At 37.2% G+C, this 72089-nt stretch overlaps 4 protein-coding genes and 3 pseudogenes across 6 annotated transcripts; all 7 read left to right on the top strand.

The window, feature by feature from the left end:
* The first annotated feature begins 1995 nt into the window (after nucleotides 1–1995).
* Nucleotides 1996–6706, top strand: LOC143627617 (uncharacterized). Its single transcript, XM_077097397.1, has 5 exons — nucleotides 1996–2460; nucleotides 3518–3684; nucleotides 4343–4624; nucleotides 5022–5285; nucleotides 6111–6706. The coding sequence occupies exons 1-5, from the start codon at nucleotides 2082–2084 to the stop codon at nucleotides 6483–6485; spliced, it is 1467 nt and encodes a 488-aa protein (XP_076953512.1). The 5' UTR covers nucleotides 1996–2081; the 3' UTR covers nucleotides 6486–6706.
* Nucleotides 6707–14377: 7671 nt separating this feature from the next.
* On the top strand, nucleotides 14378–16400 carry LOC143627538 (nudix hydrolase 17, mitochondrial-like). Its single transcript, XM_077097327.1, has 5 exons — nucleotides 14378–14732; nucleotides 15198–15288; nucleotides 15490–15573; nucleotides 15658–15786; nucleotides 16098–16400. Exons 1-5 carry the CDS (start codon nucleotides 14662–14664, stop codon nucleotides 16215–16217), a joined length of 495 nt encoding a protein of 164 aa, XP_076953442.1. The 5' UTR covers nucleotides 14378–14661; the 3' UTR covers nucleotides 16218–16400.
* A 21419-nt stretch (nucleotides 16401–37819) lies between these two features.
* Nucleotides 37820–38399, top strand: LOC143627480 (plasmodesmata-located protein 6 pseudogene; annotated as a pseudogene).
* A 1604-nt stretch (nucleotides 38400–40003) lies between these two features.
* On the top strand, nucleotides 40004–42067 carry LOC143627537 (plasmodesmata-located protein 6-like; annotated as a pseudogene). Its single transcript, XR_013152608.1, has 3 exons — nucleotides 40004–40720; nucleotides 40833–40991; nucleotides 41784–42067. The product of XR_013152608.1 is annotated as a plasmodesmata-located protein 6-like (transcript).
* Nucleotides 42068–59737: 17670 nt separating this feature from the next.
* On the top strand, nucleotides 59738–61627 carry LOC143627616 (plasmodesmata-located protein 6-like). Its single transcript, XM_077097396.1, has 3 exons — nucleotides 59738–60592; nucleotides 60667–60825; nucleotides 61245–61627. The coding sequence occupies exons 1-3, from the start codon at nucleotides 59908–59910 to the stop codon at nucleotides 61493–61495; spliced, it is 1095 nt and encodes a 364-aa protein (XP_076953511.1). The 5' UTR covers nucleotides 59738–59907; the 3' UTR covers nucleotides 61496–61627.
* A 1921-nt stretch (nucleotides 61628–63548) lies between these two features.
* LOC143627615 (plasmodesmata-located protein 6-like) lies at nucleotides 63549–66005 on the top strand (annotated as a pseudogene). Its single transcript, XR_013152622.1, has 3 exons — nucleotides 63549–64518; nucleotides 64609–64761; nucleotides 65573–66005. The product of XR_013152622.1 is annotated as a plasmodesmata-located protein 6-like (transcript).
* Nucleotides 66006–68845: 2840 nt separating this feature from the next.
* LOC143627614 (plasmodesmata-located protein 6-like) lies at nucleotides 68846–70586 on the top strand. Its single transcript, XM_077097395.1, has 3 exons — nucleotides 68846–69533; nucleotides 69615–69755; nucleotides 70125–70586. The coding sequence occupies exons 1-3, from the start codon at nucleotides 68846–68848 to the stop codon at nucleotides 70391–70393; spliced, it is 1098 nt and encodes a 365-aa protein (XP_076953510.1). The 3' UTR covers nucleotides 70394–70586.
* The last annotated feature ends 1503 nt before the right edge of the window (nucleotides 70587–72089 follow it).

The raw sequence follows: 72089 nt of genomic DNA, 5'->3' as shown, positions 1-72089 counted from the left end.
CCGTTGCTGGTTGCGCATCAGGTGTCGTCGTGTCGATTTACACGTCCGATGCTAGTTTCGTGTCAAGTGATATGTGATCATGTGAACAACGAAATACTTAGTGTTATGGTTATGATCACCATATACTGATCGGTTTGGAGTGTAGGATGTTACAATCAATGCAACTTATGTTAGGTTCTATTTATGACCGTGAGACGAACCTCGTTGAAAAAGATAATTCTTAGATGGTGTTTTAGATACCTTAGACGAATAATACATCATTTTTGTTGTCAAAGAGAACATAGACTTAGACATAATGACTATGGATCTACTAATTACCAATCAACACTACCAACAAACACCACCACGTGACAATATATCCCCACAAAAGAAAATTTATAAGGGCCATGACATTGAAAGAAATTAATTTGTGGTTATATATCTAAGGAATAAAGACATTGTATCAAAGAATTATGAGAAGAATAATAATGGAATGAGCAACACTTACGTGTCCACATGACAAACATCCATCCGCGCGTGATGCATATTCACATATGTTCGCGTTCGAGCATGTTACGCCTCAAAGTCTCACACTTGACGCAAATACAAAAGCTACAATGGAGATCGCTTCATATGCGACCCATTAGAGTCTAGACGTTGTATTCAACAATGTGGATAATGATATGACCAATTGTCCCACATTTGATTCATTAGTCTCACAAGTTCACCTTTGAATTGCTCCATATCATGGATTCAACTCGTTTGGAAATCATACTCTTGACTACCATGCTATGCTAAATCTCCCATGAGCATTTTGCACTTTGAAGTTTATTTACCTTACATGATGTTAGTGTTACAAACACTTTAATTGTTTTTATTTGAAGATTGTTGTCACTAGTTAATTGTAAGATGACATTAAAGTGTCACAATCGACCATGTTGATTTCAACTTCATTAAAGTTCGTTACGAACAAGATCACTAGCGTAACAAAGACAAAACCTCTTTTGTCAAAACCCCGAAATCAAAAGTGATTATTCACATTTTTTTTAACAAAAGAATTCTATCACATAGGAACTTGAATCTTAAATCTCCTAGGTGTTTTAAAGGCTTTACTTTTGCTAATAGAACACCCATCCATTGACAAGTGACTACTTATATACCCCTTCGTACACTAAATTACTCACTATTTTCAAAGCCTTTTTTTATTAAATTACTTTCATTTATAAGTTAAAACATAGATTTAAAACAACAATTGGTTATCAAAATTTGAAAATTCATAATAGGTTTGACTGATGGCCATAATATCTAAATACATTAGTATATAGAAGTCTAAACGAGTTCAACTGCTCACGAATTATATGAGATCGGATCAACAAAAAGTTCGAAACAAATCAAGACTTATCGAGCTTCTTGTATGAGAATATCATTTAGTCTCATCGAGCCTTACCAAGTCTTAGACTTCTATGTATCAATTTCACACTACATAACTAAGCTCGAGTCGAGCCTTGGCTCGCTTAAGGTACCACTGCCCTCAAGCTCAACTGAGCTTATGGTCGTTTTAGGTTTTCACAAAACATATAACTTTAATAATAACTATAGATAGATTAATTAATAAATAATAAACGAGTCGAGCCCGAACTTTAAAAAATGATTAACGAGCCGAGCTCAAGCTCTAACTCTAACTCTCGTAAGTTACACAAGTCGAGCTCGAGTTTTAGAAAAAAAAAGTTTAAAACGAGTCAACCCGAACTTGGAAAAATAGCTCACGAGCCAAGCTCGAACTCTAGCTCTCGTTAATACACGATTCGAGCTTGATTTTTAGAAAAAAGATATTGAAACGAGTCGAGTCTGAACTTGAAAAAACGACTCACGAACCGAGCTCGAGCTCCAGCTCCAGCACTCTTAATCACACAAGTCGAGCTCGAGTTTTAGAAAAAAGAGTTTTGAACAAGCCAAGCTTAATCTCTAACTTACGTAAATTAAAACGAGCCGAGCTCAAGCTCGAGTTATTAAACATGTACACTTCACAAACTCCATTTCTTACCCACATCCCAAACCTCAAACCCACCAATGCTCAAAACCCCTCAAATCCCACCTAAAAGATGTCGAATTTGATGGGTTTTACAACCACCAAGATAATCTTAACCGCCACCAGAAACAACCACCCAACACCCACCAAGATTTTAACTTTCCGCCGCCGTTTAACCACCGCCGCCGCTGCCGTAACTCCACGGCTAGTTCCAACCCCACCTGACATAATCAAATGGGTGAAAAAAGAAGGTGGATTCGTACACCCTTTAATCCGAATTGCAGATTTCGGCCCGTTAGGACTCGGATTAGTGGCCTCTGAAGAAATCCCCAAAGGGTCTGATTTAATTGCGTTGCCGGAACATGTGCCCTTGAAGTTTCCGGTGATTGGAAATGATGATGATGGCGATGAATCTTTACCCGGGTTGTTAAATGTTGCCCGGCATGTTCCGGGTATGTCGAAAAGTTTTAACCTTTGTTACTGAATTAACTGAATTAGGTTGCCCAAATTATTATTTATCACTAAATTCGCTTGCAATTGTTTATATAACCGTCACAATTGAATTAGGGGTGTGCATCGGTCGGTCTGGGCAATAACTGAGCCAAAAAGCGTAACGAAGAGTAACGAGAGTCGGGTGCTAACGAATGTGTGAAACCAGGAAATCCTAACAACATCTAGATAGCTTTTAAATTACGGTTGTTTGTTTATCCAAGTACCCTAAACTTTTAAAAATTCGGTTTTGATTTTGTCATTTGAGAATGATATTTAGATATGGCTCAATTAGTCAATAAACCTTTGTAACTGAATTAAGTTTCATATCCAACAAATTGATAAATGATTGTATGTTTGTATAGATTTCTTGTTAGTGTTAAGTTTAACCATTTTTGTTGCCCAAAATCAGGGGTGTGCATAAAACGGAAAAACCGAAATAACCAAACCGAAAATTCGAACCGAAACGAAAAGAAAACCAATGGTTTGCTTTATGTTTATGTAAAAAGCGAACTTATGGTTCGGTTTTGGTTTTGCGTGTAAGGAATCCCAAACACCCCCTTATTATTTGAAGTAATTTATAAGAATTTTGTAAATATGTAACTCTAATATTTTAGCCCAAATATATAATAATAATTATTTGTTATTATTTAACAAAATTATTTAGGCCCAAGTTCATTATTTTGGGCCAAGTTTTTTCAAAACCGAAACCGAAAAGCAGAAACTGAACGGTCATCAAAATTTTAAGAATCATAGTTTCGGTTTTAGCCCAAAAGTGACCAAAACTGAACCGTACACATCCCTATTGCCTACCCAAAATATTACTTGTCACTAAATTTGGTTGAAATTGTTTATATAACAATAGCATGCCAATGTGTGTTCTCAAGTTTTGATTATAAAGAAGCATGAAAAAGTGTGTGTGAAATTTTGAATACATTATAGGTAATAGTAACTATATTTTGCAAAACTTAGGCTATTTTGAGTTGTGAATAAATACTGGACATTTGGAGCGTTTGGCAGAGGAACTATGGACTATGAAATTGGGATTAAAACTTCTTCAAGAACGAGCAAAAACGGGTTCGTTTTGGTGGCCTTACATCAGCAACCTTCCGGAAGCTTTTACCGTTCCCATTTTCTTTTCGGGTGATGATATTAAGAACTTGCAGTATGCACCTCTTCTTTACCAGGTAAATTCCGCGCCATTTCGATTAATATTTTATTTATTTATTAATTTGTTGGATAAAAAGATTCTCGTTTATGTTGTTTATCAAATAATTATTTTTAGTGGTTTTGTAAACGAATTCTGGTTTTGATTATTTATGGGTTAACACTTTAAAAGAAACAAACACTTTCATGTAAGCCTATAAACGTACCGAACGGGACATGTTCGTGTTCGTTTGTTCAACTTTAACCGAAAAAGCACCCGAACACAAAAAATGAAGCGAGTGGGGTTTTCTTGTCTGTGTTTGTTCGTTAAGAAAGTGAATGTCCTTGTGTTCTTTTATGTTCGATCGTTGACGGTATAAAGAACGGTTCACAGATAAACATAATCATACATAAATGATTGAACATGACTGAGCTAAAACCGATTAAAAGTATTTGTGAATAACAACATAAATGAACGTAAATAAACGAATATACACAAATTCAAATGAATGAATGTAATCGAACATTTACGAACAAGACATATGTTCATGTTCTTTTGTTTTTTAAATAACCGAACTTAACGAAATATGTATTCACCCCCCCCCCCCCTTCCCCCCCCCCCCCCCCTCCCAAAGAATGCACTTTTTGGCATTTTTATATTATTTTTTTGTAAATGATTCGAATTTGCCAAACGTATAGGTGAACAAGAGATGTCGTTTTCTTCTTGATTTTGAGAAAGAAGTGAGACGTGAAGTTGAGGATGTGAAATTACAAAACCACCCTTTTGGAGGGCGGGATGTTGATGCATCTTCATTGGGGTGGGCCATGTCAGCGGTTTCTTCTAGAGCTTTCCGGTTGCATGGAAACAATGGTGATGTTCCAATGATGCTTCCGCTAATTGATATGTGCAACCATAGCTTCAATCCAAATGCTGAAATTGTTCAAGAACAAGGTTCGGGAAAACAAAAGATGCTAGTAAAGGCACGTGCTTTACTCAAAATCCTTTTTAAAATTATTTGACTTTTAGGGTCAAACATGCTAATATTCAACTTAAATCGGTATGAATATATCAAATCTTTGAGTAAATTTTTTGTAATTCTATTTAACTTGTGATTGATATGATATCAAATAATTAGAACATGTTGACTTTACTTTATTAGCTTTTCTTGAAACTATTTGACTTTAAAGGTCAAAGTTTTAAAGAAGCTATTATTCTTCAAAAATTTAAGTGAAATTTTTGTTATTCCCCTTAACTTGTAATTGATATGTTATCAAACAATTATATGATACGAGTTACATTGTTTTGAATTTGGAACATGCAACGTAACAATAGGTTTGACATTGACCCTGTAAGTCAAACTATATATTTGCTTTGTAGGTTGTTGCAGGGATGAATATCAAAGAGCGCGATCATTTGACTCTTAACTATGGTTGCTTGAACAATGATCTTTTTCTTCTAGATTATGGATTTGTTGTGCCATCTAATCCTTATGATTGTATTGAACTTAAGTATGATGGAGGTCTTTTTGATGCTGCCAGCATGGCAGCTGGCGTTTCGAACCCTAATTTTTCTTCACCAGCTTCTTGGCAGCAAGAAATATTATCAAAATTGAATTTGGAGGGTGAACATGCTCTTCTCAAGGTATTATTCATACTCTTTTTGTTTAAAAAATGTTCATTTAGCTTATAAATTACTTTTTTTTATTGGAGGGTATTTTTGGTATTTTAACCAGTATTGCATATTCATTATTATTTCTGAACATTATAGGCTTACTATTTCTTCCTAAGGGTGTATAAGACTTTTGACTTAAAGGTCAAATTTTGACCAACTAAATTCAAAAAATGATTTGGAATTCATAAAAAAATAGGCCCAACTTTGTTCGGTTTCTTATATTTTTTAACAAAACGATAAAATATATATGGAAAAGTTTTTCCTTTTTGGATCATTCATGTGGCTTTTGACGTTGGTCTTGAGCTCCAAGTTAAACAAGCCTGCTCGGCCCGCCTTTTTTTTATTAACGAGCTGTAAAGTCAAGATCGGCTTGTTAAAAGCTCAAGCCAGCTTGTTAATTTTTTTTAGTTTTATTTGTAGTCTTTTATTCTTTTTGCGCATATTTATATGTATAAGCGAAAAAAATAATTTTAAAAAACACATCATCCAAAATTTATAATCTAGAGAATATATAATTTCATATGTATCCATTTTGTTTATATTTCATTTTTTCAAAGATTGCGAGGCAGATTCAGTTAATTATGTATATTTCGTTCTTTTTTTTTCAATATTTTTATGTGTTATTATTATTATTATAAACTAAAATTTGGGGTATAATTTAAACGAGCGACTCATGAGCCAAGCCGACCATTACTCCGGTTGGTGTGAGGGGTTGAATTTTAAGATTTTTATTTTTATATATTTTTTATAATTTTTATTTTTGTTTTTGTACTTTTTTTTTCATGTTGGTTTCAGGTAACTCTAGGCGGGCCCGAAGTAGTAGAAGGCCGATTACTAGCCGCATTGAGAGCACTCTTAACAAACGATGTAGAAGCCGTACAAAAACACGACATAAACACACTCAAATCACTCTCGGTCAAAGCTCCTCTCGGATTAGCAAATGAAACGGCTGTTCTCCGTACACTAATCGCATTATGTGTAATAGCACTCGGCCACTTTCCCACAAAGATAATGGAAGATGAAACGTTGTTAAAGCAAGGCGTTTCTACCTCGATGGAACTCGCTTTACAGTTCAGAATCCAAAAGAAGTCGGTTATTATCGATGTTATGAGAGATCTTACCAGGAGGGTTAAATTACTCTCTGAAAATGAATCACTTGCTTCAAGTTGAGGTTATCTTTTATGTTTTTATTATTGGTTTATTGTTTATTTTGGAAGATTTCTTTGGGTTTTGAACTTTATTAGTTTTTTTTTATATTTTGATCGGTTTTTATTGTTGTAAGGAATTATTTGTTGTTTTACAGTTTTACTGTAAAATGTATCGGTTTTTTGGAATTTTGTAAAACCTGTAGGAGTTACCAGCGAGAATAGTTCTTGTTGGTAATTCCCAAAGGCGAGCGGGAACTCTGGAGTTATATAAGATAGGTATACTGTTTTTTTTTATTAATCCCAACTATCATGTTTTGGTTGCTGTCAGTCTCAACTAGCGAATTGGTTGCTAAATGTACCATCTTTTAACGTTTTTGTTCGCAATGATCAGCGACTAACAGAATTTTAACTTTGTGCCGTAACTTGCGGGTCGCCAGAAAAACACTTTTGGCTGTAAAAGTCACATTTTTTACTAGAAAACTTAACATGAACACCGTCACCACCAACCAACCAACCACCGCCACATGAGCATCACCAACTGATTTCGACGATGTATCTAGGGTTCCGACGACCTCTGTTATTGCAACTTTTACTAGAAAAAAGTTTTTAAAGGTCTGATCCAAGGTAAAGATGTTTGGGATGAAAATGTTGAGTTTTCCGGCCAAAAATTTAACGATTTTGTTCATATATTTTAAGTTATGATTTTTTTAATTATTTTTTTTGAATTTTTTTTGAGGGTTTTCTATTAAGATCAAAAACCCTCAAAAAAATATTCAAAAATAATAATAAAAAAATTATAACTCAAAATATAAATCATAAACAAAAAAAGTAAAAACACTAAAATGTTTCATACGTTGTCCTCGTTCCATAAAAAAAACATCTAAAATCGAACCGAAACCGAAAGAATCGACGAAAATGAAACAAAGAAACAAAAAGCCAAAACCGGACCACATCAATCGAAATCGAAAAAATCAATCAAAACGAAACTAAAAGAATTCAAAACGAACAAAAACAAACAAAAACGAGTCCGGAATCGACCAGAAAGAAACCAAAACCCAACACGTCACGGGTGAAAACTCGTGTTGACTTGAAACATGAACCGAACCCGTTCCGATCTGAAACCCGTTTCGTGCCAAAACCTGTCTTGTACGAAAACCCGTTCCGATCCGAAACATGTCACATTTCCTTAGGACACTAACCCACATCGACCCATTTCTTTAAACTTGTCGACCCATTTTGACTCGAAAATAAAAGGATGGAATTTCAAATGACTCATTTTGACCAATTTATTAAAAACCTTTTACCCAAACCAACTCATTTAGCTTTTAAAATAACTCAAATTGACTCATTTGAAAGGGTTTTGGTCAAGATTGCCACCCCTAATCTTTACAAATTTTTGTTTTTATTCTTTAAAATTTTAAGTATTTTTAATCTTATTTCAAATAATAAGTTTCTATTTATTTTTGAAAAATAAATTTGTATTGTAAATAACATGTTTTCCTTTCAACTTTATGGAATTTAGTCAAAATTTAACCCTTCGCAATTAAAAAAAAACATATATGTAAAAGGTTTTTGATAACTAATCACTAAAGTTGTAATAGCTAATGACAAGATGATCGTATTCCGCATCCGATCTAGCTTTGTCTTAACTAGTTTAAGACTTGCATAAATGTGATGAAGAAGGAAGTAGGGCATGAACTAACCGAAAATGTATCGTATTTTGTATTTGGAATTCATATGTATATCAGTATATGTGCATGTAGTGTATTTAGACAAAATATTATTGATAACACATTTATTAAAATTTAATAATCTTAAACATATTAAACTCACATTCAATAACTCACATATATGTGTGTGTTATAGGGGCGATTTTTTTCGGATGCAATATTATATTGAAAATCATAAGTAGAGTAAAACTGTAAAATATTGGTTTATTTTCCTCTTCTACCCTTTCTTTGATTTAGGGGCTGTTTGGGATTCCTTATTTTTGCTCCTTATAACTTATAACTTATGGGTTATAAGTTATAAGATATTTGGGAAAACTGAGTTTTGTGAGTGTATAAGATATAAGTTACAACATTGTAACTTATACCTTATGCCTTAAATAAGGTATAAGGAGGTAAAATAAGGAATCCCAAACACCCCCCTTAATCTCCTCTCTCCTAATTTATTTTAAGTACAACTATATGAATATTTACATGTAGTGTATGTTCGTATACACATTTAGACAAAACGTTATAAATACCATACTTTTAAAAAGGATATGAAATCTAAGAAAATATACTGAAAACTCTTGCAAGAAGTAAAATGGTAACATGTTATGCCTATTACCTATCATATAGCTTCATGGTCGTTTTTAACGTTGAAGGGTGACATTTGCCGGATCATACGCACCATCATCGCATTGGTTCATTTTGTCATGCTAAGAGCCAATGCTATTTTGACCACTTCTATTCACATGTTTCATAATGCAAAAATAAAAACACGGGATTGGGGTAATGTCATTGTCATGATATAGAAATCGTGGAAAATGAAAGGTGGTTGTAACATCAAAGGTAACATACAAAAGTGGTCGTATTTAAAGGTAGACATAGATGGGAAATAAAGCGTATATTAAAAATGATGTTAAACGAGAAAAGAGTATCGGACGATGGCTAAAAACTAAACGACGAAACATATTTGAAGAAGGAAGATTAGATGGTGTGTTTAAGAACCTCAAAGGTGACGAAAGAGTAATTCTTTGTTTTAAACACAATTTTTAGAATTGACAATTTTGAGAAACTTCTTAAGAATCCAAAAAAGAATATAAAGATTGTAGAGTTAGAAGGATATTATACATAACTGGTTTTCTTTACAAGAATATGCACACATCACCTTGTACAATTGTCTCTTAACGTTGTTGATGGAGATCAACAATAACTTCTCTCTAAGTACACTCGGTTGGATATTGATGATTGATTGAATTAAATATCTAAAATGTGGCATAGAAGTTGGATTTTGAAGAAAAAATCTAAAGTCGAAATTGAATTTATCAAATGAATTGAGGACTTTGATGAAATTGTTTGAATAATACAAGCATGTTTGGTTCATAAGTTGTTAGAAAAGCTGGAATGCGGAGGTTATGGTGATGGTGGTGGAAACGACTACATGAGTAGTGACGGTCATAGGGTTAAGTGTGGTAGTGGGTTTATCATGACAATGATAGTAGTAGTAAACGTGCTAACAAGGATGGTGATGACGACGACGACAATGAATGGTTGCAATGGTGAGAAATGGGAGATTTCGATATTTTGAATGAATTACTTCACTTCTTAGGCTACATGTATTGGGCGAATTTGAGCGGCGATAGGGGACTATAACTTTGTAGCTGACCCAACACTATTTCCTATTGGATCATTTTCAAATATATGTGATGAGTTATGTACTTATGTTCACTCTTCATAAAAATAAAATATAAAAATGACATAATATCAAAAAGGTAATTCTAAGGTCACTTGATCTCGGTATCTTGGGTGTAAATTAACTAGCCGAGCTGAGCTCAAGCTTGACTAGGTTCGAGTTCAACTTATTTTGGCATATGAGAGCTCGAGCTTAACTTGTTAGTTGTTTTTCAATTTTTGGATTCGGCTCAGACTCAACTCGTTTATTGTTTTTTAATTAAATTATATACATTTTTTTAATTATTTTTATACATATTGGAAAAACTTTAAACGAGCCTAAGCTCAACTCGTATAGTATCTTAAACAAGTCAAAGCTCGTCTCAAGCTCGACTGAGAAGTTTAAAAACACTAAAACTAATATAAAGAAGTCTAAAAAAGGTAAGACTTGAAAACATACATGGCGAACTTTATTTGGGGAACAAGCTCGACTCATTTTGAGCTTTTTATCATCCGAACTCTAGTAGCTTGCGAGCGGCTCGACTTGTTTGCACCCCAACCAGTATCTAGCGATAATACTTAGGTCGGCGAGAACGTTTCCTAAACATAAACATCTAGACGGTTAGACAGTAGACACGGTCCAAAGATCTCATCTCATTTTAGAATCCGACAATGAAACGTGGTTGGCTAAGAACAACAAATAAATAAATAAAGTGGATGGAAGTTAATGAATAACTAAAATAACTTGAACTTTGACAAAAAGAAAAACTTGAAATACAATCATAAATCATTAAATGCGTTACATGTTCCATGCTACATAATGCATGATACTTCGCAACCCCAGCCTAGATCTAATCTCAAACCTACCATTTCTTTAATTCTTTTAATATCATATTTGACTTTCCAACTTATTATATTTGTTATACAAATAATTTATCATTTTATAATTTACAATGGAATATTAAAATACGAGTAATTTTGTAAATTATAACTTACAAGAAACATCGACTTGTACAGAAATTATGAATTAGAACGTAAAAGTATATTAAAATAGTAAAGGATATTGAAATAGTTATATAGTTTTATTTAATTTGGTAAAAATGTGAGAACCGTTATCAAAAAATATATTTCTCTATCAATACCTTGTATATGAATGTACGATAAAACACACTTTATGATTAGCATTTGAACTTGAATATATATTTAAAATATACTATTTTCAGTGTCAACCTGAATGGCACCTAATGAAGTCTAACCATCTTATGTATCTGAACATGAATGATCTAATTTTTTCATTAAGTGAAAAATGAAATTATCATTTCTAAATTGAATATATTTTTGGTTCACATGCCTATTTTAGAAATTTTTCCTTGCTTGCGATTAAAAAATGTGGAACCACTTGAGTATAGAGGTGTACAAACCGGTTTAAAACTCAAAACCGGTTCGGGTTAAAACCGGTTCGGTCTGGTTAACAAAAGTCAAAACCGGCTTATGAACGGTTTCGGTTCGGGTTGAAACCAGTTTCTTAACATGTTACGATCGGTTTCGGTTCGGGTTTTGACCGGTTTCGGTTCGGTTAACCGGTTTGAAGCCGGTTTTGGTGGAGAAAACTACAAACCGGTTCCAAACCTCCGGTTTCAATCGGTTCCAACCGGTTTCTATATAATCGGTTTCGAACCGGTTCGGTTTCGATTTAATTTTCGGGTCGGTTCGGTTAACCAATTTGTTTGCCCACCTCTACTTGAGTATAAACAAAAATAGTTAGAAAATATTACTTTATTTAGAAAAATATACATAGTACGTTTGATATCACGATCCTAAGTATAACTAAAAGGACCATATTGATCCAACTATATATTTTTTGTCAATATTAGAATATATGATGATCATATGATGCTACGAATATTATCATAATCTGACATCGTCAAGGTATGACTATTATGTAAATATATACATTTAAATGGTGTACAATTATGATAATGAAATAAAAAGAAAAAAAAATCCACAGCCGTTAAAGAAATAAATAGAGGAATGACTTGGGAAAAAAACAACAACAAAGACTTGGCTCTTTCCGTAGTTTATTCGGTCGTCATATCGACACTAGTTCATATTCCTGGGACCGCATCGTCTATTGCATTTTTATATATATAATTATCTTTTAAACTAATTTACTGGCATTCAAACTATAAAAAACGATAACATTTATACATTAATATTTTCTCCGTTCCATTAATAGTGTTTATATTTTCTTTTTTATTTGTACATCACAAATGTCCACTTTCAAAACTTATTAATCAATTTTTAAATTTACCCTTAAACACACACAACTAGCATTAATAAACAATATTAATGAACCCAATTTTCAAGGGTATTATTGTCATTTGGTAAGCAAAAAAAAGATCATTCAATCTACCTTGAACTTTGTGTTTTTTAAACCACGACACTTAGGGACAGATAAAGTAGAAAATTTGGTTAGAAGGAGGGTAACGGACGTGTGGTTCCGCCAACAAAACATACTAAAAGTTGAATAAGTCACGTTTAGTTTTAATTCATGCATACTAGGATGCCAGTCTTATATATATGTATGTGTTGAAATCTTCTGAATATATATAGTCCAGAAGCATGTATAGATTATGAGTTATGACGTACATGTATTGGTTGAAAGGGTCGATTCCACAAATTGAACGAGTATTATCGTATATTCTAGTCAAGAACATTAGGACAATGATGGGAATTGATATTTCTTTGCTTACGTGCACGTCTTTATATATGTTGCTAATTAATTGCTTACTAAAATTTTAACACATATAAAATATAACCAAAAATGGTTTACTTTATGCTAGTCTTTGTTTCCCTGTATATTATATTATCATGTGATTGTTAAAAAATAAGGAATATTTATAAATGTGGAAAATATATAATATATATATTTTTCTAATAAGGTAATGTAATTTTATATTTTACGATAGGTTACGTACACTGTTTAATTTGGTCTGATAAAGGTAAAGAATAAAAAAATTAACGATTAACAGGTCAAATAATTTGTATAGTTATTGTTAATGTGATCAAATATTGTGTTTTTTTTTAAAAAAAAGAGTAAATATTACCTTCTTACTAAATAAAAAGTAATTTTATAAAAATTTTCTGAATAAAATGCATTTTTATATTGTTTAATACCAACTCTTTAAAGTTTCCTCTATGTTACACTTCACTTGATGACATCACCATCTTCGGTCATGCTCCATTACATTTTTATTACGACAAAATTCAACATGAACTAGGAGAAAAAAACCATCAATTCATAAACGCCTAAATTAAATCACTTTCATAAATATTAAGCATACATCACCAGTGGCAAAATCGAACAAAAATGTGTGTGGGACAAAGGGAGGCCGAGCTTAAAACGGTTTGATTTACATTGCTGAATAAAAGGAGGGAGAGGGGTATCACAGGCCTAAAGAAAGCCTCGCCCATGTACACCGTATTATCTTACAAGCTACATGTGAAAAGAATCACATAAACGTGTGTGAGCGTAAGTAAAAGAAACAAAGGGAATAATTATATATTTTTTTTAAATCATGGAGAAATAGATAAAAAGAATTGAACGTTGGAGAGTTTTTCATATTATAGAGAAAATTAAGACATGCAAATATTTTTTAGTTAAATTATAAAAATAGTAACATAAACAAAATTATTTAAGAGATAAAAATGTTTTCTGTTTAAGTTATGCTCCATAGTATAAAAATTAACATAGTGATTTGAGTTATATTAGTTATTTGGTCTTATCAAGAACTTATACATAGTATTTGACAATTTATATAGCAATCACACTCTCAATCGGTGATTCAGGTTGTCATGCAATAGAACCTGACGATTGAATTTTTATCTCAGTAAGTTGGCCTTCTGGTCTAATGGTATGAGATTGATATTTAAGGCTTAGGATTTTAGAGTCTCAAATTTGAAACATGGTCAATAGAGTTTTTCGACGGTGGTGGGTTTCCTCCTTGATGATGCTCTTGGGTGAGTCAACACTGGATCGTTAAAATCAATATAAACGGTTGATCATATCCGTCTCAGAAAAACTTACCCGAATATTGAGAGTTCCAAATGCTGTTTAAAAAAGGATTTTTATCTCTTCCTTCATTTCTATATGTTAAAAATTTTCCGTATTTTGCAATTTGCATCACCATGATATATCCATCTTAATTTATAAAATTTAGAGTTTTATGAATTATAATTTTATAAAATATAAATTCACTCTTCATCATTCTCTATAAATATCGTGAGTGTATATAAAATAAGTGTTTGTAAGTGTGACGTAGATAATGACTGAGATATAGCAGGTTAAATAAAATTTTAAAAAAATATAATATTTAGTTAAATTATAAAGATAAAGATAGATGCTATAATGTGAATACTGTCATACTTTAATACTCTTATTATTATCATATTATTATTATAGAAGTAATAATACTTCATATAAATGTATAAGTCACTAAATGTTGAGTGTGCCTAAAAAAACAAAAAATATTCAATTTATAACAACTAAAAAACACGGTAGCCGGTGGGTGTTTAATGTTTATGGATGATAACCTCCGCCTACCACAAATTATTCGATTTTCATTTCACTGCCCACAACTTGTCCTCTACATAAACCCCAAATACCCCATCACACATTTGTAATTCTCTCTTATCCATACACACTTAAAATCCACCTAAAGGAAAAATAATATTCTTGCACATCTCATTTGTGTTAATTCACACACAAAAACTCATTTTTTTTCTTGAATCAAACTGCCCTAAAGGCGAAAATCGAAGATGATGTGCATGGTTTCTAGAACTGGACGGGAATTGCAACGTTATGACATGGGTCGTCGACTTGTTGTCGGGTATTTTTCTTTTTGCACCTATCGTATCTTTCAATCTACCTATCAATATGTCAAAACACTACAAAACGAGTAGTACCAACGACCACTATGAATTTGAACACTATTTGTTTCGGGTTTTAGCTTCTTGTTATTCCCTTGATTTTAATGAATTTTAATAGCTTTTGTCATTCAAAAAAAGTTCATAATTAATTATAGCGTTTGTTGAGGATCTATATATCAATATATATACTGATCATCGATGGATAAAAAATAGTTATTAAAACGATTAATATATTTTTAAACTTCATTTTTTGGATTTTGATCTGTATGACCGTTGGTGATCATCGTTTCTTCTCTTTCTTACTTAAGAGTATATATATTCTTTCACTTTAAATCTCGAGTTTCTAATATTGTGAAAGATGACTAGAACTATTAATTCATAAAGATTTTATGTAATTTAATTGATTATTTATGGAATCATTGTAGGTGTATTCCATATAGATACAAAGATGAAAATGGTGAGCTTGAAGTCCTTGTTATCAGCTCGCAGAAAGGCCATGCTATGATGTTTCCTAAGGTATTTAACTACTATTGCTTTTAATAATATATTAACTTATTTAAATATACATGCATAACAATAGGAAAAAGCTAGGAACAACAAGCCACTTGATTTGAATATGTACTTATAAAAGACTATTCAAAGTTTCATTAGAAACTTTCATATTTTCATATTCCATTTTCCATCCCAAATTAAATTAATCAAAATCGACGATTTCAGGGAGGTTGGGAGCTTGATGAATCCGTTGAACAAGCTGCTTCGAGGGAATGCTTTGAAGAAGCCGGTGTTGTTGGAGCAGTCGAGGTTTGTATACTCGTAAATAAATAAATACACGTGTAATATATGTGTTTCTTTTATTAATATGGAACTTTATGATGTATAATGCAGTGTACATTAGGAAAATGGTGTTTTAAGAGCAAAAGCCGAGGAATATACCATGAAGGTCACATGTTTCCGATGCTTGTCGTCGAACAACTTGAACTTTGGCCTGAAAAAAACCTCCGGCAAAGAGTTTGGGTGAGTAGTTACATTTCTTTTAATACATGTGTAAACCAAAGATGATGCCTAATAATCTAATAAAAGACATTATTAGTTTGAGCATATAAACAAAGATGATAAAGATCGAGTTTGGTTGCGCATTCATGTTTGAGTTAATAGGGTTGGATACCGACCCTATTGACTCCAGAATTTCTTTTTAGTTTAGTGTTATCTGGTAGCAGATACTCGTTTTTTATGTGTAGTATAAATTAAGATGTAAACTTGCTAAAATTGTATAATTACATTGTTTACACTTATTTGTAGCTAATAAAATTGATTTTGTTTGACAGATGAAAGTAGAAGAAGCAAGAGAGGTTTGCCAAAGTTGGTGGATGAAAGAAGCTTTGGATGTATTTGTTGAGAGACTTGCTTCACCGACCTTCAACAAAGAAGATGATCTCTTGAATTAGTTTATACTCAAATCTTATTTAGAAAAATAACAATGTTATTAGTTATTTTCTTGCTTTTCTTCTGAATATTACTATATATCATGTACATATATAAGAAAACAAAAGGTTGTCCTCAAAATAATGATTTGGGGCTATGAACGAGTCACACAGAAAAGAGCAAACACGATCAATGGATTTGGTTGATGATTAAGTACTTTAATTTGTTTTGTTAGACACGACCACGTACATCATTTAAAGAGAACTAAATAGGACACAAATGTAACAAAGTTCAATTAAAATGACATATGACCCGAAACAAGAAAGCCTTTCTATATTATCATAACATAACGCTATAAGTTTTCTCTAAATGTACGACCTCAAATGCCAAAACAACTAAATATAGATTCATATATTTGGTCAAGTCACAATTAGACTATGTCTTGTGGAGGGGGTTAACTAAAAAAAAAGTAATGTCGTGTTACTGTCATGTGGGCAGTAACCAACCCAAAAACAAGTGTTATGGAGGGAGTTAGTTAACAACTATTATAATAATAAAAAATAATTGGTTAAATTGAGGGTGGACTCTCCCGCTTGAGCCCTATTGGGCTTTAACGGAATGGCGAGAGCGAAAGGAGGGCGGGGTCCACATTGTGTTGTGGTGCACTGGTGTGGATTGTGGAGCATGATTTTTGGGTTATGCAGCTTTTAAACACATCATCATGAAGTAAAAGAAGCTAAGGTGATTATATCTCTATTCGAGTGTACATTTTAAAAATGTTTATGATGACTTTAGACATTAAAATCAGATTATCTAGAGTTTAAACATTAAGATCATGATCAGAAATTTTCATACTCGTTTATCATTTATATATCACTTACGTGATTACATACAAAATTATATATGTACTTAGATTACTCTATAGAATAATAACCAAGTTTTTAAACTGTTTCAATCATGTCAACATATATACTTTTGTAGCTATTATACTTTTATAAATAATTGCTTTGTTTAGTCTCTCAAATATAGTCAAACCCAGCATATAAAAGCTTGAGTTTTGGACTCGCTGCTAAACATATATACTTCAATTTTGGCCCGAGCTCGAGTATGAGCCCAACTTGAGTTGAACTTTCACCGAGCTACCTGACGAGTGGCTCAGCCCTTTTCAACAGTAACCATATCAAATAATTATCATGTCGTTATTTTGTGTTGATTCTAAAAATAAATCACAAAAATATGATTATCTAACTATCTATATAATTGCTTACCATAAAATCTTACGTGTCCTCTCAGGTTGTTCTCCCAATTCTCTAGAGCCACTAGATTGCTTGATTTCTAAATTGAGGCTTCTCATGCATTTGACCCGAATTCGTGGGTATGGGTCTAAACAAACCCGGATAGTCTTTAAATGGGTTATAACATCTCATTTATTTGTGAAACTCTTTCATAATCAAACATTAATTTTCACAGGTCATGGGTCTCATCAAACCCGTATAACCCTTAAACGGGTTATAATATCACATTTATTTGTGAAAAATCATCAAAGAATAATTTCCACGGGTTATGGGTCTGACCAAACCCTAATAGCCTTAAATGAGTTATAAGATCTCATTTATTGGTAAGACTTTCTTCATGAAACCCTAATTTCGTTTATCTCTTTTCACATATTCTTCATTGTTGGTCTATCATCTCCATCGCCGATTAACTTCCGATACTATTCACCATCGTCAACTACATCAACATCCCTTTTTTCTTTAGACAAATATTTGTGTTCATGTTTATTTATATTAAAAAATCAACATGCTCGTGTACGTACCCACACATCTCAATTGAAAAAATTCAAACGCTAAAAAATATAATAACAAACTAATATATATGTGTTAATTTAAAACAAAATTACGTTAAAAAATAAAATAAATTATCATAAAATAGCAAAACGATTAAAAACAAAAACTTAAATAAACCTCCGTAACACGGGAGGATCAAACTAATAGATATATAAATGACGGGCATATGAAAAAATGTTCAATATATATATGTTCTAACTTCTAATCTTACATATATAGTGTTATTTTATAGATACACAAACATATTTTTAGATATGATTTTACTATTTTAAGATAAAATTATAAAATAAGAAAGAGACAAAGATGTTTCTTCTTCTAGACCTCATTGAAGGAGTCCATGGATGTGTACGAACATTGACTTGTGACTTGTGCCACTCTCCCGTCGTTTATATTTGTTTCTTCTCTTCGATCGGGACATCACATCATGTTTAACTTTTGTTGGCCCAGGCGGATCAAATAACCGAATCAAACGAACTTATCAAACAAACTAACACGAGATATTGGGGTGACAACCCTCGACTCTTTTCATATAATCAAACGAACATACCAAACGAACTTCACGAACTTATCAAACGGACATGGAGATGAGACTCCTAACTCTCTCTTGACTCTCTCTCAACTTCTCACAAATAAAACTAATAATCTAGACCCTATATATAGGCTTATTAAACTTGCTCACCAAGACGTACTTTTCCTAAACCTACTACAATTCAATTAAGTAAAATAACATAATAATCCTTAACTTTATTAATATTCAAGATTAATCCTTCATTCACCCCCTTAATCTTGAATTGTATTTCTTCTTGCATTTGTTCCTCCTTTTCAACTGACTATAGCATATTTGCTTCACCGATTCTTCAAACTTAGCATTCGTTCCTTTCGTACTTAACTTTGAAACTACATCGTCATTTTCTTTCTCAAATCGCTTCTTCTCATCAATTCGTTCTTGACCAATACTTTCGCGAACTCCAAATAAATCATTCGAGATTGTTCCAAACCGAATTTCCTTCACTTTCATAATCGATTTCACATCATGACTTTCTTTCTTTTCAACTTCAAAGCTATTATGCTTACAACATACCTGAAGCTTGATGTTGTACGTCATATTCAGATTTCTCTGAACTTTCATCAACAATCTCTCTTTCTTATCATATAGCCTCAATGTCCCATTGGCTATTTCAATCTTACATCCTTCTTCATCCAACTTTCCCAAGCTAAGAAGATTAGTCTTCAACTTAGGGATATAGAAAACATCACAAAACGTTTCTTTTCACCAGTCTTACTTACCACAGTAACATTACCTTTACCTTTGATCTCGATCTCGGATCCATCACCAAACTTCACTTGACCCGTAACTCCTTCATCCAAGGTAGTAAAAAACTCTTTCTTTCCTGACATATGATGACTTGCACCATTGTCTAAGTACCATGTACCTTCATTCTTTTCATCATTTTCAAACACGCCAGGGATAACCCTTTCTTCATTCAAACTTACTTTCTTTATTGAACCAACTGCCATGAACAAAGAAGGATCAACATCATCTTCTTTCTTTGTCAAATTCACTTCATCATTCCCTTTACTCGGTTCTTTACATTCATTCGAGTAGTGCCCAATCTTATCACAGTTGTAGCAAGTTACATACTTCCTTCTATCTTCCCATTCTCCAGGGTTCTTTTTCCGGTATTCACCCCGTTCATCATTCTTACGCTCACCATTCCATCTTCGATTCCCTCTTCCTCGTTCGTTGTATCTTTCACGGCCTTTACCACGTCCTCGGTAGTTTTCAACTTTCTTTTCGTTTTGGGTGAACATGAGTTGACTTTGGGATGAACTTTCATTCACATTCTTGAATTTGTTTCTTTCTTCATATGCCTTCAAACGTCCAACCACATCTTCAAACGCCATTGTTTCAATGTCTGCGAGTAGTTCCATCGAAGAAACAACAGGTAAATATTTATCCGGCATATAGTTCAAGAATTTTCTTACCAAAACCTCTTCTTCAAGTACCGCTCCCAAGCTCTTGTACTTTGATTGTACTCCACCCAGCTTCGCTGCATAATCATCAATACTTTCTGTCTCCCCCATCTTCAATGCATCTAACTCGGTTCTTAGCATTTGAACACGAGCTTTCTGAGTTCTTTCTGCACCAATATAACGAACTCTTAACGCTTCCCAAACATCTTTCGGTTCTGAATATTTTGCCATCTGAAGCATCACATCTTCAGGTAGGGTTTGAAAGATAACACCCAAAGCCATAAACTTCTTTCTTTCTTCAATTCCTACACCCTTTTCCTTATCAATCACATCTTGCAAACCATTCGCACCCAAAATAATTTTCACCATAACCGACCATGACGCGTAGTTGGTTGACGTTAACTTCGGTGCTTGCAAAAAAAAACCACCAATCGATTCTTTCGTTGTTCCCGAACTTCCCGCTTCTTTATCACCGGCCATGTCACAATCCTAATGCGATTCAAACGGTTGTCGGTGACAAATACTTTATTTTTTAATCGACAATTTCCGTCACAAAAGAAACAACCAACAACCTCCTCTAATTTTTGTGTGTCCTCAACAGCAAAATAAAATAACAAAGTTAAATATTAACTTTGATCGACAATCACAAAGAAAATATCAATTGTGATCACAAACAATAGAAAACAAAATTAATTGTTTTCTAGTAACAGAATAAATATCTTTTGCCTCACACGGTTCCCAAAGCAAAGCAACGCAAAACAATTCCAATTTCTTCTTTGTGGATAACAGGTACGAACGGCACCCACGTGTCTTTATTGGTGTACAAAACAAATAATTTAACGATAAAAAAATTCTAACGACACCTTCACGGACCTCTCAGCTATTCAATCAGCAAACACGATCGTAACCAAAACTCTAAAAGCGCAACTTCAATCTTCGAATCGGGATAAACAAACGAGCCTAAGCTCTGATACCAATTGTTGGCCCAGGCGGATCAAATAACCGAATCAAACGAACTTATCAAACAAACTAACACGAGATATTGGGGTGACAACCCTCGACTCTTTTCATATAATCAAATGAACATACCAAACGAACTTCACGATCTTATCAAACGAACATGGAGATGAGACTCCTAACTCTCTCTTGACTCTCTCTCAACTTCTCACAAATAAAACTAATAATCTAGACTCTATATATAAGCTTATTAAACTTGCTCACAAAGACATACTTTTCCTAAACCTACTACAATTCAATTAAGTAAAATAACATAATAATCCTTAACTTTATTAATATTCAAGATTAATCCTTCAACTTTCTCCCTTTTACTCTTATCGTAGCGTTTCTACATGTTTCCAAATTACGAAATATTATCAAAAAGTGAATATTCTGGTATTTTTAAAGAATTTTCGCTCTCCGTTTGACAGGGTTAAAATAAGATTTACAAAAATGCTAACAATTGTTGCTTTCCCAAAGCGACATTTTGGGTTTTTCTAGAAAATGCTACATGAAGCCCTCTGCATGACGCGGTAAACTATGCACTGGCGGATCTTAGTGTATGATGCTCCGATCGCCCCAGCGGGGTTAGGCTAAGGCGAGCCGTGGCCAACCCAACTTTTTCGTCAAGTTCTGTATTGTTTCTAAAAAATTAAAAAAATTAAAAAATAAAAATGATATGTATTGATTCCAATCCATTCAAATTATTGTTTAAAATCCTCCGGCTCGCTCATATTATATGTTTAAGATCCGGCACTAAAACTATTCTTAATCCATAGTTGTACATGAGTTTTTCGTATTGATAATGAATAGTGGCTTTACTCACAAAAGCGATGCAATTCTAAATTGTGATTTAAATTTGCAATTCTTATGTTGGGTAATGAGTGAGTGTTTGGACGTGACTAATTGTAAATAATTATTTTTTTAGTTTAAATATTTATTGAATGCAATTATATTGAGTTATTTTTATATTTTATAGGTTACGAGTTAAAACAAGCTAAAACGATTTAGTTAAGTTAAAAGAATTGCATCTTAGTAGTTTATGTCACCGCTATTATATATTAATACTTACGAGGGTACAGAATATATAGAAGAAGAAAAGAGACAACTTAAGTGTTCGTTGAATTACATTAAATCGATTTTAACTAATTGGATTAATTAATTCATATGTTTTGTGTCATGTTGCACGTAGGAAGAATATCACAAAACTGTTATTAGATGTGGCTACTAAATTAATTCGAAGATATCCATGGTGAACTATGGGCTTATTACAAGTTAGAAAGAAAATAACTTTGCGATTACGGATGGTCTTACGAGGAAAATAAAAATGATCGCATAGGGAAAATAGGAGGGGGCACGGCTGTTAGGAGAGGAGAGTCGCACGAGGTTCTGGTAGAGCTCAAGGGAGTTCAGCCTTTGGCTGCTGTGCAACGCAAATTTTGATTACAAGGGCAAGTGTAGTGGACGGGTAATATGGGCGACAAATGTGATTTGTGGCGAGAACACCGCCCCAAGGTGATATTGGGGCGATTTTTGTGTGTGTTGGGTGGGGGGGAGGGAGGAATATTTGTCTCCAGTGTATGTTTTGTTTTTATTATTATTATATATGTGTATGTGTGAGAGATATACATATGTATATATATTGGACTACAACACCACTACACCTTAAAACAAAAACTTATTCTTTGCTGATTGGGTGACACATGACACAAAACGCTTCATTTTGTAGCTCATTCACTACACGTAGCCTAATAGGGTTCGAGTTAAAAGAGCATGAAACGGCGTTCATCGTATTTTTATAATTTATTACTAAAATTATTTTGAAGATGGTATAGATTAAAATAGACATGAGTGGCCGGACGAGTGGTGTGATAAATGAAGAAACTATTAAAGATTTGATACACAGGAAACATACAAATAAGGGGGGAAAAAGACATGAACTTGAATAATTTATATTCATAAAGTATAAACATACAAAATCAAATTTTCCATTTTAACCTTTTTGTGTTATTACTTATTACGTAATGATCTAAATTGAAGGTCGGAATAATATCATTGAGTGGTTGATGACAAAGTTGCTGAGTCAAAGCTGACAAGACTTGACGTTTGTGCTGAGTCAAATACTTCTATAACATTAAGACAAAAACGTTTTTAGTAAGATATTATTTAATCTAGTCGCAAGACCAAATATTGTAAAATAAATATGCCTGATTTATTTTTCAATCTTCATTTTTTTTTTAGAAATTCAATTAACTTCATGCCCTACATACATGGCCGTTTCGTGGGCAAGCTATATAGGGCCATGACTGTAGGCCTTCTGTTTTATAAGATCTCTATTTTAAATAGGAGTTATGTATTATGAAATTTTAAAAGTAGAGTCTTTTTAGAGCTAGTAACTCATTAAGAGAATTGTTTCATATCCGTTATCACTTCATATCATCTATATTATATAATTCGTGTATACTCTTTAACGTTATATGTATAAAGAAAAGAAAAAAGGCCTAAACAATATTTAGTTTTAGACCTTCAAGGACGTGAGCCGGCCCTACCTACATATAAATATTTATATATCTTTTTTTTGCAAGTTATTACTTAAAATAGGTATAAACTAGTTTTGTAGACGTGAATAAGGTTTGGAGGACAAGTCTGCAAATAAGATACATTTTTCACAAGAATAATCAAATCAAAATGTAAAATAAATAAGAACAAACAAATGCATATTATGTGAACATATAAAAAGTAAATAGCAGTTTATTTGCAAAACATCGTTCAATGAACAGTAGTCTTAAAATAGTTATTATTTTTATTATTTTTTAAATTTCGGTTTCATTATATATAAGATAAACAATATAAGTCTATAACTTAGTTAATTTTTAGTAATTATTTATTCCATGCGGTTGGATTAATTTTTTTTTCTCAATTTCTGAGATAAGTTTTATTAAAAACGGAGTTGTATTAGAAATAAAGCAGTTTTTTTAGTAGTGTAAACTATAACAAGTGCCGTTACATACATATAACATGATGAATCGAACCAATATCGAATGGATAACATACATGCGATGTCGGTATTATCAGGATCGGTATGAGTATTCTGTTTTCGGTTTTCAACCCTTACACTATAAACAATGTACATTTTAACCGATTTACTTTTTATCTTTTTAGTGATTTAATTAAAAAAAAAATACTAATATTTTGTTTTGTCATTTGGTTAACTAAAAAATCTTTCATCCTTGGATTATCTTTATAAGATTTGGATGTAATTAGTCAAGATTCAAAAACATGTGCTATCAAGGAAAAAAAAGGAACACGTGAATCATTTTTCTAACTACAAAAACAATATAAAAACATATTTCACCTTTTGTTCTTACATTTTACACTTTACACAATAAAGAATATTGATTCTACATTTTATCTAGAATACTTGCCAAATAACCCAAAAACATCTTCAATTTTAAGTATGACTTCATTCGATCCCAGTTGAAATAATTTTGAACTTAACATTGGAATTTAGATTAACTATTTATTAAGATTCGAAAACAAATAGTTTAAACTTGAAATGCATATCTTTTGCAACTTCAGTGAGGGAAGATAAAATTAAAGTTCTAATAGAGTGATAATCGAGTAAACAATATACGGCTCATATTTTTATTCATGTAAAAAACATCAACCGCCAACATGGAACCAAGTCCTATCTACCATTTGGACAACACTCCACATCAAGTGTACCAACTGCCAAGACACTCGAGTTATCACCCGACAAGTCTGCCAATGTATCACTCATTAGAGGTACCAACATATCAACCGATGGAGACCCCACTACATTACTCAGATCCAACATATGTGCCGCCAAATCCGCATCAGTCATACTATTTTCTTGCCAACAAACAAGTAAAGGAGGAACCCAATTCTCCTTCTTCTGAATGGATGAAATGCCATTCCGACCAAAGAAGGTGGCATACCGGCACTTCAAAAATGGATACTGCCAACTCTCACATCAACAAAGGAGAGCCGTCTCACAAGCCCAAGATGAGGGTAATTATGCCTTATGAGAAGATCCATATGCCGGCAATGACTGAAGAAGAGCTAGAAAAGGAACCGGAAGAGGAAACTGATCCAGAAATGACCGAAGAGGAACCAAACGAGGAAACCGACCCTGAAGAGGAGTATCCGGACAATCCAAATGAAGTAACCACACCAATGGAGGAGAAACACTCAACCCCAAGCTATGGATCTGTGGACCCGTACATGCAATTCCTCCATGAACTCAAGGGAAATGCGTCAACAAGTTTCCCACCATATCAAGGCGAGATTCCATCCATTGAAGAACAGGCCAATGGAATTCGTGAGCAACATGAAGCAGCCGATGCATTTTTCAATTATCCCTCCGATGTGACTGCATCACCATACCCAGATCCCAAGAACCACTACGACATTGTGATGATGGGTTACCGCGACCCACCTCCAAGATATGGGTATCCTACCGACATACCGCAGTCCCAGGAGGAGCATTTGGATCGAGCCTTACAAGAAACTGATGAGTTGAGGAAGAAGATTGATGCTGATGGAAAGAAGAAAAAGAAAATGGGAGACAAACTTCTTCGCAAATGCAACAAGCTCACTAAAGTTGTGAGGAAGTTTATAAAAGAATGAGAAGAGGATGGCATAAGAAGAAAAAGTTTATGTGTGTAAAATAGTTTGTATGATATGTGTATAATATGTATCATATGTATTAAGGATAGGATCTTATATATATCGTTTTAAACGATATATAAAGTCTGTTGTAAATTAATATACATATCATTTATGATATGTATATGAAGGTGAAATAAATAAAACTTGTATAATAAGAAAACAAATGTGTTAAATTTCAGATCAAAAATAATATAAAAGATAAAAAGATTTAAAAGAGAATGTCTAGACAAAACGATAACCGTGAGGTTTCCCGGAAGGAAGCCGAGAAACGAGAAGTGAAAGGGAAAGGTCCCGAGAAAGAACGAGAGGATCCGATTCCCGAAAAATACATGAATCAAATACAACAAATGATCAATAAGGCTGTTAGAGAAGCATCTGAAAATAGATCCCAAACAAAACATTCTCGTTCTGAAAATCCTTCACGAAAGTCTGTTTCTAAACCCCGAACTAGACCTTCTCGCATGGACGAAAGCATGCATGAATCAAATGCCGATGGAGGCATAAGACAAGAATTTAAGAAACTGAAAATCGAGGAATGTTCATTCAAAGACTTTAAATATTACGGGCCGAAGGAATTTTATGGTGACAAGGGAGCCATTGCGACCGTAAGGTGGCTCGAAGAGATGGAAACAATTGTAATTACAAGCAAATGTTCGGAAGAAGAGAAAATACAATACTCCGCCCTGATGTTCAAAGGCGAAGTACTTGAGTGGTGGAACACGCTAGTGATGAGTAGAGGAAGGGAAATAATGTATAAGCTGACATGGAATGAGTTCAAGGAATTAGTGATGTCGAAGTTCTGTCCGATGCACGAGACAGACCAAATTCAAACAAAGTTCTTGGCTCACAAGGTTATCGGAACGAACCTTCGTGAGTACAACACAAAATTTCACGAGTATTGCCGTTTAGTGCCCCAGCTGGTTACCCCGGAATCCAGCAAAGTCACACGTTACATATGGGGACTACCACATGAAATTCGTGACATGGTAAGATCGCACTTGCCACAAACCGCTGACTCCGCGATGGAGTTGGCTGGATATCTGATGGGCGGAATGATCCGCAATAAGGAGGAAGATAGGAAGGTTGTACCAGCACATGACTCGAGAAAAGGTGGAGATACCCGCTTCAAGGGTAAAGGGGTTGACCAACGAAGGTCTAGCTCCAATTTCGGCGTCCCTCAATGCAAAATTTGCAAGAAGTATCATCGAGGTAGATGCAACTTCGCCTCACGAGTCTGTGAATCATGCAATAGACCCGGCCACGCTACGGCCGATTGTTGGAAGAAAAAGATGACCTACTATAACTGTAAGGAGATGGGACATCTTAGCTTCGAGTGTCCTAAAAATAAACCCGCGACTGGTGGTGCGGGTGGTAGCGGTCAAAAGAACCAGCCCAAGAAGGGCAATGCAAGAGTCTTTGTCCTTGACACGAAGAAAGCGGCTGACATGCCAGAAACTATAACCGGTACGTTTCTTGTTAACAACGCCTATGCTAGCGTCTTGTTTGATTCAGGAGCCAATTTAAGTTTTATAGATTATAAATTTTTTAGTCTATTAAAAGAACCTTTAATCAAACTTAATAAAACTCTAAGCGTCGAAACCGCTAATGGTGACATTGTTAAAATCTCCGAAACTTTAGAAAATGGAAAAATCTTGTTAGCCGGTTATGTTTTGCCTATTCAATTATTACCTATGACTCTTGCTGGTTTTGATGTTGTATTGGGTATGGATTGGTTATCCAACAACCATGCACGTATTCTTTACAATACCAAGACTGTTGAACTCCAAGCCCCCGACAAACGTACTACACGAATTGAAGGGGAAAAGGACGCTGGCCAAGTTAGCCTAATCTCCATGATAAGGGAAAACAAATGTTTGAATCAAGGATGCTTTGCATTCATTGCTTACGTCACCGAAGAATCGAAACCCAAAGAAATCAAAGACGTTCCTGTTGTTTCTGATTATGCCGATGTATTTACCGACGAACTCCCAGGCATTCCACCCGATCGTGAAGTTGAGTTTAGAATCGATCTTATTCTCGGAACTACTCCGATCGCCAAAGATCCATATCGCCTCGCGCCAACCGAGATGAAGGAACTGAAGAAACAACTCGACGAGCTCCTAGAGAAAGGCTTTATACGACCAAGTTCATCACCATGGGGAGCGCCAACACTGTTCGTTAAGAAGAAAGATGGATCCATGCGGATGTGCATTGATTCGAGCCCTCAACAAAGTAACTATCAAGAACCGTTATCCACTCCCGCGAATCGATGACTTGTTCGATCAACTTCAAGGTGCTAGCTATTTTTCCAAGATTGATCTTCGTTCCGGCTATCACCAACTCAAGGTTCAATCCGAAAACATTCCTAAAACTGCCTTCAGAACGAGGTATGGCCATTATGAGTTCACCGTTATGCCGTTCGGACTTACTAATGCGCCAGCCGCGTTTATGGATATGATGAACCGAATTTGTAAACCTTACTTAGATAAATTTGTGATCGTTTTCATCGAAGACATACTTATTTACTCTAAGTATAAGGATGACCATGAGAATCACCTTCGAACCTTACTTGAAATCCTTAGGACCGAAAAATTGTACGCTAAGTTCTCGAAATGCAAATTCTGGTTGCACGAAGTGCAATTTCTTGGTCACATTATCAATGTCAACGGTATTTAAGTGGATCCCGCTAAGATTGAAGCCATCTCAAGGTGGGAGGTTCCGAAGTCGCCAATAGAGATCCGAAGTTTCTTGGGATTGGCTGGCTATTATCGAAGGTTCATCGAAAATTTTTCTCGAATCGCTGTTCCCTTAACCTCTCTAACTCGTAAAAACATTAAATATGAATGGGGAGCAAAGCAACAAGAGGCGTTTGATATACTTAAACAAAAGCTTACCCAAGCTCCTATACTGGCTTTGCCAGAAGGGATGGAAGACTTCGTGGTCTTTTGCGATGCATCACATTCCGGTTTAGGATGTGTGTTGATGAAACGCGGGAAAGTTATAGCTTACGCCTCTCGACAACTCAAGGTGCACGAAAAGAACTACACAACTCATGATCTAGAGTTAGGCGCCATAATCTTTGCACTTATGATATGGAGGCACTATCTTTATGGAGTAAGATTTGTCGTGTACACCGATCACAAGAGTTTAAAACACATATTCGATCAAAAAGAACTTAATATGCCCCAACGACGCTGGATGGAAACTCTAAACGATTATGACTGCGAAATTATCTATCATGAAGGTAAAGCCAACGTTGTGGCCGACGCCTTAAGTCGTAAAGAGCACGAAAATCCAAAAAGAGTCCGAGCGTTAAGGCTAGAACTTCAAATTGATCTTATTGACCAAATCAAATCCGCGCAAACTCAAGCAATCAACGAAAATCAAATCTTCGATGAGAAACGAAAAGGCACCATTGACTCGTTGGTCAAAGGTGACGATGGTATCCTTTGACTCGGAAATAGAATTTGGGTACCAATAATTAGAGAATTGCGCGAGAAAATCTTAAACGAAGCCCATAAGTCCAAATACACGATGCATCCCGGAAGCGACAAAATGTACCAAAATCTTAAAGCAAATTATTGGTGGAACAGAATGAAGAAGGATGTCGCTTCGCATGTGGCGAAATGTCTTACTTGTTTAAAAGTCAAGGCCGAACACCAAAGGCCTTCGGGATTGCTTCAGCAACCTGAACTTCCCGTGTGGAAGTGGGAATTAATAACTATGGACTTCATAACCAAACTCCCGAAAACGACTCGACAACACAATTCGATATGGGTGATAGTGGATCGTCTAACTAAGTCCGCACATTTCATACCTATTAATGAGTCGTACTCAATGGATAGATTAGTGCGTATATATGTGAACAACATCGTTGCTTTGCATGGAGTACCGCTATCTGTAATCTCCGATAGAGATAGTCGTTTTACGTCTCACTTTTGGAAAAGCTTCCAACAGGCACTCGGCACAAAGCTAAACCTTAGCACCGCTTACCATCCACAAACCGATGGGCAAAGCGAAAGGACTATTCAAACGTTGGAAGATATGCTCCGCGCATGTGTAATAGACTTAGGTGGAAGTTGGGACGACCACTTACCCCTAATGGAATTCTCATATAATAATAGTTATCACACGAGCATTCAAACCACACCGTTCGAGGCGTTAAATGGTCGAAAATGTAGGACGCCCGTGTGCTGGTCTGAAACCGGAGATAATCAATTATCTGGACCCGAGATAGTCCAAGAAACTACCGACAAGGTTCTTCAAATTCGTGAACGACTTAAGACGACACGTGATCGCCAAAAGAATTACGTCGACGTCCGTCGTAAGCCGTTAGAGTTTAATGTCGGTGATAGAGTTCTTTTAAAAGTCTCGCCGTGGAAAGGCGTAGTCCGCTTCGGCAAGAAAGACAAACTAAGTCCTCGATTCGTTGGACCCTTCGAGGTACTCGAACGAATTAGTACCGTCGCATACCGTTTGCGGCTACTCGAGGAAATGCAAGGGATACACGATGTATTCCATGTTTCAAATCTACGAAAGTGTCTAGCCGATGAATCTCTTTCAATTCCCTTAAAAGACGTAGAAATCAATGAGAATTTAAATTTGTAGAACGTCCCATCCAAATTGAAGATTCAAAACTAAAGAAACTTAAAAGACGAACCTTGAAAATCGTGAAGGTAAGATGGGATTCCCGACGAGGACCTGAGTATACTTGGGAACTCGAGTCTGAAATAAGAAAGAAATACCCTCACTTATTCTCGTAAGCAATCTCGAGGACGAGATTTTTTTCAAGGTGGGGAGGATGTAACATCACGTAAATTTCGGACTAAAAATGTCAAGTTCTCAAAGTCAAGAGACCAATTCTGCCAAATTCCAATCTCAAAGGGCATAAATGTAAAATCTGTTTTCTTGACCCATCGCGCTACGCGATAGGGTCAAGATAGACCTCCATCGCGTATCGCGATGGGTGACTGACACATCGTGACACGTGGCACACGGTGGCAACGCCTGCCGCCACGTGTCACCACGTGGCAGCACGTTCGCCACGTGGACTCGGTGCCTGCCACGTGTAAACACGTGGCAGGTCTACTATCTGACACAGCAGGCCTATATCGCGATACGCGATAGGCCTGCCAAGAGACCCATCGCTACGCGATGGGGTCCGATTTCAGCTTATAAATAGGCAGCTTCGGGTTTGACTCATTCACACCAAATTTTCACACACATACTCTCTCTAGATTCTCTCACTACCTCGTAAAGCGTGCCATCGATCCACTTCTTTAAACGTGTCCCGAAACCTCGTTTTCCGTACCCGTTACCTTGATTTTCGTGCCACTCCCCGACATCCCGAACAAGAAGGAAGTGCTGCCCCGACGACCCGAGGATTACCTCGAAGTGCGTGCCAAGAGTGTTGGTATCTCGAGAAACGTGTCAAGTGGAAAAGTGTTGATCAAGAAAGCATTGAAAAGCAAATAACGTCGAAGTGCTGCCCAAGTGTTGTGGGTATTTCTAAGCCAAACAAGGTAGGCATAATGCCCGACCAAAATAATAATAAAATATTTAAAAGGGCTTAATACCCTAAGTCGAAGTTATTCTCGATAATTAAAGAAAGATATAACAAAGAAAATAAAGAAAAGAAAAGATATAATATATATATATATATATAAGATTATTCTTTGTTATGAAATATATTATTTAAGTATTATGAATATACTTAAATAATAAATGAAAAAAATACGTTTCTTAATGAAGAAGAAACGTCGGGTTTTATAAATAAACTAAAGGTTTATAAAGATTACTTTTTAACTAAGGTTTTAAAGTAAAACGAAATAATGAACTAAAGGTTCATCGAGATAAATAAGACTAAAGGTCTTAAGCCGGATCGTGTATCCGACTAATGAATGTTATACTCGTACTATAGGTGCGAGATAGCGAAGGAAGATTAACGGACGGTGTTGGAAGCCGATCCCTTTGAAAAGGTGAATACGCCCCTCTTTTACAAACTTGATTTCAAACAAACAAACGTGTTATGTGTAAAACTTTACATGAGGCCACGTGTCTCTAAAAACATTGTAAATAAGAGTATAAGCCAGCCCTCATGCTATGGTATATGTTTGTCTGGATCCTTTCATATGTGGAAAGCGGTGGGCACATCGCACCACGCTTGGTCACGACCTCCGGCCACGATGGGCCGGACCTAAGTTACGTCCGAGTGGGGAATGGCCATGTGTATATTTGTAGTACCTAAGTTATGTCATAAACGCTGCGGTGTTTCGCTGAGGTGACCTAGTGCAGAGACTCGAGTTTATGATGATTGTTTATTTTAATTATTCCTAATCCAAGATGGGCCGAGACTTACGTGGTCTCGAGGGGTAATTAAGTAAATAAAATATTTTAAGCGTCAGCATATTCACCAGCATTTGTTGCTGACGTATTTTATTTACATTTTGCAGGTAATCATGAGTAGAGCTTGAAGGATGAAGAAGCTCAAGTATCTGATGGCTCGGATAACTTTTAAGTAAATATTAAAACATGGTGGTTTTTGTAATCTTATAAACAAGTAAAACAAATCGAGACTTTCGTCTCGTATTTTGTAATGTAAATATTTATATTATCGATCATTTGTTTTTATAAAGTCTTCCGCTTAAACCCGTAACTCTGATATATTTACAAATATGGTACCAATTATGGTTCACACTCCTAGGCCTAGATTGGGGGTGTGACATGCGATATCGGTATTATTAGGATCGGTATGAGTATTCTGTTTTCGGTTTTCAACCCTTACACTATAAACAATGTACATTTTAACCGATTTACTTTTTATCTTTTTAGTGATTTAATTACAAAAAATAAAAAATAAAAAAAAATACTAATCTTTTGTTTTGTCATTTGGTTAACTAAAAAATCTTTCATCCTTGGATTATCTTTATAAGATTTGGATGTAATTAGTCAAGATTCAAAAACATGTGCTATCAAGGAAAAAAAAGGAACACGTGAATCATTTTTCTAACTACAAAAACAGTACAAAATCATATTTCACCCTTTGTTCTTACATTTTACACTTTAAACAATAAAGAATATTGATTCTACATTTTATCTAGAATACTTGCCAATTAACCCAAAAACATCTTCAATTTTAAGTATGACTTCATTCGATCCCAGTTGAAATAATTCTGAACTTAACATTGGAATTTAGATTAACTATTTATTAAGATTCGGAAACAAATAGTTTAAACTTGAAATGCATATCTTTTGCAACTTCAGTTAGGGAAGATAAAATTAAAGTTCTAATAGAGTGATAATCGAGTAAACAATATACGGCTCATATTTTTATAATAAGTTTAAGGATTTAATAAGTTAATTTAATATAAGGAGTTAAACTTTAGTATTTGATTAAGAGACTATATCTAATCAAGGTAAAATGTGTTTGGTTCATCTTTTAATGGCTCATAAAGTCTTTTAATGGTTAAACTTTAGAGACAACTGAATAATTCAAATGTTACCTTTTAATCAGCCAGACATCTTATTATTCAGTAATAGATTGCCAAACAGCCCTAAATTTCTTGGATCTGGATATGTATCGTTATTATATAGAGGGCTAGAGGATGTTTATTTGAAAACCTTAAAAACTATCAGAACCTCTTTATTTTAATACGTTTACGAATATAGAGGGCTATATAAATTGACTAAAATGCATGCAGGTTTCAACGTTTAAGTTATATATGTTGGGGATTTCTACGTTCGTATATCTTAGAAAATCTGAGAGTCGTGAAACACTTTCAGATCAAAACTATTTGTTGGTTCCTAAATGTTTTGACCGGATAAAACTCAGATTGAGTGTAAGAATTAGTATGGAAATTGAGAGAGTTTTTTGAACCAGGTAAAATCATATGATCAAACTACGTTATTATTAGGGTTTGGAAGTAGGGATGATGATAACTGCTTTGCAGTTATCATAACTGTTAAACCAATAACTGAATATATGCTCCTCTAATTTTATTAAACTTTGTAACGAAAATTAATTAATTAATTAATTTTCTAATACGTTTTTAATAAACATATGTCCGACCCCAGCCAGGGGCGCTGCCCCTTGGACCCTGCTAGGGGCTTCGCCCCTAAGTACCAATAGGATTATAAATTATAATAAGATCAAATAAGTGTGCATTACGTATCCGACTTATTTAGATTCGTATTACAATCAACTTGATCAACAAGTTAATCCTTAATTACACTAAAATCACTAACAATATATTTATTTTAAAAATATAGTATACACACACTTTTCATGTGATGTTAAAACACGGTAATACTCAATGACTTAAGACAATATGGTGAAAGCTTATAATCTTTTAAACTCACAGTATACAACAATAACAATAAATCCTAGCCCATTATTTGTAGTCAGTAATCCAAGAAATAAAAATAGGTAACTATATAACCCCCAAATAATAAAGACATAAACTTGATCTTGAACTCAAATATGACTTAAATTGTATTCCATTCCAAACTTTTCTTCACGCGGGTTGTAGGTATGTTGGGATCGGCTTAACGCGTTGGATGCTCCCACATCACAAGTAAGCACATAAAAAAATGGTGCATTTTATGATACGCTTCAACTTAACCTTTACAATCAAATTCTACACTTTATATTACGTCCCCGCTGCTCCGCAGGATGATGATAGTACCAAGCATCTCAATTCTTTGTTATACAAGACTTAATCCAAAAAATACACATTTGTAATTTGCATTCTAAAAATTTCTAAACAAGTAATTTTCTTTGTTACCAAAATCAATTTCCGCGATACCAAAATTCTAACATACCAAGAACAAGACTTTGTTGCATTCATTGATGATGTATAACATAAACAAAAAATTTATGGTCTCTTTTATCATTAGGTAACTAAATGTTAAGTATTCAACATTATATCATTGTAACATTAAATTAAATATAATTACTTAATATCTCTTTTAATTTATTAAAAATATATATTATTCACTTAATACAATTTTTTTAAAAAAAAATAGAAGTTAATTAGCGTATATATATATATATATATATATATATATATATATATATATATATGAAATCAAGCTAAATAAGTAAAACTAAATCAATCAATAATAACAATAAAATAATCTAAAAACTTATCTAGATTTTCATATTTATCTACTTTCCATCAAATATTTCGCTGGAAAATACTTACTCGTCTCCCGCCATATTATCACAATAAACAAACCCTTTAGTATATTCACGAATTTAACTAGGTTAAAATTTTCAAACCCACAACTGGATAAACAAAACAATCACTATGGGTGATGCCACCACCGTCACCACCACCACAACCACCACTATCACCATCCGTGGCAACGGCATCAAACGCATCACTCCTACACAAGTAATATTATATACATATACACTTACTTTATGTTTTATATATTTTTTTTGGATATTAATGTGAGAATTTGAATATATGCAGAAAACATGTGTTGGAGTGCCACAATGGGTTAGAGTTATGATTGAAATCATGCAATATAAAGATTGCAAGATTCATTCTAACACTAAAGACCATAAGTTGGATCGGTTTTGTATCAATTGTGTTGCCTCTTTTTGTAGTCAATCTTGTTCGGATCATCAAGACCATGATCACATCAAGGTATTAATTACATGATATGCACAACTAATAAATCGTTACCGGTTTAGCAATGGATTTAATTGGTACATAAGTTATTTAACGTGTCAATTTGAGTTATGTTTTATAGTATAAATTTATTATGTTGTATCATTCGGATAGTGCTATGTTGATCAATTTTGCTCGAGCTAGTTATTTTGTATAAGGGGTTCAGTTGAAGGTAGCTTGCTAGTTCGCGATCACATTAATAAAGTTACATAAATGATTTTCTTTTTGTATATTGGTACTTTGGTGCTATGTTATTTATTAGAGCTTATAATGTGTATTGTTTTAAACTTGTTATTTGATACTTGTATGAAAAAGTACAAACCATAACATGATAAAGAATTAGTTATTCGTTAAACGATTGAATTGAGTGACATTAATTCGTGTTACAATATAGAAAAACATGTTATGTTATACCGTTTGAATAGTGGTTATATAATTGTTCAACTAATTCGTTGTTCACATTTCACTTGTTCGATTTTTCTTGAGCTAGCTGGTTAGCTTGTATAAAAATTCGGGTTGAAGGTAGTTCCTTTGTGACTACTTGAAAGAATTTGATCACATATTAGATACTCGTATGAAAACACACAAAATAATCAAAACTAAAAAAACGAGTGAACTCAATATTACATGAATGGTGACACTAACGGTTGATGTATTATGAAGATTCGTAGGTATGTATATAATGATGTGATAAAGCGACCGGATTTTCAGAAGTACTTTGATTGTTCAGGCATCCAGGTTAGGAATGTAACTTGATAAAAAGTTTATTATATTCTTGAGTATCATATTATGTGGTTACAAAGGTAAACAAAGGATAATTAAGTGCAGGGTTATCAAACAAACAAAAACAAGGTGTTGTTCTTGAAGAGAAGAAAGGATAATCAACAAGTAAAAGAGCAACAACAAAACATTAAGGATCCTTGTTGTAATATTTGCAACCAGAGTTTGTTAGATGCCTCTTACTGCAGTATCCAATGCAAGGTAATCTACTATACCTGTCATAGGTTAAGGTTATGTTTTAACCCGTGTTTTCAGTTGCAACTTAAAAGTATTTTAGTATCATTTTTATGCCAAAATTTTGAGGCAAATTGGATTTTAATAATCCCATCTTTTTACGATTCGTAGATAATAATCTCATATTAGAAGATAGCTGACACGGACCCCACCTTCCACACTAATTGTTTTCATTGGATTCCCGTTAAAAAAACTTAACTTTGTTAAGTTTTTTTTTCCAAATTTCAAACTAATGTTTTAGGGCTTCTGATCGGAAGTGATGTAAAACGTATCTTGAAATGGTGCTCCAAACGACGAAATGGTGCTTCAATTAGGGTGCTTAAACTTTCAATTAACCAAAATCAAGCCGTTTTGAGCACCATTTCGAGGTAAATTTTACACCAATCGACTCGTATCTTCATTCTTATCTATAAAAATAAATCGAGTTAAATTTTACACCAATCAACTTGTATCTTCATTCTGATTTATAAAAATAAATCTGCATATTTTAACATAATTGGTTTAGAAAATATAACTAAGAGCACCTAAAACACAGGACAACCACAAATTGCCACATGATCGAGTTCCACATCATATTCCAAACTTATTTAAAACACTCATTTTTTATACACACAACCTCCATAAACCTCCTTTAAATATGTCAATATAGTATATAAACGTGTTAGTGAGCGAGGTGAGCTACAAAGCAAACCCGTCACAGTTTCAGGATTACAGACTTAGGGGATGGATGAGGTGTTCGGATGAGCAAGTTGGATACGTTGTGGATGCTCTAACACGAAATTTTAGATTTTTTTAAAGTACTATGTGAAATAATATATTGAAACATATTGAGATCTTGCCAACCTGCAAACACATTGTGTTTGGGCTCATGGGTGTGATACGATTTTCATGTTCCTGTCTTATTCGACTACTAAACAAACCCAAAAATGGTGATAGCAATCCTTCACCATCAATCCTTTATGTATTTATTTATTCAAATATGACAGGTTTTTGCAATAACAAGTGAAAACAAAGAAGGTGCTGCAGTTGATGACAATGGGTTGCATAATGCAAGTGAAGAACCTACCTTAACACCTTGCAAGAATAAAAGACGAAAAGGGTTTCCGTATAGGGCACCACTGTTTTAATAAATGTAATTTTATAAACCGATGATGAACGTGTGTTCTATGTTATGACTTATCTAAGACTTGATATGGTACATTGTTTATTTTAGTTGAGCAGTTGAGTCACAGTGCTCACTTGTTAAAATAACTATTTTATTAAAGGATTGTTATTTGGGCAACACCTCAAAACTTAGACACCATATAGCTAGAACTGATACGGATCGTATAGGCTTATATTACTCGTATCAATCCATGCAACTGATGTCACGGTTTTGTAGACTTGTCGGGTGGGTTGGATAGATATGAATAATCTTAGCATATAGTCAAAATGTTACAAGCTCTTTCTCTTTCTTTCCTAATATCATATCTCATGTTCTTCGTCATACCGGTCTCTACCACGAGCTCCAACGTCTATGTTCAACGCTCTCATCTCAAGTTCACGTCAATGACACCTTACGAGTCGTATGTCAACTCACTATTCACTTCTTTAGTCGACTCGGCCTCTTGCTACCACTTCAAACAATTTGAAATTAACATCTCTATTAAGTGATATTGTGTTTGGCCTCTTCCAATGTAGAAGTGACCTTAGCTCCTACAATTGCAAAGAATGTGTGGCAAGCTCTGTAACTCAACTCAAGACAGCTTGTCCTATGTCCACATGTGGTGAAATACAACTAGAAGGATGTTTTGTGAAGTACGATGAAACGCCATTTTTTGGGGACCAGGACAAGATGGAGATGTATAGGAGATGTGGCCCTTCGATTGGCTATAGCTCGGATATGTTGAACAATATAGATGGTGCGCTTGCAAATCTAGTAAATGAGAACGGGCAATACTTTCATCGAAGTGATTTTGCGAGCATACGTGGTGTGGCACAATGTGTACACGATTTAAGTTTGTGACCCTTATTTGCACATTATCTGTTTAAGGATTGTTTTAAGATACTGTCTTATACACGTTATCTGTTTAACACATTGAACTAACATGCATGTCTTAAAACAATATATTCAAATGTTTGTGACCTATAATTAAACTTGTACATCTTGATTTACACTATAACTTTTTTGTTTACAAAATTTTATGAATCCTCAGTCATCAAGAAAGTAATGAACAATTTTAAGAACGACATGCAAGGAGTGAAGAAGCATGTAGAAGTAGCCAAATTCAAAGCAAATTTGGCCAAGGGAAAGGCGGATAAAGCTGAGAACGAAGCAAAATCAGCCAAAGACAAGGCACAAAAAGCCGAGAACGAAGCAAAATCGGCTAAGGAAAAGGCTGATATAGTAGAGAAGAAAGTAGAAGAAGAAATAGCAAACAGTAGATCCATGTTACATGTTATTTATGGACCGGTAATACCAATGCCACCTCCCTGCTATTTCTTGTCAGATTCGAATCCAAATTCGTGCTCTTGCTTGCAAACTTAGCGAACGAAAGTCCCTAGTGAAGGGCAGATGGATTCACAAATAAGTACGCTCTTTTCTTTTTATTCTATTTTGTTTGGATCAAAATGTAATTTACTATGATGAATAATTTCATGGTTTGTATTGTAATCCAATCTTTTGTTAATTATAAACGCATCCTTACCTTATAAACAAATCTAGTAAAACAATGTGTCAAATATGTGCTAAATCTAGACAGAAAGCATCCCGGTGCTTCTTCCGCTACACTATGACACAAAACAGAACCCAAAATAAAAGTGACCTGTATGGAACAACTTAGCCAGAATCAATGGCACGGAAATCGCCATGGTGAAATCATGGTACGGAGGTGAAAATGTGGCGCAAGGGGGCAGTCTCAATGACTCACCTAATTTTGCGACTCATTATGCAAACGACCAAGAGCGACCCAACTAGTACGTATGAGATTAAAGCAACCGCTTTAGGCCCCCATCTATATATAAAAAAATTTATTCTCTATGCATGATTGGGCTAACCATTAGAAAATGGCTATTTATGAAAGAAACCACGATCCAACGTAAACAAATTTCTTTGTAGTTCGTGGGATTCAAACTCAAAAATTTTAGATGTTTAAGAGGTTTTGTCTCTGGCACTAGACAACCAAGCCATAACACTGGACCACAGCACCAAGAATAATAACTATATGCTTAGTTTATTAAGACTATGATATTATTTTAAAAATATTATAACGTTTACCAATCAAAAAGTTTAAACAACTAATGACGAATTGAATATCGAGTTTAACCATATATGTTCATTAAAGTATTTATATCGTTTTAGTGTATGTATATATGCATGCGCAAGATTATATGAAAAGAAAAGTGTTTTCCGATAAGCGACCAAATAGTTTATATTTGGAGAGAGAGAGAAAATGATGGAATGGACTAGAGAGTTGATATATAGGTCAACCCATACCAAGTCAAAGTCAATGCCAAATCAAAATAATAATACAAGAAAAAACAACCAATCTCTTATAAGACTTATATCTTAGCATGTATCAACATAAAGATCGCATATCCTTATTTTTTTTTAATTAAACTGTTAAGGTTGTTCATAAAGGATGAAACAAGCTTGTTGTCTTTCATTCCTTGTATTTTCACTCATAATTCCTTTCTTATCGGTCGCCAAGGAATCGATCGTCTATTTTGAGTGCTCTCAACTCTACCTCAATTCGAAAGCATACGATTCGAATGTCAACTCACTATTCACATCCTTAATCAGCTCGGCCTCCGTCTCCATTTTCAACAAATTCGAAATATCACCACAAAGCGATGTAGTTTATGGCCTTTTTTAGTGTCGAGGCGACCTTAGCTCCCATGATTGTAAGAACTGCGTGGAAAACTCGGTGAGTCAAATCAAGAAAATGTGTCCTAAGTCGACTAGTGGAACTATACAATTAGAAGGGTGTTTATAAAATATGATAATACATCATTTTTCGGGGTTGAGGACAAGGTGAAGGTGTTCAAGAGGTGTGGCCCTTCGATTGGTTCTAATTCGGACACTCTGGTCAGAATAGATGATGCACTGGCATATCTGGTTAGTGGGACCGGACCATACTTCCGTGTGGGTGTATTGGGGAGGGTTCAGGCCCTGAACTTCAGGGTATGATGCAATGTGTACAAGATTTAAACGTAAGTATTGTGAAGATTGTGTGTTGGAGGCACGTGGACGGGTGAGATCAGAATGTGGGACGTCGACTTGGGGTGATATGTACCTTGGAAAATGTTATATTCGATATGCTGATGGTGGATTTCGCCCTATAAAGGGTAAGTTATTGTTTGTTCCATGCGACTAGCTATCGTGCTATGGTTATGGTTCTATGACTTCATTACTTGGCTGTTATTAACATAGAACTTGAGTTTGCATATATGAATGCAGGTATTGATGTTGTTAATATTAATGATGATCTTCATGGTGGTACGAGGAAAAGTAAAAGCATACAACGAGTGTTTGGCATTGTTGTAGGTGTAATTTTTGGCATTGGTGCTTTGGGCTTTACTCTCACAATTTCAATAACCAAAGTTTATAGAATAAGAGGTACATTTTATAAGACCACTACGTAATTAGGAAGTTGTTATAAAAACATAATTAAGGTGATTACATACTTTAAAAAGATAATAATAATAAATTTGCTTAAAGCCTCAAAATACATTGAGCTACCCATGTTAACGAGAACTCAAATTTATTATCTATTTATTTTAACGGCGAAGAATGTATACTTATGACACTTTTAACTTTTTCAAAAAGCTCATTTAAATTTGATATTAATTCATTTCTAAAAGTGTTCATCTCTACTATTCTAAATAAGTGGTTTCAAAGACTTTATGACCTCTAATAATCGAGGTATTCAAATGAGATGATTTTTTGGACACATATGATCATATTTTGATATGTTTTTCGTAATTTTCCGTTTTGAAAGTACAAGCTTCCCTTATAAAACATCAAATACTATGAAAAATATACTCATGACACTTTTAACTTTTACTTTATTCACTTTAATTATCAAATGCAATCTCATTACAATGAGAAACTTTGTCTCCCTAATTACATCACATATAACATGTCAATGGTGTGGTTTATTAAAATTATTCTAAGTAGATGCCACATCACATACCATGTCATAACGGACAACCAGAATTACTGTCTGATTAAATGAGATTGCTCTTAGTTGCATCGTAAGTGAAAGTTGACAACGTTATCTGTCAAGTGGCCAGTATAACTTATAATCGGCAAATGAGTAGTTTTGATTACGAAAAGTCAATTTGAAACGTAATATATATGTGTGCGTGTGTGTAAATCGTAAAATTTATTTTCTCTATTGATCTTTAGTGAAGAAAGAAGTAACAATAGTGAGGAAAAAAGTAGAAGAAGTCGAGAGAGAAGCACGGTCAGCAAGGGAACAAGCACGAGCCGCAAGGGAAGAAGTAGAAGTAGCCAAGAGGGAATCCGAATCTCAAAAGTTACAAATAGACACATTAAGCAGACAGCGAGATTGGTATAAGAGTATGAGCTCGACTGGCCGAGTATAAAGTGAGTCAGGTTGTGTTGTGTGTGGGAATCAAAATTTAAGTTTACATGTTTATGATTTGTAAGCCTGTTGGAAATTTATACTTTTTTTTGTAAACAATAAATGGTTGATTTGTCGGTTTGCTTAAATAATTTACAAAACGAGCTTACGAGATTAACAATGTTGTAGTGTCTAAACCTGAAAAATTAAAGTTGCATCGTCATCCGGGTAATAATCTGATATGACACATTGACCAGATCGAACTAAAGTTCATTTACATGTTTGATATAAATTGTCACATTTTAATCAATATGCCAACATAAGGTTATGTGCATGAGTGCATCCCATAAAATTTACGTAGTTTAAAAAAAATCAGCTTGGCATAAATAGCTAGCTATGTGTTATGGTTCACAGTTGCATGCAGCATACCATCAAAATTGTATATTTTTAGCTTTGGAGAATGAACAACTATCATATAGTTGTTAGCCCACCTTTTTTAGAAACTCATTTATTAGGCTGATGCCCCGGCACTTCTGACCAGTGTTGTAATAATTGTTAGTCGTTAGTCGAGCGGTGGGGTGAGGACCCGCGATTAATCCGATCAGACTTTAATATATAATTTCAGTTCTATATACACACACATTTTGATATGTAATATATTTGCAGTTTTATGCATACACAAACACATTTTAGCCGGAAATTGGCTGAAATCTTATCGGAAAATGCTAAATTTGGCCGAAATCTTGCCGGAAACCGTCGATTGTGGCCAGAACCTTATCAGAAAAGCTAATTAATCTTGATTTTGGCTGGATTTGACCATTAATTGGAATTTTTCAACACTGCTTCTGACTATTAAAGGCAATGGTTATACAGGAGACACACTTGAGGCATAGGTAAAAATGAGGCATAGGGTAGATTTTGCATCACGATGGTGCACATATCAAATTTTTGCCTTAGTTTTGCACCCACTTGTTCACCAAATCAGAGATCGGTGCAAGCTTCTCTTTCATGCTTGGTACTTGGATGATGGCACGATTATCGGGGATACTAGAGAGGTAGCCAAAGCATTAGATATTATCAGGTCTGAGGGGCCTCGTTTGGGTCTTGAATTAAACGTTAAGAAAACAGAGTTATTTTGGCCAACATGCAATGGGGTGAAGGCACAGGAGGGGTTGTTCCCTTGCGGGATTGGAAGGCCGGTGCTTGGCGTGAAACTCCTTGGTGGTGCTGTAAGCCAGGATGCGGGGTTTATCAGCAGTTTGGCTATGAAAAGGGCATCTAGCGCTGTGGAACTGATGAGCTGTCTCCCAAGACTTCGGGATCCTCAATGCGAGCTTCTTTTGCTTCGCTCATGTATGGGAGTCGCCAAGCTTTTGTTCGGTTTGAGAACATGCCAACCTATGTATGTGGGGGAAGCTGTTTCTATATTTGACAATGGTCTTCGGAGGGCGGTTGAGGACATCGTGGTTTGTGGAGGTCCGTTCTTTGGGGATCTCCAATGGAGGTTGGCATCACTTCCGATCCGTTATGGGGGGTTGGGTCTCTGTTCGGCCGAGGATGTATCTACATATGCCTTTGTGGCTTCGAGAGCACAGTCGTGGTGTTTGCAAGACCATATTCTTCGGGGTTGTGATATTTATGGGTTGGACTCTGATTATGGGTGTGCGATGGATCGTTTACGTACTTCACTTCCAGATTTTGATCTTAGCGGGTTCTCTAATAAGGACACCGCCCCCCCTAAAGCCCAACATGTTGTGGCGAGTGCCTTATTTAGTGGAATCGTCAAGAGTTTAGAAGTGAAGTTTGATCTATCCCCTCGCCAAAAGGCGGTGTTTGAATGCCTTCGGGCTCCTCGGGCTCAGGATTTTCTAACGGCCATCCCCATTGAAGGATTAGGCCAACGTATGTCGGGTTTGGAGTATCGGGCTATCCTTAAGTACCGGTTAATGATCCCTATGTTCCCGACGGATGAACCTTGCCCAATTTGTCGTAAGGTCTGTTTGGATTCTTTTGGTGACCATGCGGTGCATTGCAAAGAATTGCCTGGCTTTAAATACAGACATGATCTGGTTAGGGATGTTCTGTGTGATGTTCTTAAACGGGCAGGGATTTCTGCTAAAAAGGAGGCCCCTGTTAACTTTCTCACGGATCCTATTGAAGGGAGGTCTACTTTACGACCAGCTGATATTCTTGTGTTCGGGTGGGCAGGGGGGAAACACGCCTGTGTGGATCTTACAGGAGTGTCTCCTCTTGTTGGGCTCAGGGACCGTGGGTTTGTTGTGGGTCAGGCTGCGTTGAAGGCTGAATCGGGCAAAGTTGTTAAACACGAGAAAGCTTGTTTAGATAATCAACATGTCTTTCTACCATTTGCCTTTGATACATTTGGTTTTCTGGCTCCAGAGGCTGTGAAATTTTTGAGTAGGGTTCAGCGCGTCGTACACGGAACCTCTTCAGCTTCTAGGTCCCAAAGCTTCGTTTTTAGCAGGATTGGCTTTGCTGTTCAAAAGGGGGTTGCGGCGCAGCTTGTTGCCCGTTTGCCTGCCACTTTATTGTAATCGTTTTATAGTAAATTATATCTATAATTTAAGTCATAAATAGAGCTTGTTTATATCCAAATTTTGGGTACATGATTATTGAAAATTATGTGATTTTGTTAAAAGGAATTCAACGTGAGGGTCGCCATTGCCATTGGCAAACTCTCAGTTTGTAAGGTATAAGAACACGTAGCCAATGACAACCTCTAGGAGACATATATGATAACTTTCCATGTTAAGGTTTTATAAGGGAAATCATTAAAGGCAATGCCAACCTCTCAATTATAGGCATATACATTGAAGAGGTAGGTCCCAGCAGAGCCCAGTTGGACCCGCAAGACTCACCTTGAAGAGGGACGTCTGCGCAAGGACCAACTGGTTCCGCAGGACCCACCATGCTCAGAGATGAAGACCTTACGCGCAGTACGCCAGCTGTTCCCGTAGGGAAAGCCTCCTAATGGTGAAGTACCCCGCCTGTTCCCGCAGCTGCGGATACAAGCCATCAGGGAAGGCTACCCGCACTAATAGCAAGGCTACACGCACAAGGCACTAACTCAATAATTCAGTATCACCTGAAGGAATGAGCAAGGCGGGAATACTCCCGCCCAAATGAGCCAGTCCGTATGCTTCTGGAAGATCTTTGGTACTATACCTGCCAAGGTATGGACAAAATAGACAAGATCTGACCAAAGCAGCCCATGAACCAATCACAGGGTGACAGCTCACCGACAACAGTACGAGGAGGAGCACGCTCTAGTACTGTTTGTCACTACTAGCCGCTGCCTACTCACCAACCCTTGTCGTGGCACGCACATAGCCTGTAGTTGGTGGAAAGGGAACAGTACACAGCCGGCGGAAAAGGAATAGTACATAGCCGGCGGAAGGGAACAGTACACAGCCGGCCTTGTCACTATCAGCCACTGCCTACCCACCAACCAGCATGGCACGTGCGTAGCCCATAGTTGGTAGAACAGGAATATTATACAGCTGGCTGTACCTGCTTGGAAACCTACCTTCGGCTATAAATACTCCAACACCTTGGAACGGTATCATTATCTTGTATCTTATCTTCTCTAGCAATCTCTCTTTATATACACTTATATTCAGAGCAATCTAGTCTGATTCTCACGCCGGAGGGTGGTCACAAGGAGGAACCCCCCCCCCCCCTTCTCAGTGACGAGCTCACGGTGTTTGTTTTGCAGGTCATCAGAATAACCATCTCTGCCGGACCTAACCCTCGTGGGAAACATTACTTAACCCCCAGATTATCCATAATCTACTCGGGGTCACCTAGTGTTTCTTCATTGGCGCCATCCGTGCATAAAAGCTAGAACTAATTCTCAGTTTTTTCAAAAACCTCTGAAAAGATGGTTAACGTTACTCCGGTCCCAAGGCCAGTGAGTGACCAAGAAACCCCGGTAACCACAACCCCAGCTACTGGGGGGGAACACCGGCGGTTACACAAATTTTACGAACACTACCCCGGTTACCCAAGCCGGGGCAAGTGCAGTAAACAATATTTCACTGGGGTTCACTGATGCCCAGTTGGAGAAACAGACGAGGCTCCCTCGCCAAACACTCGATCAAGTTAAGGCGTGGGCCGAAGCACGTCAGAAGGAATTCCAAGCTGAGTTGGATGAACGCTTGCGTTCACTCCAACAGGCTGACGAATTCGGAAGCACTCGACAACAGCTCAACATGAACAGTGAGTGCGAGTACTCGGACGATGATCGGGAGGAATCCGACACCGACGCAAACCCTCGCCACAGGGCGAAAGGGAAGCGTAAGGAAACGGACTTCCAACCAAGAAGGAATTTTGGAGAAACCTTCAAACCAAGGAACGCGGGGGGAAACCCACGTGACTTCTCCAAAACCTTTAGACCAACTGCTGCAAATGCGGGAACGTCCAAGTTTGCAAGGGACATTGCGGAAGCAATCGTCCCGAGAAGTGCCAAACAGATGTCCAACATCGGCACTTATGATGGTATATCCGACCCAGACGATCACTTGAATAGATTCATAGCGGGGGCAACCGTCAGCAACTGGACGGAACCCACGTGGTGTTATATGTTCCAGATGACGCTGGTTGGAGCGGCCAGGGCGTGGTTCGATCGTTTACCGGTCCACCACATCTATGATTGGGCGGACTTTCAGCACAAGTTCAGCCAACCCTTCAGTCAACAGAGGAAATATACTGAAGAACAGTGGACGATCCTCAACTGCGTTAGAGAGGAGGATGAATCTTTACTAGACTTCATCACTCGCTTCAACTCCCAAAAGCTGAGTCTGGGCAACATAAGTGAAGATCTTGTTCGCGCCGCTTTCATCCAGGGCGCCGAATACCCAGAGCTTATCCGCACGTTGACGGGTAAGGACGGCATGCCATCCACATGGGATGCCATCATGACGGCGGCCAAGCGCTTTGCCGAGACGGAGAAGCAACTGGGTAGGGATCTTCCCCAGAGTACACACCTCTACACGCAGAGGACCAGAGAAAACAACGTTCGGACCGCCCGGCAGAACAAAAAGAGGAAGCTAGGTATTTGGCAGTCAAGGGTAAACTTTGACACTACATCCAGCTCTCGCCCTCTCGTAGGTGGAAGGGATAACACGCACCCTTCAAACCGAAAACACCGGTGGACGCCACTCACCAAAAGCGTCACGGAGATATTTGCCACTGAAAAACTCCCATGGCCGAAAGCTCCAGTGATTCGGCAGCGACCTAATGCGGATCAGAGCAAGTCCTGTGACTTCCACGGGACAAAGGGTCACAACACTGAGGAGTGTACATCCTTGAGGGATATTGTTGAAACATTCGTCAAGGATGGAAGACTTACACACCTTGTGGCATCAATCAAGAATGGAGGGAGGAATGATAACTGGTACAAAGGCAACGGACGAAAGCCCGTTGACATCAGCATCCACATGGTTCAGAGTAACATCAAAGGAAGAAAACGACGAACGACAGAACCATGCGCGTGGAAGGAAGCTGAGGTGCGCTTCCCGCGAGTGCCAGGAGGACCCAGCAAAGAAGGCCCTATCGTCATCAGAAGCCAGCTGGGGCACTACATCACTTCCCGCACTCTTGCTGACAACGGCGCCTCGTCAACGGTTATGTACAGGCAGTTCTTCGACAAGCTAGACGGCGAAGACAAGGAACGCCTGGAAACGGTCTACGCCTCAATGGAAGGGTTCGATGGCAGCACAAACACCCCCATGGGTATCCTTTCTTTCCCCGTCATTCTCACGGACGGGAAACAATCCCGCACAGAAGACGTGGACTTCGTCGTGATGAGGAAGCCACACCACACATACGACATTCTCTTCGGTAGAGACGGGATGGCAAGATTCAATGCCGTGGTATCTTCAGTCCACGACATGATGGGATGGCCAACAGCTGAGGGTGTAGCGATGATCACCGGTATTCACCAGGTATGCATCGCATCTGTCTCATCTAAACCCAAACCAAAGATGGCTAAACCAACCATCACCGAACCAGAAAAATGGGCCCTCAATGGCAAATACCCTGACCAGGCTGTTACCATTGGCCCAACAATCACTGATCCTACGCGCACCTTACTCAAACGCTTACTATAGAGAAACGCTGACATCTTCGCGTGGACACCAGCTGACATGACTGGTGTACCTCGAAGTAAAGCAGAGCATAAGCTCAAGTGTGACCCGGCTTTTACGCCAGTCATACAAAAGCGCAGAGTAATGGGGGCGGAACAGGCTAACGCGTGTAGAACTCAAGTCAAGGAACTCCTTGACGCGGGCATCGTACGCGTTAGTAGATATCAAACATGGGTTGCAAATCCCGTTATGGTACCGAAGGCTAACAAACAATGGCGCATGTGCATAGATTTCAAAGATTTAAACAAAGCATGCCCCAAATATTGTTACCCTTTACCCGAAATTGACCTCAAAGTGGATTCATTAGCACCGTTTCGCCTTAAATGTTTCCTTGACGCATATAAGGGGTACCATCAAATCCACATGGCCGTAGATGATCAGGACAAAACCGCATTTCGGACGCCCGATGGCACATTTTGTTATCAAATGATGCCATTCGGAATTAAGAATGCAGGGTCCACATACCAACGCCTGATGGACAAAGAGTTTCATGCCCAAATTGGGAGAAACTTGGAAGTCTACATGGATGATTTGGTCATCAAAAGCCCTGAGCCAGAAGCGATGTTGAAAGACATCGAAGAAACTTTCAACACGCTCAGAAAGATAAACATGAAGCTCAACCCGAGCAAGTGTTCCTTTGGGATGGAAGAAGGGAAGTTCTTGGGAGTCATTGTTACTAAAGATGGCTTCAGAGCGAACCCTGAAAAGGTCGTAGCCATTATCAAAATGGAATCACCTACTACCATCAAGCAAGCCCAGACACTGAATGGACGCCTAGTCGCACTTAACCGCTTTTTGTCAAACCATGCGGATAGGTCGTTCCCATTCGTGTCAACATTGAGAAACTGTTTAAAGAAAACGCACTTCCGCTGGACACCAGAAGCGGAAGCAGCTTTTCAGGAAATTCGGTCACGCCTGATCGAACTCCCGACGCTCACAGCACCAGAAGTGGGGGAGGAATTAATCATATACCTTTCCGCCACAGACAGAGCAACCGGGGCAGTCCTGCTAGTAGAGCGAAAAGGTATCCAGATGCCTATTTACTATGTTAGCCGTGTCCTAACAGACGTAGAAACCCGGTACACTACCCTGGAAAAATTAGTCTTAGCGCTTGTACAGGCTCCACGCAGGCTAAGACGATATTTCCAAGGTCACCCAATCACCATTCTCACCAACTTCAAACTTGCAAACGTTCTAGGCAAACCCGAGTTATCGGGACGTCTAGCCAAATGGGCAATTGAGTTGGGGGAATATGCGATAAAGTACAAGCCAAGACCAGCCATAAAAGGCCAGCTCTTGGCCGACTTTATTGCAGAAGTCCCCGCTTCGCGGGAGAAAGAGTGCCAGGAGGAGGCTCAACCCTCCCCAGCACAGGACATCGATGATGTCTGGCGACTCTACACTGATGGAGCAGCCAGCAACGAGGGTTCAGGCGCAGGGTTGAAACTAACCAACCCAGCAGGCCAAGAATACACTTACGCTATTCGACTGGATTTTCCAAGTACGAATAACGAAGCAGAATATGAAGCATTCTTGCCGGGCTGAGAATTGCGCGTAAGATGGGAGTGAAAAACTTGGAAGCCCACGTGGATTCCATGTTACTAGCCAACCAAATAAACGGGACGTACACGGCCGTGAATGACACAATGGCCCTGTACCTCGCACAAGCAAAAACCCTTATGCGCGATTTTAATGATTGTAAAGTCATACACGTCAAGCGTAGCGAAAACAAATCTGCGGATGCGTTAAGCAAGCTTGCATCATTAGCCTTCACCCATTTGGGAAAGGACATCCGCATTGAACTTCTTGGAGCACCATCAGTCCCGCACAAGGAAATTTGTGTCATCGAAACCGGCACAGAAACGTGGATAACACCGATAATAAATTACCTTGCAGCGGGTATACTACAAGAGTCGAAAACACAGGCAAGAAAAATACGTTGTAAAGCATTAAACTATCAACTCATCGATGGCATCCTTTACAGACGTAACTTTCTTGGCCCACTCTTAAGATGCGTGGACAACCAAGATGCTGGCTACCTCCTAAGGGAAGTGCACGAGGGCATCTGTGGAGTACACGCAGGTCCACGCGCTGTTGTAGCTAAGCTAAACAACGCGGGATACTTTTGGCCGGGGATGCATACAGATGCGCTGGCATACATCAGAAAGTGTAGGTCTTGCCAGCTCTAGGCACCCAACACGCATCGCCCAAAGAATGAACTTGTTCCAGTCACCTCTTCATGGCCATTTCAGAAGTGGGCCATCGATGTGACAGGCCCATTTCCTACAGCAGCAGGAAACGTTCAGTTCCTAGTGGTAGCCATCGACTACTTCACCAAGTGGATAGAAGCAAAACCCTTAGCCCAAACAACCGCAAAACATATTAAAAAATTTATTTGGGAATTTATTATTTGTCGTTTTGGACTTCCACAGACTTTGGTGAGTGATAACGGCACCAACTTTGCTGACAAGAAGCTACAAAAGTGGCTGGAAGAATTTCAAATCACCCACACCTTTACCTCAGTGGCACACCCGCAAGGTAACGGTGAGGTGGAAAGAGAAAATAAAAGCATCGTCGAAGGCATAAAGAAAAGACTCCTGGAACACAGATCCGGCTGGGTAGACGAAGTTCCACACGTCCTTTGGGCAAACAGAACGCTGAAAAAGGCCAGTACGGGAGAAACCCCGTTCAGCCTCACTTATGGCACTGAAGCCATGGTCCCAGTCGAAATTGGTTTACCCTCACCAAGGGTCTTAATTCAGCCAGAAGATAATGATGCGGAAAGACGGTTAGACCTTATGCTAACCGAGGAACGCAGAGACTTAGCCGCAGCGCGTGAAGAAAACTACAAGCGACAAATGCAAAAGTACTACAACACGCGGGTAAAACTCTGCAACTTCAATATAGGAGACTACATATTGCGTATCAACGAGGCTTCAAACCAAGAGCGCCCAGGAAAACTGGCACCGGTCTGGGAAGGACCGTACATTATCAAAGAAGTTTTGGGAAAAGGCGCATATCGGCTCGAAAGGCTCGATGGCACTCCTATCCCAAGAACATGAAACGGAGCTCAATTACGCAAATGTTACATGTAGATCAATTCCAAACTTGTAAAGAAAAGGCCTAGAGCCACTTCTAATGGAAATGATTCTCCTTTATCACATTGTGTTGATAGCCTTACCTTTATACTTATGAACTTCCCACACTGATATGCCGGTATTCACCGCATAAATATGGGAAGAAGTCGTTGCGTGTGGAAGGCGGCAAAACCCGCATAAACACATAAAACGGTAAAAATTTCTAAGGAAAACCTTCACGCAGGTCAGCTATAGGTGAAGTTTGGTCATCCCAATAAATGAAAGTGACGGTCCTACCCGCACAATCATGATAGAGGAAACTGAACATTAACCTATTGGCAACCGCGCGTCGAAAGGTTAACTTATTCAAAACACTTAGAAAATTTCAAAGGAAAAGATGAGGAAAACTTCCACGCAGGTCAGATATAGGTAAAGTTTAGCCATCCTACTAAGTGAAAGTGACGGTCTTATCCGCACAATCACGAAAGAGGAAGCAAAACTTTAACTATCTGCTACGTTGAAAAGTTAACTTATTTAAGTACTCAAGAAATTGCTAAGTTAAAACAAAATATGCGCGAAATAAACAAGGCAAGGCATTAACAAATAATCTTTATTCCATCAACATTCAAACATTACAAGAATTGCTGGGTACATACCCGCATACAAGATTAGAAGTCTATACAAACATAAAAATCTACTCTAATGGTGGAAAGGGATCTAAAGTATCAAGCTTCAGGACCACTCCCACTTGGACCCGCACCATCAGTAGAGTGTGGCGGTTCAAGGAAAGTTTTGAGGATAGCTAGCCCATCAGCAGCAGCAGCAATCTCGTTTACCTTCTCCACCACCGGATGCGGGAAGGCGGCATACTGATTCACTGCTTGGTCATACGCAGCTTCAGTATCCACATTGTAAAGAGGGAAGTTGGAAGGCGGAATGCCTTGTTCAACAAACCCTAGACCAAGCAGGAAGCCAGCCTTTTCCCCATCCTCATGAGAAGCGTTGAGGGCTGCGCTCATCGCATCGTCATATGATGTGTTCGTGAACACCTGATGCACAACCTAAAAAACAGAAGTATATCAAAAACTCTTCTAAGGAAAAGCGTAAAGAAATTGTGAAACTGCGCATACCTGAGACAACGCTTCTCGGAGAAGCCATTCCTTGGTAACCAGAGCCTCCTGGAGGGCAGCTTGAGCTTCATTACGGGCGCGTTCGGCTTCGTTCTTTGTAAGGTTGGCAAGCAACACATCTTTGGCTGTAGCCTCTTCGACGCCCTTTAGCTTACGCTCAGTGTGGCCAAGCACCCCCCTCTGGTCCAAGATCTCTTGGAGCTTCTTAGCAACTTCCATGGCCAAGGCATCATGAGCCTGCTGGAGCCTCTCTAATTTGGCTTTAAGTTCCTCATTCTCGATGCGTAGAGGCTCAGCAGCAGCTTCAGCCTTGGTGGCCCTCTCGGTTGCGTTCCGTGCAGTTTCCTTAGCCAACCGAAGCTGTTCATTAACAGTTTGGGCGGCCTTGGAACGGGCCTCGAGACGAGCCTGAACTTCAACCTCAAGGGCCTTGAAGGCCTTCTCCTTCTCCGCAGCAACGGCGGAGAGCCTCCTGTTCTCCTCCCGGACAGCCCGCGCCTGAGCTACTTCTTGGATACGAGCTGCCTTTAACTTGTCGTTTTCACGACAAAGCAGCTCGACGAGCGGCTGCATCCGGGCTACGAGAACGCGGAGCTCATTTGTCAACCTACCCTCCTGGTAGCTTGACATTGCTTCCCCCAGCGCCCCACTTGGGGCGGCGTGGCGCGCCCACTCGACGCATTCCACAGGCGTCCGAAGGGTTGTTCCTCGGCGGATGTTCCATCGTGGAACATACACTTCATTGGAATCCGACACTGCAAAAGCAAAAAGCAGTTAGGAAAAGATGATAAAAAAAAATATAAAATAAAATAAAATAATAAAAGGCCAAAATAACCCTACGCACCTGTAGGGTCGACGACAGGCCTGTAGCCGCCAAACCCATCACCCGAACCTAACGGATATCCATCCAAGAGGTCAGGCAGATGGGAAGGAGGCAGAGATTGGCTTGACGCCCCAACCCCGGACATACCTGAAGGACCGGCCGTAGTCGCCGGCGCCGGAGGAGGCATTGCGGAGGCCGCCGTGGTAGAAACCAACGGAGGTGAACTCACCGGAGGTGAACTCACAACCGCGGCCGCGGCTGTGGAAGAATCCACAGAAACACTCACCGCCGGCTCAGTGAAGGAATCTGTGAATATGGCACTGACAGCCGGCGGAGACGTCGTCACAGTTGGAACAGTTGGCTCAACCGGGTGAGCAACTGAACCAACAACTGAAGCAGGCGCAGTCGCCTGGGTCATCGCCTCAGGTAGGTTGACCAAACCTACCGTCATGGGTCCGGAGGTGCTCCTCCCCGCTCCACCCTGGAATGCGGTAGCATCCACGCCTGCACAAAGAAGATATATAAGTATAATGGCGGAAAGTTATGCAGTTAAGATAAAGGAAGTATACTTACGGGTCCTTTTGAGCTTGAAGGTGCGAACGGGCGGGGACGAACCCGATGGAGCCGGCCTCTTCGTACCGGTCACCGTCGTTGTCCTGGGCTGCTCGGAGGTGACAGCCGTTTCAACCTCCGGAGCAGTGGTCTCAACACCACCCGGGTTCCCCCCGCCTCTTCACTCTCGGTCTCCGACTCAGACCGGTTCACCTGGTCGGCAGTGGAGGCTACCTTCGCCTTGCCCTTCCCGCCAGCAGCCTTCTTCTTCTGCGCAAGAAAAGGACCATCTGCGGATTCCTCATCAGAAGATGACAAGATTAGAGGAATTCCAGCAGAGGTTTCAGCATTCAGAGGGCGAGGGTTAAATAGTCTTTTACCTGGCCGCGTGGCGCTCAGTATTTCGTGGCCTGGCGGGTAGGCCTCCACAAACCGATCCGCAGTCTGCGCAAGGATGGGCAACTCGTTCTCGTCAAGAGCACGAGTACCCAACCGAGCGGGACCGTCAGCTTCCCGCGGATGCAGGAGGGACTGCAAGTCATTTTCCTCTGAAATAAAAAGAAAAACAGTTAGAAAAAACCTTAAATCAACAAAGAAGACGGAGCATACCGTAAGGGATAAAGTTCAAACCGTATTCAAGTACGATGGGAATCTGTGGCGCATCCGCCCCAGCATCCTTCCACACCCTGCTCATACCGAGCATCACCATCCCGGACTCCGGAAAGCGCTAAACCGGAGTCTGGATCCGGGAAATCTTGGAGAACCATTCCGCCTCCTGGTAGTTGGAGGCGTGAAGGCTGGGGAGAGCTCTCCCGTTCTTAAATGTCATCAGTATAGGGACGACACGGGCAGAGATGTAAAAGAACTCCCGCTTCCAAGACCGAAGACTGCGCTCGGTAGCGCAGATCTTCAAACCCTTGATCCGGGTAACCAGGGTGTACCAGCCTTGGATGCACCTCCAGGAGTAGAAGGTCATCAGGCGGTCGACGTGGGGATCCACGCCAAGAATGAGGCACACCCACTCAAAATGGCGGATCTTGGCGATCGCCATTGGGTGTACCTCCGTCAGGTGCACACCGTGTCTATCCAGAACACGGTATACAAACTTCGTCAATGGGAACCTAAGATTCCCATAGACGAAGAAGGCGGCATATACCCCTATTTTGCCCTTGGGGGCATCGTACACCGTCTGGTGTGGCTCCGGAAACTCAGGCTCGAACGGCTCGAGCATGAACTTCCGGACGATGTACCGGTAAAGCTCGATGGGAAGAGCACACTGGCATTCGACAGCAGTGCTCTTATCGTCCTTATCGGACGTAGACGTCGGGTTCTCGACATACAAGTCAGACTCCTCGACGGTAGCTTCTGGATCATGAGTAGACATGTTTTGGAGGTAAAGAAGAACGATTTCAGGAGAATGCTCGACAGAAAGTTAGAGTATTCGCCGGAAATCGCTTAGAAGATGAAGAAAGAAGTGAAAGTGTGGATTACCATGAACCCTCTCCCCCTTTATATACTCATCGCAATGAATGCGATGAATTTAATGCGGAGGAGAGAGAAAAGAGCTGGTGCAATGAAACTATGACACGTGGAAAAAGCAAGCTGGCAACAGCTGTTGACGGGACGCGCGCCGTAAAATCCGCACCCACGCGCCCGAAAAATCGAGCCCACGCGCCTGAAAAAGCGTCTGGAATGACCATATAATGTCACGTCGTCATAACTTCCTGCACGTCCTGAAACTGTCAGAAGAAACCGTCAGACACTAACGTCCCTTCAACAGTCTGGACTGTTCTTATCCTTTCACCAACTCTTCGAATTTCAAAGAAATTCAAAAAGATTCAAATATTCAAAAATAAGAGGGAATATACCCCCTTACCTAGGCAACCAAGTAACTATAAGACAGGTGCGGGTACAGTGTCAAGGCAAAACCCTTCACATACTTAGCACCTGCAGGGAATGGACGCCAAGAATACCTTGGAAGTAAGATAACTATAAGACGAGTGCGGGTACAGTGTCAAGGTGAAACCCTTCACATACTTAGCACTCGCAGGGAATTGAAACCAAGAAGGATCTTCTGGGCCATGCTTGCGGAAAGGGAAATAACATCCCCGCATAGCGGGAACGTTGAGAACTAGATTGTTTGAAGCTCCAGGATGGAATTGGTTCTTTAACATAATTGATCACTATGTTTAAAACTACCAAAACCTCGTGGAGAATCTACACAAGTGAAACTCAACGCTCCTGACTTGCGAGGAGGTTACACACCTACCCGCATCATACCCAAAGATCAAGCAGAAAAGTCGGGAATTTCTGCACGTGACATTAGGGAAACCGCGGGAAGAATCCCCACGGACAACCTTAAAACTAAATCATTTTCAAAACCCCCTGCTTAAGTCCAAAGTTCACCTCACTTATTAACAATTCATGAGAAGAACATTGGACTGGGGGGACTTGAAGAGGTAGGTCCCAGCAGAGCCCAGTTGGACCCGCAAGACTCACCTTGAAGAGGGACGTCTGCGCAAGGACCAACTGGTTCCGCAGGACCCACCATGCTCAGAGATGAAGACCTTACGCGCAGTACGCCAGCTGTTCCCGCAGGGAAAGCCTCCCAATGGTGAAGTACCCCGCCTGTTCCCGCAGCTGCGGATACAAGCCATCAGGGAAGGCTACCCGCACTAATAGCAAGGCTACACGCACAAGGCACTAACTCAATAATTCAGTGTCACCTGAAGGAATAAGCAAGGCGGGAATACTCCCGCCCAAATGAGCCAGTCCGTATGCTTCTGGAAGATCTTTTGTACTATACCTGCCAAGGTATGGACAAAATAGACAAGATCTGACCAAAGCAGCCCATGAACCAATCACAGGGTGACAGCTCACCGACAACAGTACGAGGAGGAGCACGCTCTAGTACTGTTTGTCACTACTAGCCGCTGCCTACTCACCAACCCTTGTCGTGGCACGCACATAGCCTGCAGTTGGTGGAAAGGGAACAGTACACAGCCGGCGGAAAAGGAATAGTACATAGCCGGCGGAAAGGGAACAGTACACAGCCGGCCTTGTCACTATCAGCCGCTGCCTACCCACCAACCAGCATGGCACGTGCGTAGCCCATAGTTGGTAGAACAGGAATATTATACAGCTGGCTGTACCTGCTTGGAAACCTACCTTCGGCTATAAATGCTCCAACCCCTTGGAACGGTATCATTATCTTGTATCTTATCTTCTCTAGCAATCTCTCTTTATATACACTTATATTCAGAGCAATCTAGTCTGATTCTCACGCCGGAGGGTGGTCACAAGGAGGAACCCCCCCCCCCTTCTCAGTGACGAGCTCACGGTGTCTGTTTTGCAGGTCATCAGAATAACCATCTCTGCCGGACCTAACCCTCGTGGGAAACATTACTTAACCCCCAGATTATCCATAATCTACTCGGGGTCACCTAGTGTTTCTTCATTGTATTTTGTTATGTTTGTAACACGAACTTAACATTGTTTAATTTGCAACACTCTTTCAACCATCAAATATTTATTTGCAACATACAATGCTTCCCCTACTTTTGTTAAGTTATATTGAGGTGGTGATGTTTCATACGAAAATGGAATTGTGTTGCATGATAACATTAATTCCACAAGAATTACTACCATTATTCTTCAATAAAAATATATATATATATCATACAAAGAATTCATTAATTTAATTTACTTTCATCTTCAAGTTCAAAACTAATGGTAGAATATGAAGTCTAGATGTGTTTTAATACTTAAAATCGAACGAAGGAAACAATTTCCCTAACATTTTACATTGCGTATTTTCAATCTAGTTGTATGGATAGGATCTTCTACATGGTTTTCCTGTATCAAAGGCCCCTAACAAAACAATCTATTAATATTAGATTATTAGGACAATACCAACTAACATGAATTTAAAGTTGGTTCGTTACAAATATCAACCTTGATGACAGGCTAGACGGCGATGATGGATCTGGTTAGACCCCCCCCCCCCTCTCTCTTTCTCTCCCACGGCCACCCACCATCACCCAGTGGCGGATCCAGGAATTTTTTTTAGGTGGTTCCCTCTTAATTTATAAGGTGGTTCCTACGCGTCTTCTATATATCCGTACACTATTATTTCGAAACTCGGGTGGTTCCGGGGAACCACCCGTTTGTATGCTGGATCCGCCAATGCCATCACCATCCACACCCCCCGAACTAAAGCCGTGGATTCTCGTCCATTATGACATATATCATAAAAATCAGTATATTTTATGTTTTTCTCATAAAACTTCTGAATATAACTTATCATATGAAAAAAAAAATAACATACTTTTTGTTTCAATCATAAAAGTCAGTTAAAATACTAAACTTAAAAAAAAAAAATCTCTTGATCAACACTTGTGTTTAATAAAGTAAAAATGGGATACCACCAAACAAGGACCAACCAACTAACGCTCATTATTGGGGTTCACTTGAATTAATTAACTATACAAAATTGTACTTTGTTTTAATTAAAAAGAAGGCTAATACGACTTTGACTTAAGATTAAATATTATAAAGTCTTATTCAATGTTCGTATATATAATTTCACAACCATTTGGTTGGTAAATTTTTTCTAATATGAAAACAATAAAGATTAATGTCCAGTGAAAACGATAGTTACAAAGAAGTACCTTTACAGCATGTGAATATATATATATATATAAAATATTTCGATACTTGGTTTCAAATATCTTACTTTATAAAATGAAAACGAAGATTTGTTGATTCCTGGCCTGTGACTTGGATTTCGACTTGCAATTCTAATAACCGAGAACCTTAAGTCTAGAAATTTATAGAGCCTAAAGTCCGCTTTTGCAATTTGTGAACAGATTCGATCTAATAAACAAGAACGTTGAATCCAGCGATTTCAAGCAATTAAACGTGTATGAAAACCAAGTCGATTTTTAAAAATCAAGTGGGTATCGAAAAATAAGTGATTTTAAGCAATTCAGCATGTACCTTTAGTTTTGTTTGCTTTATAATGTTGAACTTTTTCTTGAAATAAACTTTATAATTTATACTATTGTGCAAAATAAGTATGAATAAATTAGTTGAAGATAGGCCAGATAACAAAAATGTATGATCTTACTATGAAGACGAGTTGTAATGTTAGGTATCTTAGTCGATTAATTAATCGGTTTTATTCGTAATTTTCAAAACTAATTGTATTTTAATCATTGCTTAATAAATACGAGCCTTGGCTGCTTTGTGTCAAGAAAGTCGAACCACCAAAGTAAAACAAATGGAAACTTCGAATCATTGAAGTCAAATCCCCTTAAAAAAACGTAATTAATTGTATTTTAAATTATTTATTTTGTACCAGATGCTTGAATAGTTGCATTATTAAATAATCTTATAATCCAGTTTTGGTTATTGTAAGAAGGAATCAAACCTTTCTTTTGTGTAAAAGAAAAATGAGAATATAATTCATAGCTTAATACATGTATGAATATGAATTGAATGTGGAAGCACGATAAATAATAAATGGAGAGAACTAGAAAACGAATATAGATTATTATTGAATCAGGAACACATTACATCGTCATGGTCCTCCTAATAGATCTTCGAAACTGAAATCATACAACTAGATAATGAGTTCGAAGACCTAAATTAACAATAACATTAAAACATCAACAATTCATGCGTGTCTTACTAAATTTCGGAGAAAATCTTTATTGACGAAATTGAAGTCCTTAATTACGGAATCCGGCTTGAGGATATTTTTCTTTTCACAGTTTATGGGCGTCGTAACTTCACTTGTAATCCAAGTTATACCATTTTTGTATTGGAGTCAATTAACTTTTGGACTAGCTTCGTATGTGTATGTATATATATATATATATATTTAACTAGGTAAAAAAAGTTTGTCATCCTACATAGCCATAAGCCATATACGCTAGGTTGGTTGGTGTATCATTATTACTTATTAATTTATTTTGTTTCATGTTACATTACTTAATAAAATAATTGAAGTATATTTAAAATAGAAAATTGATTCAGACCGTGAAGGAACAAAATCGAAGCAGTTATATAACAAAGTTCCTATAGCAACCACTCAATCATTGCATGTCTCCCATATGGCCATATCTTAGTTGTAACATATCTTACATATATATGTACATTTATGTGTGTCTCAAAACTTGTCATAAGTTCCTAAAATGCTACAACAATATCTCTCTCTTTCATTCCTCATATTATCTCTCATCTTCTCTATCATATCGGTTTGTACCGCAAAGTCTAACATCTATATTCAATGCTCTCAACTCAACTTCACCTCAATGACTCCATACGAGTCGAATGTCAACTCACTATTCACTTCCTTAGTCGACTCTGCCTCTATGTACAACTTCAACAAATATGAAACCTCCCCACAAAGCGACGGTGTGTATGGCCTCTTCCAATGTAGAGGCGACCTTAGCTCTCCTGATTGCAAAGATTGCGTGGCCAATGCTACGAGTCAACTCAAGACAACGTGTCCTATGTCCATGGGTGGTGAAATACAATTAGAAGTATGTTATGTAAAGTACGATAACTCATCATTTTTCGGGGTCCAAGAGAAAGTTGAGGTGTGTAGAAGATGTGGCCCTTCGATAGGCTATAATTCAGATGTCTTGAACCGTATAGATGGTGCATTGGCATACCTCGTTGGTGGGAGCGGGCAATACTTTCGTGGGGGTGATTTTGGGAGTATACAAGGTGTGGCACAATGTGTACAAGATTTGAGTTTGAGTGATTGTCAAGATTGTCTTTCAGAGGCATGTGGACGGTTGAGAACCGAATGTGAGACCTCGACTTGGGGAGATATGTACCTTGGAAAATGTTATATACGATATGCTGATCAAGGTATAAGCATGTGTTATGTTATATTTATGTAGCATACTAACATTAACATATAAGGTTTGCATGAAATGATGTAGGTAATGAGAATCTTGCAAACAATGGTAACTCTAGTTCCAATAAAAAGAGTGGTGGAGGGAGTAATGACAACATATTGAAATGGCTTGGCTATGTTCTTGCTGCCATAGTTGGTGCGAGTAGTTTGACCTTTGCTGCCAAAAACTGCTGCAATATAAACGGTACATTATCTCATATTATAAACATTATGCCACAAACTAATCATTAATGATTAAAAAGGTCAACTTATGTCCTTAAATCTATAGTGTAATGAGGGATAATTATGTGTCTTTTGTTAGTTAATCAAGATTATTATTTTCTTTGTTTTCGAATTATTAAATTATTTCATTTGGTACACCTTATATAACCTTTAGAGCGTTTACGGTGGTTGATTTGGACTTTTAAGGTGTCTTTAATGAGAGAGAGACATTGTACGCATATCTATTTAATGATAAATATTTACTCGTTTGATAAATGTACGTCACTTGTTTAAAACATCGAAATAGTATGTTTGAATATCATACGAATGTTTTTGGTGTCATTGGATGAATTTTACACCATCTTTCCTATGTTTATAACTTTTGTGAATCATTATCCCCAGTCTACAACAAAGTAAAAAAATTGAAGAAGGATTTGGAAGGAGCCAAGAAAGAAGTGGAATCTGCCAAATCCGAAGCAAAATCAGCCAAGGAAAAAGCAGAAAAAGCCGAGAAAAAAGCAGAAGAAAAGAAAGGTGATAAACCACCGGAGATATACTATCCTTGTCCACTGCCAATGCCAATGCCAATGCCAATGCCGCCTCCATGTCCTTACATGGTACATTCGAACCCGAATACATGTTATTATTTGTGAAAGTATCCCTACAAAATGAAAGAAAAGCAAAAGTCCTTATCCAAGGGTTGAGGAATGTACAAAGAACTACCCACTTTTTACTATTATCCACTCATGATTTGTATTGTACCATTCTCAACCTTTTATTGTATTCTGATCTTGTACTTTCACCTATGAAGTTTATTGAATAAAAGCATACAAAACCAGTCAAACAAGTGGACATAATTGTATAAAATTCAACACTAGCTAGTTTATATTCTGATCTTGTACTTTCACCTATGAAGTTTATTGAATAAAAGCATACAAAACCAGTCAAACAAGTGGACATAATTGTATAAAATTCAACACTATGAAGTCTGGGTCTCTTGCCCCCGATGCTGCTACGTTTCTAAAAAGAGTTCAGCGGGTCGTGCACAGTAACTCATCGACGCCGAAGAACGATAACTTTGTTTTCAGCAGGATCGGTTTTGCCATTCAAAAGGGGGTGGCGGCGCAGCTTGTTGCCCGTTTACCTGCCTCTTTATTGTAATTGGATCCTTTTATTTTTAATATTATAACACTAACAAACCATATTCAATGTAAAATGTGGATTTTGTGACCTTATCCCTTGAAGAGATGACTCATAATGTATACAAAGATACAAAGTTGACTAGACCTTTGTATTTAAAAATAAAATATGGTAGTTAAAATTGATAAGACATGTTACCGGTACACTAATACATGTAAATGAATTTTCATTTTGTAAGTTTTGAAAATAATAGGTGGATTCAATCCACACGATGTTGTGAAGATGTGATAAGAATATAGTCGGTAACGGTTTAATTAGTTACGATACCAATAACGCATTAGGGCGGTGACATTGGCGCATGGCCAAATCTTGGGTCACTAAATTAGCCAAGCATGGGCTTTAAGCCCCACTTGATTAAGGCCCCCAACAAAAATATTATATGGATATGTTTACAATTTACATGATGGCTGAATAAAACCAAAATTATTTGTTAATTTGGTGGTATGTCAACATGCTGCTTAATGGCAATCAAAGTGTTTTGAGACATGTATATGTAGTTTTTTGTTTATTCACAATTGTCATGAAAAAGTCTCAATATCTCATTTTGATTTAGGCCTCCAAAACTTTTACGACAACCTTGCTGGTGGTGGATTGCTACAACTTGAACGGAGAGGTGTGTATATAGTTTTGGGAGGTGATACACACTAGCACCAAATGAAGAGTTGCATCAGCTGAAGAACTGTTGCACTCTTTCGGGTCGCATCATTGGTTATACGGCTCTGGATATGTGGGTTTGGAGTGGAGACTCATCAAGCTAATTTCATGTCAAGTCAACCAGGGCATTGCCTAATCGGGGACAATTCCACAACTCAAGGTTGGTATTTGAGGTGGAATTCATGGCTTCCTTTAGAAGGAAATTTTTTTTCGGATGGCGGGCAGAAATGAGTCAGATGCTGACTTTGATGGCTAAACAAAAGGGGAGTCACTATTCTAACGTTTAGTTGTCCTCTTAGTGAGGCTGAGGAATTGACAGAACACCTTAAGCGCTTAAGTATTTAGGGAAGCATTCAGGGCCGCCCCTATGGGTGGGGCTGGATGGTCGACGACCACAGGCTATACCCCGCTAGACCCGAATTAAAAAAAAACAGTATATGTGTTTTTATTAAAACAATTTGTATATTTAGTGTTTAAACTCAATTACATAATCATTAGCTTGGTCTAGTGGCAAAGGGATATTACTCTCAACCAAAAAGTTACGTGTTCTAGTCTCATTTGAGACATGTTTAATGTAATCTTCATACAAAAGTTTTTTACACAATCCAAATTATAACCAACTACGTCCATATAAATATTAAATTGTTTAAATTCAACAAAATACTCAATTTACTTAAGCCCCATATTTTTTTTGCCTTAAGCCCAAAACTCTTTTTTGCTTTCTAGGAACCGGCCATGATGGTATCCCATCTATATATGTTCTCATTTAGAGATCTCATGAACCTTCATGTTGAGAAATTTGACTTTGGTGTAAAGTTATAAGTTATAACTATAAGTGCTACCTTATGTTTTTTGTATCGTATTCATTTAAATTTGATGTTACTTTTAAAGTCCCAAAAGTGCATTACTCTAATCATAACTATGAACCTTCATTGTTTCACAATGGAAATTTCGAACCATGCATTGAAGTCAACCATATTGGGACTAATCAAACCCCTTGTAATAGCTTCTAGTTTTCTAACTATTCTCGTGGAAAACTAATGGAAGTTTAATTTTGATAGTGACATTTTGTTTCCTACTATATATATATAGAAAGACATATATGATCACAAGTCATCATAGGATTTAATTTAAATTCTCTCAAAATGTTCCAAGAAGCTTTCTCACTTCCAATTTTCATATTATCCCTCATGATCACCTTGGTGTTACCCGTGTCCACCGAAAACTCCAACGTCTATGTTAACTGTTCCCAACTCAATTTCACCTCAATGACACCTTACGAGTCGAATGTCAACTCGTTAAGTCGACTCGGCCTCTGTCAACAACTTCAACCAATTTGAAACCTCCCCACAAACCAATGGTGTATATGGCCTCTTTCAATGTAGAGGCGACCTTAACTCCACCAACTGCCAAGACTGTGTGGCCAACGCTATAAGTCAACTTAAGACAGACTGTCCTGCGTCCATAGGTGGCGAAATACAGTTAGAAGGATGTCTTGTAAAGTATGATAACACATCATTTTTTGGAGTCCAAGGAATGCTGGAGGTGTGTAGAAGATGTGGCTCTTCAATCGGTTTTAATTCAGATGTCTTGAACCGTATAGATGGTGCATTGGCATACTTAGTTGGTGGGAGCGGGCAATACTTTTGTGGGGGTGATTTTGGGAGTATACAAGGTGTGGCACAATGTGTACAAGATTTGAGTTTAAGCGATTGTCAAGATTGTCTTTTAGAGGCAAGTGGACGGTTGAGATCAGTGTGTGTGACATCTACATGGGGTGATATGTACCTCGGTAAATGTTATATCCGATATGCTGATCAGGGTAAGCCTATGTTATGTTGGTGGTTTGTATGTATGTATATCATATTCATGTAGCATTAATTAGCATACAAGTTTGAATGAACTAATGCAGGAAATGAGAATCTTGCAAATAATAGTTACTCTAGTTCCAAAAGAAGCAGCAACAACATATTGAAATGGGCCAAATGGCTAATTATTATTGTTGTCGCAGTAGTTGGCGTAGGAACTTTGACTTGCGTTGTCAAAAACTGTTGCAATATTAACGGTACGTTACGTCATTTTAACAAGATTACGCAACTTTGGTAGGTTTTTTAACGGCAAATTTTACATCAGTTTTGTACACTCTTAGACTTGAAGCCTTACTATTTGAAAAGTTTTCACCTTATGAAACGATATCATTAGGCTACAAGTCCATTGGCTACGTCCTTTAGTTAGCTCATTTTAGTCATTTCACATGCATTTTAGACTTTTATGTTGTTGCTCTCAACTTATTTATTGTATGTTTTATTTTTGTTTTTGCTATGCATGTCCTAAGCGCCACGTTGTTAAAAATAAAAGTTCTTAATGGTCTACTAGACTGGGATTGATATTAGTAAATAAATGAAACATTGGATTGTTAGTAACAAGACAGTATGGCTTGTAGGGATTAGTGTCACTAAAATCATTGTTTAAAAAATGAGTGGTATTTAAATTCTTTTTAATAATAAATTTTCTTTCTGAAGTCCTTAACATTGCATTTGCAAGAATTTGAATCTATCGATCACTTCACTTTTGGAGTGACAAACCACTAAATCATGAGTGATTGCTATTTGAATTAATCACGTGTCTTCCTCTTTAAGAATCACGACTTTTTATTCTTTCTCGTTCGTTTTTATACTAAAAATAATTAAAAAACAAGATTTTCTTCAGTATCTAACTATTTAGTCGTATTCGTATGAATACATCTCGTTTAGTTATTATATAAATAATCTTGTCATCAACTTTAATTTCGAATATTTATGGCATAAGTTCTAAAAGCCAACTTATGCATGCTTTATGCAAGTTTTCTTATGCCTATAACTTCTATGAATCCTCAGTCTACAATAGAGTAATACAAAGCTTGAAGAACGATGTGGAAGGAGCAAAGAAAGAAGCAGAAGCTGCCACATCCGAAGCAAAATTGGCCAAAGAATTAGCAGAAAAAGCCGAGAAAATAGCAGAAGAAGGATCGATAAAAAGTGGATACACTTATTTTGTTCCTTCTCCCTTTTACTTCCCATAATATTAAAATTTGAGTGTTTGCGATTAGTTACTTGTAAAATTATCTCGACTTCTCTGAAATGAAAACAACCGAAATATGAGTATAATGCCTTGGTGACCAATTCTCATGGTTTGTGTGTATCTATTTGTTTTAAATCCTTTTAATGTTTGGTCATTTTGAAAACAGACTTGTTTTATCTTTATATTTATGTTATTTGGTTACAGACATTATGTAATCAAACTTATGGTTATAGGCTGGTTTTAACCAAAGCCAATGAGCTTTAGCTCAACTTGTATTGGAGGAAAAGTGAAATTTGTGCCGGAGGCCACAAGGTTTAAAGTTCTTTTCTGATCACAACCAGGTTTTATCGTAGTGGGCTTTTGGACGGCAGGTTTTTCCCAAAATAGAAGATGGTTAGTTATTTGGGCTACCCAGCGCGGTCTGTAATCACGGGCGTGTCTTTTGCCATTGGGTTAACTCAGGTAGGTAGATAGACTTTGTTTGTTGGTCGATAAAAAAAGCCCATAAACCTTGTGTAGACCGATTAATAATAGGTTATGGTGTAAGTCAGTTACCAAACGCAAAGACCGGTTCCTATTTGATACCAATGCGACAATTCAAAGCAAAACATCACACCGGTTCATAACCTATTTAAGATCAATTAGGTTTGAACCAATTAAAAGACATAATGATTGTATTGATTTTTAGTTGAGTTTATTGATATACAAATATACAATCTTGTTCTTATCAATACAATTAAGCAAGTGTGTGGGTAAACTTTTTAAAAGCCTAAAGTGTTAGGATTTGGTGAGGCCTTTGGGCTTTGGGCTTGTGGTCAACCGGAAGAAAACAAGGCGGGACGATATGTTAATTTAATCAGGCCATATGTAGTTTTCTTATTCATAAGTTTAAAACCATAACCCTAGTCAATTTATACAATTGTATCTTGTAATTTTAATCATGGATCAAAATATTAGAATAACTTAGTTGCAGCACATTGACGTACGTCAGTCGCCTACTGAGACCAAACCATGTAAAATTATTTTGTCGTGTTTATCGTTTATTATTTTATGTCTGTGTATTTTATCGTTGGTGCATTGTTTGTGTCGTCGCTTTCGCATTGCCGTCAAACAAGTAGGATGTAATTAAGTAAACCAGCATGCATGTTACAACTAGGATGACATATCATGTATAACCCCCTTCAATACGTTCTAAATTTCCTAACAATTTGGTGAAAAACTAAAGTTAGTGTGACCTTTATATATAGATGGCATTTTGTGTAATATTTGGAACTAATTAATTTAATTTATGCACTTAATTTTATGTTAATCAAGTTAGAAATGTGACAAGTTATTATCAACGACGAACAATGACTAAACTCCTAAAAACTCTCAAAAAGATTCGATGTCATAGACCTAAATTTAAAGATCCAAGTCGTATCGAAAACTACTTCAAGGTGTATTAAGTACTATACTGGTATACCATGATTTGCTATGATATTATATTCCCGAAGAAGTAGTAGATTCCAATCAAAAGTTGAAGACACATACACATGACAAATCCGTATAATCATTTTATATTTCGATCAGATTTATGTTTCTTGTTTATGGATAAGTGGGGTCCCACAGACGACCAACAGTCATTATCAAACTTCTGTCAAATTTATGTTTTTTTTTCTTTGAACCACGGGTGATCCTATTCCGAAGACAAAATATTAACCGTTCGTACTGATTTTGATGATTCATACATGACTCATTCAATAACACTCTTAATAAGGAAACTTATTGTTATTGAAATAATAATAATTAATTCAATAAAAACTACGACCATGACAAACTTAATTGATACTGACCAAATTTCCACTATGTAGGTCTCAATTAATGTCCTATTTTAACATAGAGTCAAGTCACATGATAGTATGTATCTTTTTTTCTTCTAAACAACAAGCAAGTAATATAAACAAAACTAAGAACCTTTGGTTTCTTCCGTGTGAAAGTATCAAACAACCAAGTATATCCAAAAGTGAAACTTCGAAAAATTGAAGTCAACCAATTAAGTTTGAACCCAACTAAAAACCAAGTATATTGGGTTTTTATAATATCTTGGTTTGTAGCATAAGCTTATATTATTAAATAATCTAATTTTGGTTATTTTAAGAAAAGAATCTAACCATTTTTTTATAATACTAAGAGAAAATAATTCATAAGTTGATAAGTAAGAAATGTAGTCTAGTAATATGATGTTTGTCTTCTATAAAAGTGTTCTGAGTTTAAATTCGTGTATATATAAGATTAGATATGGTTTAGGTTTAAAAAAAATCGTTGTTAAAAAATATTATTAGTTCTTTTAACACTTGATAAGAAAATAATTATCATAACGAAAGTTATCTCACATTACTACATAAAATTATTATCACAAATAGACATTACCCGTTGATAATATTGACAAATTACCATATTCGAATGAAAAATCAAAAGAAACATAGTGAAAGGTAAAGTAAATAAACAATCGATTTGGCCATTATTTGCATGAAATATTCGTTCATGAAGTGAGTTATATCAATATTCCATCGCTAATCCATCGATAAATTATTGTGGCTAGTTAATACGTTATTGAAATCGTTCTTATAACTTGTGACGGCCTAATGATGGAGTATCACCAACCAGATTTCTATGACACGTTCGATAGATTTCAGACGGATTTAAATAAAAGCCATCTGTTTGTATATAGTTGGATTTGATACTCCTATCTTTCTCATATAGTTTTTATATATTATCTGTCATTATCTTTGTTAGGCATATCTTATTATTACTCATAAGTTTGTCTTCTTTTACGTTAATTTATTTATTATAGTAATAATTCAATGTCATTTAACGGAACACCGGTTCAACAATAATCGAACCGGTGATCTCAAAACTAAGCAGTTATTAAACAAAATGCCAATAGCAACCACCCAATCATTACAAGTTAATTAAATTCACATATTATTGTAGTTAATATACATATAATTAAACTTTACTTGTTTACATAATGAAATTTTGCTGGTTGGGTGTGTGTATATATATGCATGTACATGCATTAATTGTATGACTCAAAGTTATCAAACAAAATGTTACAACAAGCTTTCTCTCTGTCATTTCTCATATTATCTTTCATTTTCTCACTCTTTTCGGTTTCTACCGCAGACTCCAACATCTACTGTCAATGCTCTCAACTCAACTTCACCTCAACGACACCATACGAGTCGAATGTCAACTCACTATTCACTTCCTTAACAGACTCAGCCTCAGTTGACAACTTCAACAAATTTGAAACCTCCCCACAAAGCGATGATACTGTTTACGGCCTCTTTCAATGTAGAGGCGACGTTCTCTCCAAAGATTGTACGAATTGTGTAGCTAACTCTATAAATCAACTAAGGACATCTTGTCCTAAGTCCAAAGGCGGTGAAATACAGTTAGAAGCATGTTTTGTGAAGTACGGCGATACATCATTTTTTGGGGCCGAGAACAAGATGGAGGTATGCAAAAAATGTGGCCCTTCGATTGGCTATAACTCTGATGTCTTGAGCCGTATAGATAGTGCGTTGGCATATCTAGTTGATGGGAACGGACAATACTTTCGTGGTGGTGATTATGGGAGCATACAAGGTGTGGCACAATGCACACAAGATTTGAGTTTAAGCGATTGTCAAGATTGTCTTTTAGAGGCAAGTGGACGGATAAGATCAGAGTGTGAGACGTCGGCTTGGGGTGACATGTACCTAGGAAAATGTTACATCCGATATGCGGATCAGAGTAAGCCCATGATCTATTGTGCTAGTGGTTTGAATTAGTTATATTGTATTGACATATAAACTCTGCATGCATTCATTCCAGGTAACTTAAATCCTCCTAATGGCAATGATAACTCTAGTCCCATAAAAAGAAATGCCAAGAAAAACAATTTGGGGTTGATTATTGGTATCATCGTCTCCATCGTTCTCGGCACAGGATTGACTATTTTTGTAGTTTGTTTCGGTATAAATCATCGTTCTTGGCAAATACATGTCTTAAAGCATCCTCATTCTATCTTATATTCCAAAATTACACTAAAAATCACTGTATATTTTTTCTTTATTTTAGTTAAATAAAATTTTTTATACATTTTTTATTACATTTTTTATCTTCTTTACTCACAACCAATCGAAAAAAATATTAAAAAATTATAGTGTGCTGTAATATCTTTTCAAATATACTGAAAAATCAGATGATTGTCTTTCTCATTCATTCACAACGTATTATAAAAACCTCACTCACATAATATGGTGGATGGGTCGAGAATGCATATGCCATATTTTATAAAGCTCTTGTTATTCATGCATTTATATTTTTTTTTTCAAACTTCAGTAAAAAAACATGGCGAATTCCGCAAGTCAAAGAAAAAACTGGAAGCAGCCCAGAAGGAAGCAAAAGCAGCCAAAGAAAAAGCAGAAAAACTACAAAAAATTATAGACGAAGAAAAAAAGAGATGCTTTCCTTTTTTACCGCCTGCCTGTCCAGACGTGCCTAAACCACCTCCATTTCCGCCGTGCGGGCTGCCTCCATGTCAGTCTAAACCGCCTCCTTGTCAGTGCGGGCGGCCTCCATGTCAGACAAGTTTGTGTCCCTTCCTGTAAATCTATTGCGATGCTTCAAGATGAACGCATGCGAAAGTTGCTTGCTTGTGAACTACTACCCACTTTTTACTTTTCACGTGTCGTTTGTTTGGATCAAAATGTAACCTTATTATGGTGATCGAATAATTCACAATGTTTGTGTTGTAACTTGTATCTTTATCAACATAATTCGCAATATTTGTGTTGTAACTTTTATCTTTTTTTAAGGCTGGCAATTTAAACACATACACAAATACACGACACAAACATGCACGACCTTATCAGGTATCATGTATGACCTTAACTGGTTTCGTGTACTAAACAGAGAAATATGAATCGACTTGTTTATTTTCTTGTTTAAACAGGTAAAATACCCGTTTACATGTTAAGTATCCAATAGCACTTGATTAGATTTTTTTATAACTTAAAATATAATTATATAATATGTATTGTACCCCCAACTAATTAACCCTAATTATTTTACACCTACCATACCATTGTCCGTCCATCGACAACAGCAACACCGCACCTAGCCAGTTTTGTTTCACTAAACAGGTTCTTATATATGTGTGATGGTCAGGCAAAAGTCGTGTATATTATTATAGTTTTTTTTACTTTTAGTTTAAATATTATGTGAACTTTGGTACTTCAAGCGTGTTTACGTGCTTTAGGATACTTGACGTTAAGGACGATTATCGGGATGAATTACGGGGTTGGAACGAAGATGTAGAAGACTCATGACGATTGACACGCTTTCCTATGCAAAATAAATGAAGAAAATAAAGAAAATTCTGTCAGACGCCTTTAGCGCGGTGCTAAAGGGTCCTGATGGTGATGTCAGCGTATCTCTAAGATCATCAGAATTTTGAGTCTTTAGCGCGGCGCGAAAATCACACCCCTGGGATGTTAGCGACGCGCTAAGATCCTCCTGACGGGAAAAATAACCCTAACTTTGATATAATCAGTTTTTCAGCCCCCATTCGAGATATCCTTCATTCCTCCAACCAAGTACAAGCCCTAGGAAGACTTTCCACCATCCCGAAGCCTCCGGTTCGTCCGTTCATCGCATGCTTTCATCCTCTCATCAGATAAGCGAATCCTTCGTGATGCCGATGTCAGGCTAAAACCATTGTATTCACTTTAGGCTAGGGTTTTGTGTAAACTAACTTTGATCAGATTCTATGTTTTGAATGAGTATGAACTTGATTGATTGTATTTAATCTTGTTTTACATTACGAATTGATTGTTTAAACAGTTTATGATTTTGATTGTCAAACTTTGCATCACTTTTCTGGTTGTGTTCATCACATGTAGGGTTAGCTCTTATGTCATTGAACCAATAATCTTTAGTCATTGCTTATAACTGATTTTCATATTTTAAACTGGTAATTGGGTAAACCAGAGTTCAGTTGTGTCAACAATTCGGTTAGGGTATCGTTTGTCCTCACAACCCAACTGTTAGGTTTTGTAATTACTGCGCAATTAATCTTATGAATCTGTGATTAGTCGGTCATCACATTACCTGAACCTGAAGTGAATCGTTTTCTCATAATTGTTTACAGCTTTAAAAGTAATCGTGTGTTATTATAATCATCTTTATAAATCGCAACCACTTGACATCGTTTGTCCACCTTAGTTAATTAGTTAGTAATCATGAACTTTACTTGCACTTTCCACTGATTTCCTGTGGAGATGACCTTACTTACCATACTAGTTA

This window comes from Bidens hawaiensis, unplaced genomic scaffold (genome assembly GCF_021521415.1).
Source record: "Bidens hawaiensis isolate Kalapana, Puna unplaced genomic scaffold, B.hawaiensis_p1.1 tig00004685_1, whole genome shotgun sequence".
Lineage (NCBI taxonomy): Eukaryota > Viridiplantae > Streptophyta > Magnoliopsida > Asterales > Asteraceae > Bidens > Bidens hawaiensis.
The sequence above is the reverse complement of the archived record's forward strand: the minus strand, read 5'-3'. Positions and strand labels throughout refer to the sequence as shown.

Excerpts from the sequence above, each read along its gene's own strand:
- LOC143627617 (XM_077097397.1), top strand. The coding sequence starts at position 2,082 with ATGTCGAATTTGATGGGTTTTACAACCACCAAGATAATCTTAACCGCC. Across the intron at positions 3,685-4,342 it reads ATGCACCTCTTCTTTACCAG|GTGAACAAGAGATGTCGTTT; the intron begins GTAAATTCCGCG and ends CCAAACGTATAG. Across the intron at positions 5,286-6,110 it reads GTGAACATGCTCTTCTCAAG|GTAACTCTAGGCGGGCCCGA; the intron begins GTATTATTCATA and ends TGTTGGTTTCAG.
- LOC143627538 (XM_077097327.1), top strand. The coding sequence starts at position 14,662 with ATGATGTGCATGGTTTCTAGAACTGGACGGGAATTGCAACGTTATGAC. Across the intron at positions 15,289-15,489 it reads ATGCTATGATGTTTCCTAAG|GGAGGTTGGGAGCTTGATGA; the intron begins GTATTTAACTAC and ends CGACGATTTCAG. Across the intron at positions 15,574-15,657 it reads GTGTTGTTGGAGCAGTCGAG|TGTACATTAGGAAAATGGTG; the intron begins GTTTGTATACTC and ends TGTATAATGCAG.
- LOC143627616 (XM_077097396.1), top strand. The coding sequence starts at position 59,908 with ATGCTACAACAATATCTCTCTCTTTCATTCCTCATATTATCTCTCATC. Across the intron at positions 60,593-60,666 it reads TATACGATATGCTGATCAAG|GTAATGAGAATCTTGCAAAC; the intron begins GTATAAGCATGT and ends GAAATGATGTAG. Across the intron at positions 60,826-61,244 it reads AAACTGCTGCAATATAAACG|TCTACAACAAAGTAAAAAAA; the intron begins GTACATTATCTC and ends CATTATCCCCAG.
- LOC143627614 (XM_077097395.1), top strand. The coding sequence starts at position 68,846 with ATGTTACAACAAGCTTTCTCTCTGTCATTTCTCATATTATCTTTCATT. Across the intron at positions 69,534-69,614 it reads CATCCGATATGCGGATCAGA|GTAACTTAAATCCTCCTAAT; the intron begins GTAAGCCCATGA and ends CATTCATTCCAG. Across the intron at positions 69,756-70,124 it reads TATTTTTGTAGTTTGTTTCG|TAAAAAAACATGGCGAATTC; the intron begins GTATAAATCATC and ends TTCAAACTTCAG.